The 72,089-nt window shown below is 41.7% G+C and overlaps 1 protein-coding gene, 1 long non-coding RNA gene and 1 pseudogene across 2 annotated transcripts; 2 read left to right on the top strand and 1 right to left on the bottom strand.

Annotated features, from left to right (window-relative positions):
• Positions 1-16,529: 16,529 nt before the first annotated feature.
• LOC104102233 (putative receptor protein kinase ZmPK1) lies at positions 16,530-19,541 on the bottom strand (annotated as a pseudogene).
• A 15,100-nt stretch (positions 19,542-34,641) lies between these two features.
• LOC138902559 (uncharacterized) lies at positions 34,642-35,028 on the top strand. The gene has a single exon (XM_070190441.1). The coding sequence runs from the start codon at positions 34,642-34,644 to the stop codon at positions 35,026-35,028; it is 387 nt and encodes a 128-aa protein (XP_070046542.1).
• Positions 35,029-39,348: 4,320 nt separating this feature from the next.
• LOC117278235 (uncharacterized) lies at positions 39,349-45,595 on the top strand. Its single transcript, XR_004508567.1, has 4 exons — positions 39,349-39,714; positions 39,981-42,141; positions 43,844-43,931; positions 45,340-45,595. It is a non-coding gene; the product is annotated as an uncharacterized lncRNA (long non-coding RNA).
• Positions 45,596-72,089: the final 26,494 nt, after the last annotated feature.

Here is a 72,089-nt window from a genome sequence, read left to right on the forward strand (position 1 = left end):
GATTTTTATTCCATCATCGATGATTGAACCATTCTACTCTTATCCTCTCGCAGATGGTGAGAACACGTAATACCTCTACCGATGGTCAGGGACCAGAACCCTCGGTGGAAACTATGGCCAGGGGTAGAGGTCGAGGTCGAGGTCATGCTAGGGGTCGAGGCAGAGGCCGAGGTAGAGCTCAGTCCAGAGCTCGAGTAGCTGCACCTGTTGTAGAACCTCAGGTGGACCTTCAGGAGGAGGTTCCAGTTCAGAATGTACCAGCTGGACCAGTTCAGGTCCCAGAAGGATTAACAGCCACTCCAGTACTTCAGGACGCTCTAGTCCATTTGGTAAGTCTTATGGAGGGTGTGGCCCAGAATGGTACATTTCTAGTGGCACCAGCTGTCTCACAGGCTGGGGGAGGAGCATAAACTCCCACTACTCTCGCTTCGGAGCAGATGGCTCCCCAGAATCAGGCTCCAACAGCCCCGCCAGTTGGGGTAGTTCAGCCAGTTGTTGTGGCATAGATCGGTGATAGGCCCGCCATATCTTTTGAGGCCTTATTGAGATTGGATAAGTTTACTAAGCTCTTTCCAGTTCACTTTAGTGGTACGCCGAGGACCCACAAGATTATCTTGAATGCTGCCATGAGGTGTTGCGGAACATGGGTATAGTTGAGACCAATGGGGTTGATTTTGCTGTATTTTAGATGACGGGTTCCGCTAAGAGGTGGTGGAGAGATTATACATTGACCCAACCAGTCGGATCACCTGCATTTACATGGGAGCAGTTCTCTTAGCTATTTCTGGAAAAGTTCCTCCCTATCACAGTGAGAGAGGAATTCCACAAGCAATTTGAGCGTCTACAATAGGGCAGTATGACTATTACTCACTATGAGTCCCGTTTTGTGGATTTGGCCCGTCATGCTCTCCTTTTACTACCTACGGAGGAAGAGAGAGAGAGGAGGTTTATTGAGGGACTCACTCACCCTATCAGGCTTCAGATGGCCAAGGAGACCGGAATTTAATTTGTAGGTTCCTAGCTCAAGTTATGACCCTTTAACGGAACTAGCAATTTAAAGGCTAAAGATTTCTATATTTGACCACAAGGTTCACTTTTTGATATCGGAGCCGGAATCCGATTTTAGAAATTTGAACAGCTTTGTTATGTCATTTATGACTTGTGTGCCAAATTTGAAGTCAATCCGGATTCATTTAATATGTTTTGGCACGAGATTTGCAAATTGAAAAGTTTAAAACTCAAAGATTGAATCAGGGTGTGAATTGTAATTTCAGCATTGTTTGACGTGATACGAGACCCCGAGTAAGTCCTTATTATGTTATTGGACTTGTTGGTATATTCGTACGGGGTCCCGAGTACCCCGAGAGTGATACAGATTGAAATCGGATCAAGAATTAGACTTAAGCAAAATCTGAATTTTTCTTTCTGTTGTAATCGCACCTGCAGATTTTTGACCGCAGGTGCGAGCTAGCAGAAGCGAGCCTTCCATCGCAGATGCGGGACTGGGTTGGCCTGGGGTCTTCGCATGTGCAGCCATTTTGCGCATAAACGGATGTCGCAGGTGCGACAGGAGTGTCCAAAAATGCAAAAATTCACCTGGAAGCTGGCATCGCAAATGCGAGTCCTCAAAAGTGGAACTTTTATCCGCAGATGCGAAAATGACTGGGCAGAGCCCATAAATTCGGAAGTCACCGTTTTTACTCATTTTTGAGTTTCAAATCTCGGATTTGGGCGATTTCAAGGGGGATTTTCATGACTTTGAATTGGGTAAGTGTTCTATAACCAAAAGTGATTATATTTCACAAATCCATGTCTATATTCATCATTTATTTCGTATTTAGATGGAAGAAATTGGAATTTTTGTAAAACATTCCAAAAATAAAAATTAAGATTTGAAGGTCCATTTGATATCGGAATTGGACAATTTTTGTATGGTTGAACTCGTATCGGAACGGGTGTTCGAATTTCATGAGTTTTTTTGGGATTTGAGATGTGGGTCCCACAGTCGAATATTTTAATGAATTTTGGATTTTTATCCGAAAAATTTGTAAATTCATATGGAATTAATTCCTATGATTCGTATTGAGTATATTGAATTGTTATGAATAGATTTGAAGCTTTTGGAGACGAATTTAAAAGTAAAAGATGTGGTTGAGTAAGTGACTGGAGTTTGCAAAGCGAGGTAAGTGTCGTGGTTAACCTTGACTTGAGGGAATAGAACCCTCAAATTATTTGTTATGTGAATTGCATGTGAACGACGTATAGGCGAGGTGACGAGTGTCTATACATCGTCAAATTAATTGTTTGTCTGCTTACTTGAAAAATCATAAATTGTTTTAAATAATGAATTAATTATGATAATAATTATTTCTCTCCTATTCTTTGTCAAATATTAATTTTTGGTTTCCTGCATCAATTGTTACATGCTATTTGAATTATGTGTTTTAATTGTTATTTGACATTTAGCATATTAAATGTTAAACTACCTATTTTCTCCCTGATTTTCATAATAATTTGCTATTTGTCATTGTTTGTTTCATAATTAAATCATAATTATTGTATGCTTGTTGTCTTATAATTTTGTATTAATTGTGGTAATTATTGGGGAAATTTCTTCTACAAGAATTGATTGAAATGGATATATTGGAGGATCGGGTTGCACGCCGCAACAGACTTATTAAAAAAGTCCATATTGGAGGATCGGGTTGCACGCCACAACAGACTTATTAAAAAGACCATATTGGAGGATCGGGTTGCACGCCACAACAAACTTATTAAAAAGTCCATATTGGAGGATTGGGTTGCACGCCTTAACAGACTTATTAAAAGTCAATATTGGGGGATCGAATTGCACGCCGCAACAGACATATTAAAAAGTCTATATATACTTGATTGAAATAAATATATAACAGAACTGAATGTGAATATATTGTGAGAGCGGGTTGCAGGCTACAATAGAATTGAATGTGAATGTATTGTGAGAGCGAGTTGCACACTGCAACAGAATTGATGGAAATGATAATTGGTTATGACTGCTGAGTTGGCTTCAATTATTATAAATGAGTTACCTGATTTATTTCTATTATTGTTGTTGTTTCTAATATTGCGTACAGGTAATGCAAGTGACCCACCTTAGCCTCGTTACTACTTCGTCGAGGTTAGGCTCAGCACTTACCAGTACATAGTGTCTGTTGTACTGATTCTACACTCTGCACTTCTTGTGCAGATTTCGGAGTTGGTCCCAGTGGCGTGCCATAGACTTGCTCGGATTTTAGCTACTCAGAGAAGACTTGAGGTATAACTGCATGGCGTCCGCAGTTCTGAAGTCCCCATCTATTTTACTTTAGCTGAGTGTTTATTTCCAGACAGCTTTATTTTATTCAGATTTTTAATTGTATTTATTCGAGAAGCTCGTGCACTTGTGACACCAATTCTGGGATAGTATTTAGACACTGTTGTTTTTATGGATTATCCGCATTTGTTCTTTGTTATTAACAAATTTAAAAATTGTCTTAAAAATGAATAATATTATTCTAACGTTGGCTTGCCTAGCAAGTGAAATGTTAGGCGCTATCACGGTCCGAAGGAGGGAATTTCGGGTCATGACAGTTTGGTATCAAAGCACTAGGTTTCATAGGTCACACGAGTCACGAGCAAGCTTAGTAGAGTCTGAAAGATCGGTACGGAGACGTCTGTACTTATCTCTCAGAGGCTATGAAGTTTAGAAACAATATCACTTCTTTATTATTCTGTCGTGCGATTTTTATTCCATCATCGATGATTGAACCATTCTACTTTTATCCTCTCGCAGATGGTGAGAACACTTAATACCTCTACCGATGGTCAGGGACCAGAACCCCCGGTGGCAACTATGGCAAGTGGTAGAGGTCGAGGTCGTGCTAGGGGCCGAGCCAGAGGCCGAGGTAGAGCTCAGTCCAGAGCTCGAGCCCCTGCACCTATTGTAGAACCTCAGGTGGACCTTCAGGAGGAGGTTCCAATTCAGAATGTACCAGCTAGCCCAGTTCAGGTCCCGGAAGGATTCATAGCCACTCTAGTACTTCAGGACACTCTAGTCCATTTGGTAAGTCTTATGGAGGGCGTGGCCCAGAATGGTACATTTCCAGTTGCACCAGCCGTCTCACAGGCTAGGGGCGGAGCAGAAACTCCCACTACTCCCGCTCCGGAGCAGATGGCTCCCTAGAATCAGGCTCCAGTAGCCCCGCCAGTTGGGGTAGTTCAGCCAGTTGTTGCGGCACAGATCGGTGATAGGCCCACCATGTCTTTTGAGGCCTTATTGAGACTAGATAAGTTTACTAAGCTCTTTCCAATTCACTTTAGTGGTACACCTTCTAAGGACCCATAGGATTATCTTGAACGCTGCCATGAGGTGCTGCGGAACATGGGTATAGTTGAGACTAATGGGGTTGATTTTGCTGTATTTTAGATGACGGGATACGCCAAGAGGTGGTGGAGAGATTATACATTGACTCGACCAGTCGGATCACCTGCATTTTACATGGGAGCAGTTCTCTTAGCTATTTCTAGAAAAGTTCCTCCCTATCACAGTGAGAAAGGAATTCCATAAGCAATTTGAGCGTCTACAGCAGGGCAGTATGACTGTTACTCAGTATGAGTCCCGTTTTGTGGATTTGGCCCGTCATGCTCTCTTTTTATTACCTACGGAGGGATAGAGAGTGAGGAGGTTTATTGAGGGACTCACTCACCCTATCAGGCTTCAGATGGCCAAGGAGACCAAAAGTGAAATTTCTTTTTAGGCACTTGCTAATGTCGCGAGGAGAATCGAGATGTTTCTTGTACAAGAGAGAGGGCAGAGGTCTGATAAGAGGCCTCGTCAGTTCGGTGGTTTCAGTGATGCCTCGTCTGGAGGCAGGGGTAATATTGGTAGGGGTCATCCTCCCAGATCGTTTCATTCATCACTTCATGCATCTCCCAGTGCTTCAGAGAGTCATTGTCCTATTATGCCTTACTCTGGACAGCCGGCATTCAGTGCACATTCAGTTCCTACCAGTGCTTCACCACTCTAAAGTTATTACAATGGTTATCCTCAGCTTCAGCTTCAACAGCCACGGCATCAGGATGGGTGTTATGAGTGTGGAAACATTGGTCACATCAGGAGGTATTTTCCTAGATTGGCAAGTAATATATCTCGGCAAAATTCTCATACCATGATACTGGCATCGGTTGCTTCACCGTCTGCTCAGCCAGCTAGATGTAGGGGTCAGGTAGCCAGAGGTGGAGGTCAGGCCATTAGAGGTGGAGGTCAGGCCATTAGAGGTGGAGGTCAGACCGTTAGAGGTGGAGGTCAGCTAGTAAGAGGCCGTCCCAGAGATGCAGTTCAGAGTGGTGGGGCCCAGCCCCAATTTTATGCTTTTCTAGCTAGGCCTGAGGCCGAGTCATCTGATGCTGTGATCACAGGTATTATACTAGTTTGCCATAGAGATGCTTCAGTTCTATTTGATCCAAGATCTACTTATTCCTATGTGTCCTCCTATTTTGCTTCATATTTGGCTTTGCCTTATGATTCTCTGAGTGCTTCTGTGTGTGTATCTACACCGGTGGGACACTCTGTTGTAGTAGATCATGTCTATTGTTCGTGTGTGGTTACTATTGGTAATCTTGAGACTAGTGTGGATCTTTTACTTCTTGATATGGCAGATTTTGATGTCATCGTGGGTATGGATTGGCTGTCCCCTTATCATGCTATATTGGATTGTCATGCCAAGACAGTGACCCTAGCTATGCCGGGGTTACCTCAGTTAGAGTGGAAAGGAATTCCTAGCCATTCTGCCAGCAGGGTTATTTCTTATATGAAAGCTCGGCGTATGGTAGAGAAAGGGTGTCTAGCCTATTTGGCTTATATTCGCAATCCCAGTGTGAATGTCTCTTCTATGGACTCAGTACCAGTTGTTCGTAAATTTCCAGAAGTATTTCCTACAGATTTGTCGGGATGCCACCCGACAGAGATATTGACTTCTGTATTGATTTGGCTCCAGGCACTGAGCCCTTTTCTATTCCACCATACCATATGGCCCCGCCGGAGTTAAAAGAATTGAAAGAGCAGTTACAAGACTTGCTTGATCAGGGATTCATTAGACCCAGTATCTCGCCCTGGGGTGCACCAGTATTATTTGTAAAGAAGAAAGATGGCTCTATGCGGATGTGTATAGATTATCGGCAGTTGAACAAAGCCACTATCAAAAATAAATATCCGCTGCTAAGAATTGATGACTTATTTGACCAGCTTCAGGGTGCCAAGGTATTTTCAAAGATCGATTTGAGGTCTGGTTACCATCAGTTGAAGATTAGGGCATATGATGTCCCTAAAACAGTTTTTCAAACTCGGTATGGGCATTACAAATTCCTAGTGATGTCATTTGGGTTGACAAATGCCCCAGCAACATTTATGGATTTGATAAATCGGGTGTTCAAGCCTTATTTGGATTCTTTTGTGGTTGTATTCATTGATGATATATTGATTTACTCCAGTATTCGAGAGGAACATGAGCAGTATCTTCGAAGTGTGCTTCACACCTTGAAGAACCTGCGGGTGCGCTTGTGCGGAAAACGTGCGCATCTGCGCAACTCACTTACCACCTCTGCCTTTGCACCTGCGATGAAAGGGCCGCATCTGTGCACTCGCGCCTGCGGAGTCCCTTCCGCTTCTGCGCATCTTGCGCATGTGCGAACATCCTTGAGCATTTATGGGCATCGCAGATGTGGAAACTTCCTCGCACCTGCGACCCCAGGCCAACTCTCGATTTATCGCATCTACGCTTCCATCTCCGCATGTGCGGCTCGTGCACCTGCGGTCTCTTTCCCGCAGGTGCGAAAACACCAAAATCAGCAAAGTTCAGAAATTCCTCTAAGTCCAAGCATTCACCCGTTAAGCATCCGAAACACACCCGAGGCCCCCGGGACCTCGACCAAACATACCAACCAATCCTAAAACACCATACGAACTTAGTCGAGCTCTCAAATCCCATCAAACAACGCTAAAATCACGAATCACCCTCCAATTCAAACTTAAAGAACTTAAAACTTCAAAATTCTACAACCGATGTCGAAACCTATCAAATCACGTCGGATTGACCTCAAATTTTGCGCACAAGTTATAATCAACATTACGGACCTACTCCAACTTCCAGAATTGGAAAAAGACCCCGAAATCAAGAATTCCACTACCGGACCAAAACTCCAAAAATTTGACTTTCGCCATTTCAAGCCTAAATGAGCTACAAACCTCTAAATCACAATCCGGACACGCTCCTAAACCCAAAATCACCTAACGGAGCTAACGGAACCGACAGAATGCCATTCCGGAGTCGTCTTCACATAGTTCTAACTACAGTCCAAATCCTAGGGCTTAAGCTCTCCTTTAGGGACTGTCCCAAAACACTCCGAAACTCAAAACCAATCATCCCGGCAAGTCACAATAGCAGAAAAAGATTTGGGGAAAGAAGTTAATAGGGGATCGGGGCTATTACTCTCAAAATGACCGGCCGGGTCGTTACATCCTCCCCTTCTTAAAACAATCATTCGTCCTCGAAGGAGTATAAAGACATACCTGAAACTGTGAAAAGATGAGGGTACTGGCTGCGCATATCCTGCTCGATCTCCCAAGTCACCTCCTCAACCGGCTGACCCCTCTTCTGGACCTTTGTTGAACCAATATTCATTGACCTGAGCTTTCTGACCTGCCTGTCCAAAATGGCTACTGGCTCCTCAACATAAGATAGGTCTTTGTCCAACTAGATAGAGCTGAAATCTAATACATGAGTCGGATCACCATGATACTTCCGGAGCATGGACACGTGGAATACCGGGTGAACTCCTGCTAGGCTGGGAGGCAAGGCAAGCTCATAAGCAACCTCCCCAACTCGCTGCAATATCTCAAAAGGACCAATGAACCTTGAGCTCAGCTTGCCCTTCTTTCCGAACCTCGTGACACCCTTCATAGGCGATACCCAAAGAAAGACCCGCTCACCAACCATAAATGCCAAATCACGAACCTTACGGTCTGCATAACTCTTCTACCTGGACTGGGCTGTGCGAAGTTTCTCCTGAATCACCTTCACCTTATCCAGGGCATCCTGGACCAAATTTGTACCCAACAATCGGGCCTCGCCCGGCTCAAACTATCCCACTGGGGACCGGCACCGCCTACCATACAAAGCCTCATACGGTGCCATCTGAATGCTGGACTGATAACTGTTGTTGTAAGTGAACTCTGCAAGTGGCAAGTATCAGTCCCATGACACTCCAAACTCCATCACACAGGCACGGAGCATATCCTCAAGAATCTGAATTGTGCACTCGGACTGCCCGTTCGTCTGAGGGTGAAAGGTTGTGCTCAACTCCACCCTAGTACCCAACTACTGTTGTACGGCTCTCCAAAACCGTGATGTGAACTGTGTACCTCTGTCTGAAATGATGGATACTGGAATACCATGAAGGCGGACAATCTATCTCTGATATCAATCTCAGCCAACCTCTCCAAAGAGTATGTAGTCAGCACCGGAATGAAATGGGCTGACTTGGTCAGCCGATCCACGATCACCCAAATAGCATCGAATTTCCTCAAAGTCCGAGGAAGTCCAACCACAAAGTCTATGGTGATCCGCTCCCACTTCCACTCTGAGATTTCCAACCTCTGAAGTACTCCACCCGGTCTCTAATGCTCATATTTAACCTGCTGACAGTTGAGACACTTGGCCACAAACCCAACTATGTCCTTTTTCATTCTTCTCCACCAATAGTGCTGTCTCAAGTCTTGGTACATCTTCGCGGCACCCGGATGAATGGAGTACCGCGAGCTATGGGCCTCCTCAAGAATCAACTCCCGAAGCCCATCTACATTGGGCACACAGATCCGGCCTTGCATCCTCATCACACCGTCATCATCAATAGTCACATCTCTGGCATCACCTCGCTGAACCCTGTCCTGAAGAAATAGAAGATGAGGATCATCATACTGGCGCTCCCTGATACGGTCATAAAGAGAAGACTGAGCAACCACACAAGCTAATACCCGACTAGGCTCTGAAATATCCAATCTCACGAACTGGTTGGCTAAGGCCTAAACATCCAAGGCTAAGGGCCTCTCAGCTGCCGGAAGATATGCCAAACTCCCCAAACTCTCTGCCCGGCGACTCAAAGCGTCGGCCACTACATTGGCCTTCCCCGGGTGGTATAATATAGTGATATCATAGTCTTTAAGTAGCTCCAACCACCTCCGCTGACGCAAATTAAGGTCCTTCTGCCTGGACAAGTACTGCAAACTCCGGTGATCAGTGTGAATCTCACAGGGAACACCGTACAACTAATGACGCCAGATCTTCAGGGCGTGAACAATAGTTGCTAACTCGAGATCATGAACTGGATAATACTTCTCATGCACCTTCAACTGTCTAGACGCGTAGGCAATCACCCTACCATCATGCATCAATACCGCTCCAATGCCAATCCTTGAGGCATCACAATAGACATTGTAGGACCCTGAACTTGTAGGTAATACTAATATTGGGGTTGTAGTCAAAGTTGTCTTGAGCTTCTAAAAGCTCTGCTCACACTCCTCGGTCCACCTGAACGGATCACCCTTCTGGGTCAACCTGGTCATAGGTGCTGCAATGGATGAAAATCCCTCCACAAAGTGACGGTAATACCCCGCCAAACCAAGGAAATTATAGATCTCCGTTGCTGATGACGGTCTAGGCCAACTCTGCACTGCCTCCACCTTCTTCGGATCTACCTTGATCCCATCACAAGACACTATGTGGCCCAAGAATGCCACTAAATCAAGCCAGAATTCACACTTAGAAAATTTTGCATACAACGTCTTCTCCCTCAAAGTCTGAAGCACGGTCCTCAGGTGCTGCTCATGATCTTCCCGAGACCGGGAATATACCAGGATGTCATCAATAAACACAATGACGAAGGAATCAAGATAAGGTCATAATACGCTGTGCATCAAATGCATAAAGGCTGTTGGGGCATTGGTCAACCCAAATGACATGACAAGAAACTCATAGTGACCATATCTGGTCCTGAAAGCAGTCTTCGGGATATCCGGCTCCCGAATCTTCAACTGATGATAGCCAGAATGCAAGTCAATCTTGGAAAACACCCTGGCACCCTGTAACTGATCAAATAAATTATCAATGCGAGGCAAATGATACCTGTTCTTCAGTGTAACCTTGTTCAACTGCCGATAATCAATACACATACGCATAGAACCATCCTTCTTCTTCACAAATAAGACCGGAGCACCCCAAGGTGATAAACTGTGCCTGATGTAGCCCTTATCAAGCAACTCCTGCAACTGCTCCTTCAACTCCTTTAATTCAGGAGGAGCGATACGATATGGAGGAATAGAGATGGGCTGAGTGCCCGGCAACAAATCAATGCCAAAATCAATATCTCTGTCGGGCGGCATGCCCGGAAGATCAGCTGGAAACACATCTGGGAAGTCCCTCACTACTGGAACTAACTCAACTATAGGGGTATCAATACTGATATCTCTCATATAGGCCAAATACGCATCACACCTCTTTTCAACCATTTGCTGAGCCTTAAGAAATGAAATGACCATGCAGGGAGTATACTCTAAGGTACCTCTCCACTCTAATCTCAACAAACCTGGCATAGCCAGCGTCACGGTCTTAGCGTGACAATCAAGAATAGCATAATGGGGCGACAACCAGTCCATGCCCAAGATAACATTAAAATCTACCATACTGAAAAATAACAAATCGACTCTGGTCTCAAAACCACTAAGAGCAATCAAGCACGACCGATATACGTGGTCCACAATGAGAGAATCTCCCATGGGAGTAGATACATAAATAGGGGAACTCAATGAATCCCGAGATATCCCCAAATGTGGGGAAAAATAAGAAGACACATATGAATACGTAGAGCCTGGGTCAAATAATACTGATGCATCCCTATGACAGTAGGGGACGATACCTGTGATAACTGAATCTGAAGCAACGGCCTCTGAACGGGCTGGAAGGGCATAGTACCTAGCCTGGCCTCCCCCTCTAGGGCGACCTCAACCTCCGCGACCTCCACCTTGAGCTGGCTGAGAAGGTGGGGTAGTAGCTGGTGTTGGAAGAATGGCCGGAGGACCCGGTGCAACACGTGGAGGCTGATAAGTCTGTGGAGGTGCACCCCTCCTGGCTCTAGGGCAATCTCTAACCAGATGACGAGTGTCACCATACTCAAAACAACCTCTCGGAGGATGCGGTGGCTGAGACTGACTCGGACCTGGCCTATTGGACTGGCCGGTAATAGCACCTCGAGTAGGAGGCATACTGGATACTGGCGGTGCATAATAGGGCTCTTGAGGTCTAGGAGGAGCTGGGACACCGCTGGCTGCTGGAAGAGTTGAATGAACAGGGAGACTTACAAAACCCCTACTATAGCGTACTGCTGGTGCACGAGCTCCTGAATAATGACCAGTCTCTCGAGACCTCTTGGCCTCTCTCTCCTCTCGGTCACGGTCGAACATGCCCTCCACTCTCCTGGCAATGCTCACTGCCTGCTGATATGTGATGTCCATCTCCAACTCCCTGGCCATACTGGTACGAATACTGGGGTGGAGTCCCTCAATGAAGCGACGAACCCTCTCTCTGACTGTAGCAACCAGAGCCGGTGCATGACGAGCTAACCCACTGAAACGGACTGCATACTCCGACACAGTCATAGAACCCTAACGTAACTGCTCGAACTCTGCGCGCCAAGCATCCCTGAGGCTCTGAGGAACATACTCACGCAAGAACATCTCTGAAAAGTGAGTCCAAGTGAGTGAGGCTGCCTCGTCTGGACTACTCAGCTCATAGGCATGCCACCACTGATATGCTGCTACCCTCAGCTGGAAAGCGGTGAAAGAAACCCCACTCGTCTCCACAATGCCCATAGTGTGGAGAATATGATGACACTCCTCAAGAAAACCCAGAGCATCATCTGAAGCTAGTCCGCTGAAAGTAGGTGGGTGGTACTTCTTGTACCTCTCAAGTCTGAGCTGCTCTGCCTCAGAAGCAGCTACCCTGATCTCATGCTGAACCGGATCCACTGGGGGCATAGGAATATACTCTGAGGCCTGATAAACCTGGACCCTCTGCTCAGGGATGCGGGCTGCGGGAGTCTGTGCCCCTCCCCCGGTCTGAGATATAGCGGGAGCTATCAAAAATAGTCCAGCCTGAGCCAGAGTGCTGAACATGCTCAAGAACTGAGCTAAAGTCTCCTGGAGGGATGGAATGGCAATAGGGATCTCCGGCGCTGGCCCTCCAGCTGGAGCTGCTGGGGGCTCCTCTGACGCAGCTCTCGTAGGTGCTCGGGCTGCACCGCGTGGTCGTCCTCTACCCCGACCCCGGCCTCTGGCAGCTCTGGCAGGGGGCTCATCGTCGGTCCTCCCATTGTGGGTCCTCACCATCTGTGAGAAAGAATAAAATAGAATCTTAGAATTTTTGGTGTCAATAACTCACACGACAAGGAAATCAAAGAAATGTGATTGTTCTTAACAGTTACATAGCCTCCCGAAGAAAAGTACGGACGTCTCCGCACCGATCCGTGAAACTCTAATAAACCGACTTGTGACTCGCGACTCCTACGAACCTAGTGCTCTGATACCAACTTGTCACGACCCAAATTAACCCTCCGTAAGGTGTCGTGATGGTACCTAGTTTTTACGACTAGGTAAGCCTAACTTTTGCGGAAAATATAAAGAAAACACACAACATTTTTTTAAGATAAACAGTATATTTTAAATAGCCAAGAGTAGTACCACTCGGCATGCACAAAATAATTTCCCAAGACCCGGAATATCACTAAATCACAAGCTGCTATAATCTATGTAGCTCTATACAAAATTCTGAAGATAATAAGAAAAATCTCTAGACGAGGGAGTAGAAGTCGACTCCGAAGATCTGCGCACGCAAGCAGAGGTACCTTGAAGTCTCCTAGAATCAGCAGCACGTACTAACCCCGAGGCTGATAGCTCGCACCTGGATCTGCACACGAAAACATGTGCAGGGAAGGGCATGAGTACACCACAATGGTACCCAGTAAGTGCCAAGCCTAACCTCGGTCGAGTAGTGACAAGGTCAGGTCAAGGCCCTACCGGAGTAAATATAATAAATTAAATAGTAAAAGATATAAGTAGAATTTACGGTAACACGGTTAAAGAAATTCTCGAAAATTTAATAGTTAAGGGAGCCCTAGGCTAAAAACAAGGTAAACACAGTGGAAAATCTTTCGAGATACCGTTCTGTAGTTTCAAATGAATATGCAGTACAGGGGGATCTCCCGGAATACGTCCGTAGTCCCAAAGTAAATATGCAGTACAGGAGGATCTCTCGGAATACGTCCGTAGTCCCAAAGTAAATATGCAGTGCTGGGGGATCTCCCGGAATACGTCTGTAGTCCCAAAGTAAATATATGGTACAGGGGGATCTTCCGAAATACGTCCGTAGTCCCAAAGTAAATATGCAGTGCTGGGGGATCTCCGGGAATACGTCCGTAGTCCCAATTTAAATATGTAACGCAAGATAAAATGACAGGTATGGCATCGAGTTATACAGTTTATACTGGACACAGATAAGGCAAATAAGGACTTAACTGAACATGACGCACAGAATGTCAATTATGCAGCTAAAACACGTAAGCATGCTTTTTTAGTCTAAACTACACAATTAAACATATTAGTGCAATTAATAAGAGAAGCAATTTATGATTTAAAAAGGTTAAACATAATTTTTTTTTTTTTGCAATAATAGCCCGTGTACGTACTCATCATCATACGTACACGGCGCCTACACACCAAATAATATCAAGATATCCTAAGAAAAAAGTCTCCAACACAAGGTTAGGCAAGCCACTTACCTCGAACCGCTCAAATCAACCTGATATCACGTTCTTTCCACGAGTATCCGACTCCAAATAGCCCGAATCTATTCAAAACAGTACAATACCATCAATACGCGCTAATGGAATGAATCCCATAAGAAAAACTACAAAATTAGGCCAAAATCCGAAATTGGCTCAAACTCGGCCACCGGGGCCCATGTCTCGAAACCCGACAAAATTTATGAAACTAGAAAGCTCATTCACTCACGAGTTTAACCATATCAAATTTCCTAAAATCCAACACCAAATAGTCCTCCAATCCACAATTCAAACTCCCAAATCCCTAGTCTCCAACTTCCAATTACCACCTTAAATACACATTAACCAGGTGGAAAAATACATGGCAAGGAAAGATTATTGACCAAAAATAATCACAAGGAACTTACCTTAAGAAATGCCTCAAAAATGCTCTCAAAAATTGCCCTAACCCGAGTTTGCAAAGCCACAAATGATAAAAATCGCGAAGCCCTTCGGTTTTAATCACTGCCCAGGTATTTTCGCACCTGCGGGTGCGCTTGTGCGAAAAACGTGCGCATCTGCGCAACTCACTTACTACATCTTCCTTCGCACCTTCTACGAAAGGGCCGCATCTGCGCACTCGCGCCTGCGGAGTCCCTTCCGCTTCTGCACTTCTTGCGCATGTGCGAACATCCTTGCGCATTTGCAGGCATCGCAGATGCGAAAAATTCCTCGCACCTGCGACCCCAGGCCAACTCTCGATTTATCGCATTTGCGCTTCCATCTCCGCATGTGCGGCTCGTGCACCTGCGGTCTCTTTTTCGCAAGTGCGAAAACACCAGAACTAGCAAAGTTCAGAAATTCCTCTAAGTCCAAGCTTTCACCCGTTAAGCATCCGAAACACACCCGAGGCCCCCGGGACCTCGACCAAATATACCAACCAATCCTAAAACACCATACGAACTTAGTGGAGCTCTCAAATCCCATCAAACAATGCTAAAATTACGAATCACCCTCCAATTCAAATTTAAAGAGCTTGAAATTTCAAAATTCTACAACTGATGTCGAAACCTATCAAATCACCTCCGATTGATCTCAAATTTTGCGCACAAGTTATAATCAATATTACGGACCTACTCCAACTTCCGGAATAGGAAAATGACCCCAATATAAAAAAATTCCACTACCGGCCCAAAACTCCAAAAATTCGACTTTCGCCATTTCAAGCCTAAATGAGTTACGAACCTCCAAAACACAATTCGGACACGCTCCTAAACACAAAATCACCTAACGGAGCTAACGGAACCGACGAAATTCTATTCCGGAGTCGTCTTTACATAGTTCTAACTACAGTTCAAATCCTAAGGCTTAAGCTCTCCTTTAGGGACTGAGTGTCCCAAAACACTCCGAAACTCAAAACCAATCATCCCGGCAAGTCACAATAGCAGAAAAAGATTTGGGAAAAGCAGTTAATAGGGGATCGGAGCTATTACTCTCAAAACAATCGGCCGGGTTATTACAGTTCATTTCTTCAAAAAAGAATTAGTAGTATACTATTGTAGTTAATTATACGCTCTTGAATTAATTATTGTATACCAATACAGTATACAATATAACCATTTTGATATACAACACAAATCTGTCTTCTTTGTTAGTTCAACTTGATTTCAACCAAAAATTTAAAAATCAACTCTAAGATACAACTAGCAAGGCATCACCCTTTCGTGTATTAGCAATACTAGAATCATAGTTGATTCATTATTGAAGTTTAAGAGATTTTTTATTTTTTTATTTAAGTTATATACATTAGCAATAACATAAAAATATTTTAATCTGTTAACATAATATTTGTTTGTTATGTAACTTATGTTTATTATAATTTTATTAGGTTAATAATGATATTTATCATAAAAATATTATTTGCATAACTAATTTATAAGTGTCGTGATTTTGTATGTTGTAGAAATAAACTCCTTTTAATTTAAAAAAATAAAGATAAAATAAAATAGGTACACTAAACTTTCTTTTTACGGGTAAATGGTTGCATAATGAAAGAGTAGAATTTTTTATGAAGAGCATTGCCTTTTTGTCTCACCCTTTACTATTGAATCAAGGGGAAAACATGGGGAAAGAGGAATGGGTAGGCGCATAATAAATTTAGAACCTATAGGTAAAAATAATAAATAATTTAAAGATGGGCAAAAGAAGGTAAATAATTTGTCTTTTGTAGTTTAGAGCCTATAGCGTAGTTTCCCCAATTTGTATGGGCAGGGTTGAGAAAAATGTGAAGAAAGAGAGAGACCTTGCATGTGCCAATTATATGTAATAGGAATTACATATTGCCAATTATTTTGACCTGCATGTGCCAATGCTAAATGCTGATTAAATGGCTGCTAATTTTTCTTTAAAGTGATATATAAGTGTCAGGTTCCCTTTTATAATTATTTTATTTATCTCTTATTAGTTGTATAATTGATCCATCGCATGGTACTACAACTCATAGGGGAATGAACAAAAGCGCATAAAACTGAAAGCAACTCACTCATAGGGACTGGGACTGTCTATGAGAGTTGTTGGATAACAAGCAAGCCAGTCTAAAAAAGCTATAACAAGCACAAAGCTATACATTCACATAAAATTTTTATTTACTCTTGTAGCATATCCACCACCTGGCTCATTGTAGGTCTTGCTTCTTTATCTTCTTCTGAACACTGGGAAGCCACTTTTATAAGAACATTCATTTTCTCCAAATTGTATTTACCATCCAAAGCAGGATCAACAACTTGTTGAATCTGTGAGGCACTTTGCTCAAGTCCATGCATCTTCTCTCGAACCCAAGTGGCCAGCATTGTATGTTGCATCTCATCATTGTCCATGTTATATTGAACTCTGTTTGGGCACTTTCCAGTGATCAACTCAAGCAGAACTATTCCATAGCTATATACATCAACTTTGGAGGTGATGGGATTGTGAAAAATCCATTCAGGAGCCATGTAACCCCTAGTCCCCCTTATTGTGGAAAAGCTTGGATTATCCACTCCACCTCTATTTAATAGCTTTGAGAGACCAAAATCAGCTACCTTTGGCTTATAATTGGAGTCCAAGAGTACATTTGTGGCTTTACATCACAATGCAAAACCCATTCTAGACACTCTTCATGCAAGTAAGCAAAACCTTTATCTGTTCCTAGAGCTATCTCAAACCTCTTTTGCCAATCAATAATACTGTTGGTATGTAAATTATCTGCTGAAGAACCATGCTCCATGTACTCATACACTAGACGACGCTTTTTCAGCTCGGCGTAGGTGAATCTCTTCAATCTATCGACAATCGGAATATAAACTTGATTAAATTTTGTATTAGAGCGTTTGAGGGTTGTAATCAAATAAGAGACAAGGCATAAGATCTCAAACACTCCCAATGCAACAGTAAACCCAATAAATGACTTCAACCATCCGTGTTGCTCTTTTCTTTTGTATGTTCTGTCCAGTAACACTTGATGTCTGTTGCACTGCAATTTGCCTATAGGACCTTCCTCATCCGAACTACGCACATCAGTGGCGGAGCCACATTGAAACAAGGGGACCCCTTCGCCGAAAAATTATACTATTTTGCTAGATATATTTTTTTATTTTATGTATATTTACTATGCGTTGATTCCTCTTTGACTTTTCGATATATCTAATTATTTATATTTTAATATCCCTTGATGAAAATTATGGATCCGCCATTGACGGACATCGTTCGGCAATTTAATAAAAACTGAATCTTTCCAACATGCTGAGCGGTACCCATTGAAGAGCAGGGTCTTAAGATAGCAGCTTTAGACGCCATTCTCTGTTTCAAAGTTGAATTGAAATCCTTTGCAATCGCAGTTATCTAAGCACTTCTGTTTGCATTTCTCCAAATTGTAATTTTTATAATACATAAAGTCATACCCGTAAAGTTCAACGTGACGAAGTTGAACAAAATCCACCATATTGCTATTCGGGCAAGAGTGCTTGAAATCTGGTTTGCATCCATAAGACCAATCGGTCACATTTATTTTCCATCTTGTGACTTTGTAGGCAAGTGCATTTCCTACCAAAACCATGAATGTAGGTGCACGAACGGTTCAACCTACAAATTCCATGAATCATGCAAGGTTGCCAATTAAGTTGCCAAGACACTTCCCAATTAGTCCTCTGTTTATTCAGGCGGATGTTCCCATCAATATCCAATGTTAACCTTCTTTTAATTGGTTCACCATGATCAGCAGTTCTAAACCCGAAATTATCAATTGACGTGAAATTTTCAAAAAGGTCGAGCACTGCAATTTTGCTATTGTTGTAGGTAGAACGGTTAGCTCCCACGCTTGTTAGCCATGAGGGTGGCCAGTAAACAGTTGACATCTCTAAGCCTTCATAAAGAAGCTGGAGAGTATTTTCATCAGAGAAGTGTAGCTTATAAAATCCTGCAGAGTAATTAGTTAAACTTCTCAGAGACACAAGCTTTGAATTTTTGGTGAGTGGTTGTCCTGTAAGAAGTGTATCAGTTGGTGTGTCAAAACTTTGCCAAACAGTTTTGCCTTCTAAAGCTCTAAGGACAAGGTTGCCACTGTTCAAGAGTTTCAGTTCAACGGAGGAATCTGATTGAGTTTCTGTCGACCAAACTGTGACCTGACCAGCATCAGTAAGAACAAGATTCCCTGATTTCAGTAACAAAAGCCGCGAGTACCTTCCATTTACAGGTTGGTCTCGGTTGGCCATCCAAACTACGGTGCAATTTTTATCATCACCAATTTGATTGCTAAACCATATAGCAAAGTTATAAGCATTTTCACCCACTGCGTGAAAACCTGCTGCATAATCACCATTGGGTGATGAAATCACAGTATCTTGCGATGTAGAATGAGAGGAACCTTCACTCAAACTAGTTATAATTGTGGAGGATGAAATTGGTGGTACTAGGATTAGTGACAAGAGAAGAACAAGGAAAAACACTAGCTTAGGCATTTTTGGTCTACGGGAGCTTGAAGCATGGGACAAGCTTTAATAGATTAAAAAAAGGTATGTTGAATTCTTATATAGAGCAATACAACACAACTAGTAATGAGTGGAGTGTGGGTGCACCGACCTGCATATTTTCCGCCCAAATTTGCCGCCTAAAGGGCTGCCAAACTTGGCTGCCAAAGACCAGAAGGTCTTTGCACATGGAGGCAACAATCCGACAGGCTGTCCGGACCCTCCTAGGGACTACTTTTCGTCAGCAAAGTCACATGCAGCACAACTGGGCAGGACCACAGTCTGCCAGGACAATCATGGAAGCAACATGCTGCCAGCAAAGGCATGTGCTGCACAGCTAGGTAGGGCTACATCCTGTCTGGGTGAACATGGGAGCAACTACATACCAGCAAGAACTGGGGCACAGCAGCTGGACAAGTCAATTGGCACATGGGCTGCCAACACCTTCCTGGAAATCACATGAAGCCAGCACAAAGCAATGCACGACAGACTGGACGGGCCCACAGCCAGCTTAGCTGCCTGTGGACATTTTCTGTATAAATAGGCATACTTAGGCTTTGTTAGAAGGAAGATCTCTTTACTTGTATTTCCTTCTTTTGTATATGATATAAACCCCGAAAATTGGCCTTGGCATCCCATCTTTGTGTCTTTCATTTCGTTATCCCTCCAACCTTTGAGTTTGTGTGATTGCCTTGGTCCAAAGCACGATTTTGTGCTTGTTTCTTGTTTAGGGCTGAAGCAAGAGTAGTAGTCAAGCTATCTTGCTGCCCTCGCCGAACCCCCAAAAAACGGGTCCGCGACAAGTGGTATCAGAGCAAAGGTTATCGACCATGGAAACTGATGGAGATAACGTCAATTTAGACAACATTCGTGGCAGAGACGAGTCACCAACAAAGCGGCAGAAACCAAAGAACAGAGGAACAAGCAAAGTGCGAGATCCCACCATAGCCGTAACAAGTGAGGCGCCAGCTTTATTGCTGCCCTCACAATAGGTTAGCCGTGGTGAAGTTTGTGAGGCTTCTGCCTCAAATCCTTTAAACGTGAGAATGGGTCTCACTGAAGATAGTTTAGATGCTCTAAACCAACACATGGGAGAAGTTCAGCACAACTTCCAAGCACTTGAGTCTACAACTCTAGATGGACTAGATGAGGTCAAAGAGTCAGTAGATCAAGCGATTTTTGAGCACAAGGAAGGACTGACCAACCTTGAGCTTAAGGTGACCGAGGCTGTATCGGCGTTGCACGGGAAAATTGAGGCCCTAAGGCAACAACTGAAGGAAGTAGAGATAGCCGGTGGCACTGGTCATGTGACAATGCGGGAAACCAAGATCGAAGGCCCAAAGCCGAAGGAGTTTAGGGGCGAATGAGACGCTCAAGAAGTAGAGAACTTTATCTGGAAGATGAAAGACTACTTTGAGCACCTTTACATCGTTGATGAGGCTTCCAAGATCCGAGCAACAACGATGTATCTTGCCGATACCGCCATGCTTTTGTGGAGACGGAAGAAAGCTGACATGGAGAAGGGAACTTGCTCCATCAAGCGCTGGGATCAGTTCAAGTACGAACTGAAGTGCCAGTTTTACCCCCAAAACGTTGTCAATGAGGCACGTAGGAAGTTGAGAGAGCTCAGGCAAACAACTTCCTTAAGGGAGTATGTGAAGAATTTCACAAAACCCATTCTGCAGATTCCGAACTTAGCAAGCGATGACTTGTTATTCACTTTCATCGATGGCCTTCAAGACTGGGCAAGACAGGAATTGCAGCGACATCAAGTCTAAGACGTCGATGAAGCTATCGCGGTGGCGGAGTCCTTAAATGATTATAGGACAGAAGCCACAAAGGCAAGGGACACCAAATTCTAACCGGATGGAGACCATGGATATCAGGACAAGGGCAAACAAGTTGCTGCCCCTGACCGCGATTCTAGAGAACAAGGCAACAAGGCGCACTGGCGCGACCAGTACAACCAAAGGAGGAAGGAGGCTGGTCCCCGCAATGCTTGTTATATCTGCAAGGACACTAGTCATGGCTACAAGGATTGTTCTTCTTTGAATAAACTCGGTGCCATAATTATGGCCGAGCGGAGGCTAACAGAGGAAAGGATCCAAGCTGATGAACAAGCCAAAGTAGAAGTTCAACAACCGCCATACGTAGCTCATCTTGGCAACAGGATACTGGGCGTAGCAGTAGCCGAAAAGCCAGCTTTGAAGCAGATAGCCCAAGTTAAGCATGACATTGTCAAACTGGTTCATGCTTTAGGTGACGATGTGATTGGCAAGGAGCGCCAGTCAGGAGAACCAGGATCACTATTCATGGATGCACAATTGAACGGACAATCAGTCCGTATAATGGTAGACACCGGTGCGACACACAATTTTGTGTCCGAAGCAAAGGCTAAGTCACTTGGCCTTTTGTTCGGTCCTAGCAGTTCTGTACTGAAGACGGTGAACGCCAAACCCACCAACGTGAAAGGGATCGCCCGCAATGTGCAGCTCAACTTAGGAGCTTGGCAGGGAAACGTGAGTTTCTTTGTCGCTTCCCTGAATGTGTTTGATCTGGTACTGGGGCTGGATTATTGGGATGCAGTAAAGGCATTCATATGCCCATTTCTCAACTAGATCTACATTTATGATCCAAGGGGTCCGTGTGTGGTACTGACAGTTCGGGTACCGCAAGTTGTTAGTTTGTTGTCCGCGATTCAAATCTTGAAAGGCTTCAAGGAAGAGGGAGCACCGGTTTTGGCAATCGGGATAGAGACTAAGGAGGTCAAAATGGACAAAGCCTTGACTCCTTGTGAACAGCAAGTCATTAAGGGTAAGGACTTCATTTCGTGGGCGAAGCCGCCTGCCATGGGTCCGTACATGGCACCTCCAAAGTTGGAGGATTCAAGGAAGCAACGTGGAAAGCTGCTTGGATCGAGGCATGTCAGTCTGTTAAAGGCACCTTGTAGAGACAAGGGTGATAGGGAACGGAGGCAATCCGGGCGACCAAATGTTTTCACAAGTTCTTCGGTCGTCGACAAAAAGGTCAAGGCCATTATTAACCATCGAGTGATACAAGGAGTAGGTTGGGGCAATTCAAGCACCCAATTTCTTGTACGATGGAAAGGGCAACCACCAGAAGGGGCATCGTGGGAAAAATATGAGGCATTGTGGCCATTCAAATATCAAGTTCATGACTACTTGAATCGTTGTGGCGCCGAGGTTGTCGCCATATCAAGTGGGGGAGAGTGCACCGACCCGCATATTTTCCGCCTAAATTTGCCACCTAAAGGGCTGCCAAACGAGCCAAACTTGGCTGCCAAAAACCAGAAGGTCTTTGCACATGGAGGCAACAATCCGACAGGCTGCTGCACAGCTAGGTAGGGACACATCCTGTCTGAGTGAACATGGGAGCAACTGCCTGCCAGCAAGAGCTGGAGCACAGCAGCTGGACAAGTCAATTGGCACATGGGCTGCCAACACCTTCCTGGAAATCACATGAAGCCAGCACAAAGCAATGCACCACAGGCTGGACGGGCCCACAACCAGCTTAGCTGCCTATGGACATTTTCTGTATAAATAGGCATACTTAGGCCTTGTTAGAAGGCAGATCTCTTTACTTGTATTTCCTTCTTTTGTATATGAGATAAACCCCGAAAATTGGCCTTGGCCTCCCATCTTTGTGTCTTTCATTTCGTTATCCCTCCAACCTTTGAGTTTGTGTGATTGCCTTGGTCCAAAACACGATTTTGTGTTTGTTTCTTATTTAGGCTTGAGGCAAGAGTAGTAGTCAGGCTATCTTGCTGCCCTCGCCGAACCCCCAGAAAATGGGTCCGCGACAGTGTGGCTATCTTTAGCACAAATACCATGTTTAATTATAAAATAGTGTGATGGCCATATGAAAGATTATATATAAGGGTTATTAGTCTTATGCGGATGTCTAGATCAGAGTGTTGGCATCAAATGCATAGTATGTGTGCCGTAAGTGAGAGGGTAGATGTGTGCCTTGAATGAGGGGTAGATATGTGTGCCGTGAGTGAGGGGTAATTGCAACAATAGCCAAGAGGAGAAGGCAATAGCTAGCTAATATTTCTACTATACTATATGTCGCTATATTACTGTAGCAATGCAAATACAGTTGCAGAAGTTTAAGTTTGTGTTAGTATTTCTTTAGACTCGATAAAATTTAAATATAACTTCCTTCATTTTACTATATGACATTGAGCATTGAGTAAGAAATTCAAGGACGAATTTTTTTTTATCATAAATGCTCTTAGAATTAGTGGTGTTAAGTATACAATGATATTTTATAATTATATGAGCATGTCATTAGGGTAGATGAGGAAGCTCAAAGTAAAAAAAATTCAAATACAAAAATGTACCATTATTTCTTATAACATAAAAAAAGAGTACCGTATAAAATTAGGCAACTCGGTGCACAAAGCATCTCGCATTCACGCAGGGTCCAAGGAAGGGCCATGTCACGACCCAAAATCCTCTAAAGGTTGTGATGGCGCCTAACATCGCCGTCAGGCAAGCCAACGGTGTATAATCAACTTAATTACTCATTTTAGTACTTTGAAATCATAATTTTCCTTAATTAAATAGTGTGAAATAGAATTTACAGGGTAAATGATAATATTTACACGAACTATAATAACGAACAACACGTAGGAACCCCCAAAACTCGATGTCACAAGTACATGGGCATTTTCTAAGGAGTACAATAATAATACAACATCTGTCCAGAATATAAATAAGACAGGATAAAATAAATAGTACGATGGAGATTCGGTGGACTGCGATGCGTAGCCTGAATTGCAGCTCACATAAAGTCTCCTCGACAGATGTGCCTACGCGCCAAGATGATCACCCAATGAACCTGTCAGATCCTACACATTTAGTGCAGAAGTGCAGCATGAGTACGTAAATCAACGCGTACCCAGTAAGTATGTTGCCTAACCCCGGAGAAGTAGTGACGAGGGGTCGATATCGACACTTACTAAAGGTCCAATAAAATAATATAATAATTCATAACAGATATCAAGTGCATAGCAATAGTGGGGTAAATTTGTAAATTTCATAATCCTCTAAATATTTCTTTTAAAGTATAAATTTATCGATCTTGTATTCTACCTTAATAGCTTAGAAAATGCCAAGTGTCAATATCAAATAAATAAGGAATACCATAAAATGCCGAGCATCAGCGAAAGGTTTATCTCGTGAATATTCAGACTAATAGCGATATAACGCACGATTCTGCTGAGGTCGTTTGGCCCGATCCAGAATAATATTTACACTATCGAGGGTCAAGCGGTACGAACCATAGATACATCTATTATACTGTCGAGGCATTCAGCCCGCTCCACAAGAAAGGAAGGAAGCTACCGAATTACGAGACACTTGTTTACAATACAATACATGAGCACAGAACGAATATAATCTTTACCGTTTCTCAAATAACTCGCCCACAACTCAAAGTGTTAAGGCTCGGCCTAGTATATATATATTTATTCCTAAATCAATTTCAATTATAACTTCCATTAATTTAGCCAGCAGAATGAGTTCAAATAATTCATATATTACATGATAAGATCCTAAGTCTACTCGGACATAAACATGCTTTAGCTACGTACGGACTCTCGTCACCTCGTGCGTACGTAGCACCCACAAGTAGTTGCATATAATAATAAATATCAGCTAGGGATAGTTTCCCCCTCACAAGATTACACAGGAGACTTATCTCGCCCCGATGTTACAAAACTGACTCCAACGCCTCTCTAACGCTTCAATTCAAGCCAAACGATCCGAAACTAGTCAAACAATGTGCAACTCAGTCAAAATATACACAAATGCTAATAATTAATCAATTCCTAACAATCTCCAACTCAGATCTAAAAGTCATTAAAGTTAACTCTTGGGCCCACGTTCCCGAATTTCGAAAATTTTCGAAGATAAATATTACCCATAGCATTACGAACTCAAATATATAATTTATTCCTAATTCCATGTCCAAATTCGTGTTAAAAATCCAAATATACCAATTTCTAGGTTTTTCACCAACAACCCAAATTTCTACAAAATCTCATGCTTAAATCCTTATATAAACCATGTATTTAACTCATAATGTGAAGAAATCACTTACCCCATAATAGATGATGAAAATGGCACTCCAAAATTGCTCCAAAAATCAGCTCCTATGGACGAAATGAAGTGAAAATGGATCAAACCCCCGTTTAAAAAGAACACACTGCCCAGCGACCTTTCGTATCTGTGGTCCATTAGCCGTTTCTGCGGCTTCCCTCGCTTCTACGGACAAAAGGTCCGCTTTTGCAGACTCGCTTCTGCGGCAACACTGCCGCTTCTGCGAAGCAGCCCTCCCTCTCACTTCCGCTTCTGCGATCGATCCGTCACAGGTGCGACTTCGCTTTTGCGGTCCACCTGCCCGCTTCTGCGACCCCTGCCACAGTCATGCTTGGCAGCTTCTGCGAAGCCCATCTCCCTTTTGCGACCAGAAGGCAGAATTCCAGCAATTTCTTCAAGTCCAAATTTTGTTCGTTAACCATTCGGAATCCACCCGAGGTCCCTGGGACCTTGACCAATTATTCCAACGCGTCCTGAAATATATTACAAAATTAGTCGATGCTTTAAATCATGCCAAACAACATCAAAACTATGAATCGACGATCAAAATCCTTCTTTAAACTTTTCAACCTTCAAACTTCGCCGAACACATCCGAATAATACTTAAACATCTCGGAATGATGCCAAACTTTACGTGCCAGTCACAAATCATGATACGAACCTATTACATGGACCGGAACTCCGAACGGACATTAATAACACCAAAAAATTTATTTCAAATCAAACTTAAGAATTTCTTAAACTTCCAAAACGACAACCTTCCATAATAGCCGCCGAAATGCTCCCGGGTGGTCTGATACTCAACCCGAACATACACCCAAGTCTAAAATCATCATATGAACCTATTGGAACCTTCAAATCCTAATTCCGATGTCTTTTGCTCAAAACTCAAATCTTAGTCAATTTTTCCAACTTACAGCTTCTGAAATTAGAATTTTCTTTCCAAATCAACTCCGAACTTCTCGAAATTCAATTCCGACCACACGTATTATAGAAGTCAGCACATGACATGGTATGACAGAGCAAAGAATCTTTATGGTTTGGCATTCATTTTAATTAGTGCCTGTTACAGTCTTGTCTTGTTGCGTCTTGTGATGGTTCTATTGCAATCTTAGTCATATTTACATGTTTCAGTTTTATTCTATTGGGACCTCATGTGAATTTCACTAATTATTTTTATCTTTTTTGTATGCATGAACTCGACTTGGGCCTATCGAGCCCATCTAGAGATTAAGCCCACCATCAGATTTTGAGTGGTCGCATTTCCTGTTGAGTCGACTGTTCGTGTACATTATGCAGGGCCTGAACATTTGCTGGCCCAATTCAACGAGTCTAGTTTTCTTTCTCCTTTCCTTTATATAATGAAATTAGTTGCTCACTAGTGTTTATGTATTTGATACTAACACTATTGTTGAATATTTTTGCTATGCTTTGATTATTTTAGGAATCTGGGCAAACCAAAGCCATAGGTAAAATAAAGAAAGAACCTGAGCTTATCTACCATCATTGAAGTATTTTGATCATTTACTGTTAATAAATAAAAGACTCCTTCAGATTTTCGCTAACCATTTTCACAAGGTTTTTTTTTTTAAAGTTTGGACAGATTTGGGAAATGAACGACTTTTCTTTCAAAAGGAATTATTATTGAACGGGCATTTTAAGGCTGGTCTTCAACAAAAATAAAAACCAAGCACGACTAATAAATTACAACTAGTAGCTTCATTGAGCTTTAAAAAGGCATACCTTCGATTTGAAAACAATTATTCAAAGGTTTACCCATTACATGTTTACGTCACTAAGCCACTTTGTTTTCAAAAGACAAATATTTAAAACATAACTATATTCATAAATAGTTTTTAACTTTGATGATGTGAACGTTTCAAAGACCTTTTTTTACGAATTACAATATTTGATAAAACCTATGCCCTCTTTTTTTTAAAGTACATGCACAATTTTCTTTCAAAAGTGGTAAGATTTAAAACAAAGACTTAGAATAGTTGCGGACCTTAACCACTAATTATACAGAATATAGACATTTACTTTCCTAAACCTAGCCTAAGTCCTAAGAAGATATCTCAGGTAGATTTTAGGGGGTGCCTAATACCTTCCCCTTAGAAGAACAAGAACTCTTACTGAAAATCTCACTGGTTAGCAGACCATTAGAATAATGATCTAATGAAATATAGGTACCCTATTATACCTTTAAATATTTAGGTGGCGACTCTCTTTTATCAACAACAGGGAAACCACTAGTTGAATCTTATTTTGACATGTGCAAAATAGGGTGCAACAACATGGCGACTCTGCTGGGGATTTTTACACATAGGTTCTGACCTTAGCGAACTTAAACTAGATCTGGAATTTAGGGATGTTTGTTTATATACTGCTTTAACTGTACTTAATATTGCAAGTATGTGCTTACTTGTCTTACTCGTCTTACCTGTTTATCATGTACTTACTTGCTTGCTTTAATATTATTACTGCTATCACTAATTATTTGTTACCGCTTTATACAATGTCATCACGTTCTTTCCTATCGAGTCTTGGCCGTACACTATCACACACAAATGGAACCCAAGGTTGTCTTTTACACCCCTCCGTACCTTCTTTCAAAATTCTTTAGTTTTAGAGAATGACTTTGTCAGGTCAACTGACATAACATCTCGCAGTGTTCAGTCGAACCCCAAAATTAAGAAACACTCTACTCTAGCAAACATAGGTCATACTGCACAAGTGTTAGGTGAGTCAGTCCTGGGCATCGACTCACGATTAGGAAAGCCACCTTAATGTCAATGGGTCATGCGCCCGACGACATGTCTTTTGTGGAATGACGAACCTATCCAGATGAGATGCTAATGATTCGAAGGAAACACTTACCAAACCTTTTCACCTATTCAGAATGGAAATCAACCATAACATCCCCAAAATCATATGGTCATGGGCGCACCACATAAGTTGAAGCAATGGTGGAGAAACATTTGTCGTGGTCATGGAGATGAGATCAGAATGCATTTGGGAGTGTTGACCACTTTGATGAACATTCGGGCTGACAAGGTCCTCACTAGATTGTTGATAGAATTCTGGGATCCAGCTAAGGTGGTTTTCAAGTTTGCCAACTGTGAATTGGAGGAAATCACAAGCTTCATGGAGTTGCTATTTGCCAGGAGAAAGCCGATACTACCAGTTACCATGCCTGACCACGGGCTCCTTCATGCTTTGTGAAGCTTTCATGGTTAAGTGGTAGGGCAATCTTAAGGAGCCCCGAAAAATACTTCTTTGAGCTAGTGGGGTTTCAGGGAATTCAACCATATGCACCTTTGCAGTTTCTAAGGCAATTTGATCTGATCCAAGATGTACCCCTATGGCCGCGGACAACTTTATATGAAGATGACTACAACGGGAAAATTCCAATCCCAAGGGTGAGGAGACTTCAAGACGAGTGGAATGATTTGATCATGATGCCAGTGGGTAAAATCTCCTGGTATACACCTAAGTATTTTGTATGTATCAATGAAGAGGACCATACTTAGTGGGTAAGGATTGATCGGACTAGAGGATGCATTAGTATCCTTACAAATATACCAGGAAATTCTGCTCCACTATCTCCTTACCACCGCCATGCATCAGCAAGTGGTTCTAGGGTCGGTTGACCACATGTTGCCGCCACTGAAAGATGATGACCGGGTAATCGAGTACATACAGATTGAATCAGAAATAGAACTAAAAGAGGATCTCGGAGAGGAGCCGGAGTACAACAATGATGAGGAGGAGGAAGAAGCCGAAGAGAACCTTGAAGAGGAAAGCTTGGGAGGCGACTCTGGGGATGATTATTAGTGGCTAGTTGATTTCCCTTTATATTGTACCCCCTTTATTTTCCCTAAGGGCAAGTCTATAAGTCAGGTATCTGATGAATGTTGAAATACAATGTTCTAATCACCGCTCCCATCTATTGTAATCCAAAGCTTATCAATGAAAAAGAAAATTTGCTCCGGATCTTAACGTGTCAAAATCTGATTGTTTGTCAAAACGTTTGTGACATAGGCCTACCTCTAGAAAAGAGAGGTCCCTCGCATATTTGGAAAGGCGCTTATTTGAATATGTGAACTAACTGCTCTATGTGCTTATATTTATGCAATTTCTAAAACTAACTTCTACCTTTCTTTATTTTCTCTTTTATTTTCTTTATTATTATCCCCCAAAAATAGAGGATGGTTTTTGTTGACACATAAAACTGGTTGAGCCACTGTACAATCTGAGATCCAAACAGAAGATGTCAGCAACTAAAGAATCGACCGGAAATGCTCTTGTAATAGCTGACAACCCAGGGCAATCGGGGGAAAAGAATGATACTCGAAGTGATTAGCACGTTGCCAGGATGGTGCGAAAAATAGAGTCACTGAGAGAAGAAGTGCAGCATATTTGGGAGTTGGCACACTTGGTCGTGACGATGTTTCTGCAACCACATCATTTCCGCTCATTAGACTCAATCCCTGATCATTTCTCTTCAACCACCTGACAAACAAATAGTACCCCAACCGCAGTCACTACAAATCTCACAATCCAAGTTATACCACTAGTAACCCACATAAATCCGCCAAATCCTCCTATACATATATCTTATGTCCCAAACTACATCCAAACACCACAAAACCCACCAGCCACTACCAACTCAATTTATACCCCTCGAACTTTTGCCAATAATCAGACCCAGCACATACCTGCGGCACATACCGCCACACATGAGGGATATGTTCCACCGTCATATGTCACTTTAAAACCTACCCTTACAGTGTTCATCACGGTTAGAGTTCCATACGAGATCGGTCAATATCACGATATGGAGAAAGAAGCAAATTACAAAGAGGAGGAGTCAGTGTTAGAACAGTTGCGAGTGTTGAGAAAGCAGATGAAGAATCTCAAGGTTGCTCGAGGTAACGAGGGCCTGGATTATGAAGACTTATGTATACATCCTGATGTCCACATGCCTATAGGGTATAACCCTCCAAAGTTTGACATCTTCGATTGAACGGGTGATCCCCATGCGCATTTGAGGGCTTACTGCGACAAACTAGTCGGGCTAGGAAGAAATGAACAGCTGAGAATGAAGTTTTTCATAAGGAGTCTGACAGGAGAAGCACTCACTTGGTATACCTGCCAGGACCCCAGGAACTAGAGAGAGTGGATAAGGCAAAGAACTTTATGAACTGTTTCCGATTTAATACGAGATCACTCCACATAGGTTCGCCTAGTGAATTTGCAGAAGAAACACTAGGAGTCATTTCATAAATGTGCCCGACATTGGAGATCGGAGGCTTCCAGGACCCAACCGCCACTAGACAATAATGAGTTAACAAAGTATTTCATTAGGGCCCAAGAAGGGATTTATTTTTAAAAGATGATGGATATGATGGGATAGAAATTTCCCGAACTGGTTAAGATGGGAGACTTTTTGGAAGAAGGCATCAAATCAGGCAAAATATAGTCAATGGCTACTCTGCAAGCTGCCAACAAGGCAATACAATCTAGTTCCATAGGCAGTGGGAAGAAGAAGAAGAAGGAAGTAACAACAATTGTTCCCTACTACCAGTCCAGTCCTCCCCGCAGAAACAACTTCTATCCCTTAAGCACCTATCACTCGCATCAACCCAGCTATGCTCCAGTACACAACACCCAACCATATTATAATTCTCAACCTCAATACAACCTACCTCGAGCCCATATAAATCCAAACCCACCACAACCATATGCCCCAGTCCAAACCACCACCCACCAAAATAGACCCGCCTATACACCACGACCACGCCCAAACTTTGAAGAAATCCCAGAAACTACACTCTAATTGGTGAACCTTTAGCCCAGCTATTTAAAAGACTAAAGAAGAGCCGGACTGATATACCTAGTGGAAGGGAGAGTTCCTGACCAACCCTCCAAATATTTTGACGCAACCAAGCATTGTGCCTACCATTCGTGTGTTCCTCGACATGAAACTGATGATTGTTTCTGATTAAAGAATGAAATCAAGCTGCTTATCAAGAGTGGAGCCATCCAATGTACCCTGGCCCCACCAAATATGAATTACAATCTACTACCAAATCAAAAATCAAGGAGCCAACATGATTGCGTTGGACGAGGAGTATGATCTGAAAGGGACCATCGTCACAATTGGTAAGGCCGAAGCTGCAAGAGTTTTACCCCAAAAAACACCATTGATTAATGTACAATTGAAACCTCTGGTGATGGTCCAAACATAGCAACAATGTTAACACGCCGTTGTCAGAAATGAAGAAAGTAGAGAATACAAAATAGTTTTGTGTATGTACCAGCAGAAAGGAGAGGGTAAAATGATAGATTCCGTAGCTGCTCATTAGATGACCAGGTCAGTAAGGTGTTACACTCTAGAGTAATTGAATCAAGGGAACCCGAGTAGAGAACATAATCAGAGAAGAAACATAACAAATGCTGAGGCGACGGAATATTGGAGGAAGATGCCTGTTAAAGAGTATTCCGTGGAGGAACAGTTGAGGAAAACCCCTGCTCACATATCGATCATGGATTTGTAGATGAGTTCTGACTATCACAGAGGTGCTTTTGCAAAGGTGCTAAGCGGAGTAAGTGTGCCAAGCAATACTACCAGCGAGGCGTTAGTAGCAACCATTGGAAAGATGGTCGAATAAAACATGATTTCTTTTCGAAGAGATGAACTCCCTATGAAAGGTATGGATCATAACAAAGCCTTGAACATCACATTCAAGCGAGGGGATAAAGTGGTGTCTCGAGTGCTTGTTGACAGAGTGTCCGGAGTGAAAATTTGCATGTTCTATACTCTATGAGAATTGGGTATCCATTTGGGAGAGGTGAAGGAAATCCATGTAAGAGTGAGGGCTTTCGATGAGTCGCAGAGGGATGTCATCTGAGAGATCTAGTTAGCCTTAGAGATCGGACCAGTTTAGTTCCCGATATTGTTTCAAATAATGGACATTTCGTCTTCGTACAACCTGTTGCTGGGAAGGCCCTGAATATATATGGCAGGGGCAGTTTCTTCCACTCCCCGTCAATGTATGAAGTTCGAGTGAGATTGCCAAGAGATTATGATACATGTGGAGTGGAGCCGGTCAGGTTACGTAGAGCATGTAGTCCTCTTCATAAAAAGATTAGATGGGACCGCCTTTCATGCAGTTGAAATCATGCGAGCAATAGAGATGGAGAAGAGTGAGCAGAATCCGGATATGCAATCGCCGTACAGGTCGAAGATAGCAATGGGAGAGATGATGAAGTATGGGTACCAACTAGGGTCTGGGCTAGGAGCCTGATCAGATGGGATAACAGAGTCGATTGAACTGAAAGGGCAGAAGGGTATCTCTAGCTTATGGTATCAACCTACAATTGGAAAGACTTATACCGATAATCCGGGGAAGAAGGCTTTTGTACCAGAGCGTGCTTCGGGTCCGAGTCAGAGCACAACATCAGAATATGACATAATTGATGCAATGGGAAGATTGTTCGTGACTATTATCGAGGAATGCTGCGACGAAGTTGATATCAAGACACCGATCATTCGGGATGCCGAACCAGGAGAGACTTTGCAGAATTGGACCGCCAGTCCATCTCTGTTTTTCCAGGAGTCTTAGTAGTGTGGAATTGTAGTAATTTTGAAAAATGCATGGTCAATTGAGGCTTGAACCGTGCATGTACCTTTTTTGTCAATTGCCTCTTTGGACGCTGAGACGTCCTTTTTGATAAAATAAAAGAATTACGTTTCCTGAAATCATTCCGAATTCATTTTTAGATCTTATTTATTAGTTTTTCTTTTTTAGTAAACAAATCGATAAAAACTCGCATTCCATGATTATGACATGTAACAAAACCCTCGAGCAAAATGATGCAGACTACGAAGAGTATGGTGAACGCATGATGCCCGAGAACCTCCCGTTAGGAATCGAACAGTTAGAGAGCCAGAAAAAGCCCAACCTTGAAGACTTAGAAGTAATCAACTTGGGAAACGAAGAAGACGTGAAATAAACATGAATCAGCATCCATCTGAAGACAGAGCAAAATGAAGAATTGGTAGTGCTTCTCTGACAATACATCGATGTGTTTGCTTTGTCATATGAAGACATGCCCGGATTAAGTATCGACATAGTCTTGCACAAATTGCCCACCGATCCTGCGAGACCACCCGTCAAGAAAAAAACCAGGAAATTCAAACCATATTTAAGTCTATGGATAAAAGAAAAAGTCACCAAGAAGATAAAGGCAAATGTAGTGAGAGTCACTAATTATCCTACATGGTTGGCGAACATCGTACCAGTACTGAAGAAGGATGGGAAGATTAAGATATGTGTGGACTATCGAGATCTTAACAAAGCTAGTCCAAAGGATTATTTCCCCCTACCAAACATTCATATCCTTATCTAAAACTGTGCGAAAAACGCGTTGCAGTCGTTCATGGATTATTTTGCTGGGTACCACCAGATTCTGATGCACAAAAAAGATGTGGAGAAGACATCATTCACCACACCATGGGAAGTTTATTGTTATATGGTTATGTCATTAGTCTCAAGAACGCCGGTTCTACCTATATAAGGTCCATGACGACTCTCTTTCACGGCATGATCCACAAGGAGATCGAGGTATATGTGGATGATGTCATCATCAAGTCTCGGAAGAGTGCGGATCATTTGAGTGACTTGAGGAAATTCTTTGAAAGTTTGCGGAGGTACAGTTTGAAGTTGAATCCTGCGAAGTGTGCATTCGGAGTCCCCGCAGGGAAATTGTTAGGTTTCATCGTCAGCAGGGAAGGGATTGAGTTAGATCCTTCAAAGATCAAGGCCATTCAAGACTTGCCACCGCCCAAGAGCAAGAAGGATGTAATTAGATTCCTCGGCTGATTAAATTACATCAGCAGGTTCATAGACCAGTCAACGGTAATCTGTGAGCCCATTTTCAAGTTGTTGAAGAAGGAAGCTGCTATAAAGTGGGTGGACGAATGTCAGAAAGCTTTCGACAGGATGAAGAAATATTTGTCGAATCCACAAGTGTTAGTTCCTCCGGAACCCGGTAAACAACTATTACTATACTTGTCCATTATGGATAATGCATTTGGATGCCTATTAGGACAACACAACGAGTTTGGAAGGAAGGATCAAGCTATCTATTACCTGACCAAGAAGTTCACACTTTATGAAGCCAGGTACACCATGTTAGAGCGGACCTGCTGTGCTTTGACTAGGATTACTCAAGGGTTGAGGCACTACATGTCCGCATATACCTACAGGAAAGTTGGCCAAATGGAAAATTCTTCTTAGTGAGTTTGATATTGTGTACGTGACGCCGAAAGTTATCAAGGACAAGCATTGGCCGATTATCTCGCAGAGAACCCAATGGACAAGGATTACAATCCACTCACTACATACTTCCCACATGAAGAAGTGTTATTCGCAGGGGAGGATATTGCAGAGTCATACCCGGGGTGGAGACTATTTTTCGATGGAGCAGCAAATTTCAAAGGTGTAGGGATTGGGGCGGTTCTAATTTCTAAGTCAGGATAGCATTACCCGGCTTAAGCCAAGATAAGGTTCCCTTGCACAAATAATATGACAGAATATGAAGCATGCATCCTTGGGCTAATAATGGCAGTCGACATGGACATCAAAGTGCTTCTAGTCATAGGAGATTCTGATTTGCTTGTACACCAAGTTCAAGGTGAATGGACCACCAAGAACGCCAAGATCCTTCTATACTTGCACTGCGTAAAGGAGTTATGTAAGAAGTTCACCAAGATTGAGTTCATACATATTTCCAGAATCCAGAATGAGTTCGCCGACGCTCTTGCAACCTTGTCATATATGATCCAGCATCCAGACAAAAATTACATTGACCACATCGAGATAGAGATTCGAGATCAACATACATACTGCTTCCATGTAGATGAAGAGCTAGACGGTAAACCGTGGTACTACGACATCGAGAGGTTCCTCGAAGCAAGAGAATACCTAGAGAATACCGCCATTTGTTAGTAGCGAGCACTAAGAAGACTAGCAAATCACTTTTTCCTTATTGGGAAAGTCCTGTACAGGAGGACCTCGGACTTGGGTCTGTTAAGATGTGCCGATGTCGCTGAAGCAACAAGACTACTGGAAGATATATATGCAGGAACATGCGGACCTCATATGAATGGTTTCGTTTTAGCCAAGAAGATTTTGAGAGCATGATACTTTTGGATGACCATGGAAAGTGATAATATCTGTTACGTGCAAAGTTTCACCATTGCTAGATTCACAAGGATTTCATCAGGGTTCCACCTGATGAGATTAACGTAATAGGTTTCCTTGGTCGTTCGCTGCCTGGGGCATGGACGAGATTGGACCTGTAGAACTCGCCGCATCAAACAGACATCGCTTTATCCTATAGACATCGACAACTTCACCAAATGGTTCGAAGCTTCTACATACAAGTCCGTCACAAAGAAGGTGGTGACAGAATTCGTTCGTAACAACATAGTCTGCCGATTTAGGATACCAGAGTCAATCATCACTGACAATGCAACCAATCTCAATAGCATTCTCATGAGGGAGATTTGCGAGAAATTCATAATCGTCCACCGCAATTCCACAGCCTACATGACGCAAATGAATGGACCAGTTAAAGTAGCCAACAAAAACATCAAAAGGATCTTACGGAAGATAGTAGAAAATCACAAGCAGTTGCATGGGAAGCTATCCTTCGCTTTATTAGGTTACCGCACCACTATGAGAATGTCCATCGGGGAAACGCCATATATGTTGGTATATGGTACAGAAGTTGTGATATCCATATAGGTCGAGATACCATCTTTATGAGTCATTCATGAAACCAAGGTAGACGACACGAAATGGATACATGTTAGGAAGGAGCAACTCATGCTCATCGATGAAAAGAGAATGGATGCAGTATGTCATGGTAAGCCGTATCAAAATAGGATGTCCAACGTGTTTAGTAGAGAGGTGAAACCACGGCAAGTCACTCCGAGGCGGCTGGTTTTAAATAAGATATTCCCCCATCAAGAAGAGGACAAAGTAAAATTCGCACGTAACTGGAAAGGTCCTTATGTGGTCCATCGAGTATTGTTGGGAGGAGCATTGATCCTAGCATAAATGGATGGTATAGTCAGCACGAAGCCCATCAACTCAGACGTAATCAAAAGATACTACATTTGAAGATAGTAGAATCAGGGTTTAGTTGTAATAAAAATACGCCCGACCTAACTTCCCACGGTGGGATACGTAGGCAACCCATGTAGGGTCCGGTCTCTCTCCCTTCTCCCTTTTGTAGTAGAAAATACAAATATTATTTTTGTATGTATTCGGAACTACGCCACGACTTGATTTCCTTTGGCGGGAATACGTAGGCAATCCACATCGGATTCAGTCATCTATTGTAATTGAACTACGTTTTGGCCAGATTCCATTTGGATACATAGTCAGTTTGAGTCAGACTCAGCCACTTCATTTTAATTTCTCATCATTTTTCATCTATTGTGATCGAACTGCGTTTTGACCTGATTCCATTTGGATATGTAGATTGCATGAGTCAAGCTTAGTCATCATCATAATTCATTCATCAGTTTATTATCCTCGAACTATGTTCAGACCTAATTCTGTTCGGATACGTAGGCAACCTGAAAAGGTTCGGTCATAGCCCTAGGAAAGCCTTTGTAATGCATTTATTAGATTAGGACAAGATCGCGACAGCAAGAAGCTACGTCATTAGGAGCATCTCGAGGAATCTTAATCAACAGGGCAAATCATCTAAAAACCACATTCGTGTAAAAGGGAACTTTCGAACATGTCATAATCTGGAACGATGACATTTGCCATAAAAATGAACGATTTTGAAAATCTTTTCTAGAAAACTATCATTCCACCTACCGAACTTCGTGGCATAATTCACCAGATTTGGGGCAAGGACAGGCCTGCAATCAACACAAACTAACACCCCCACCCCCCTCCTACTGAGAATTTTTCTTTAAGCGTAGAACTAATAGGAATCAAAGAATGCTAGGTCACACTAGGAGCAATGAAGAACCCGCTACCATCTCATGAGCCCTTATCTTTCCTTCATTATTTGATTCATTTGTTTCATATGGTTAAGGGCTAACTTCGAGTTCTTCGCAGGTGTTTTTGAGCCAAGTCTTTTATCCATTCGGAGCACCCTTTATATAGTAAACTGTCTGCTCAACCAATCGAAGTACCTTGTACATATCGAGCCGCTAGCCCCGCCGATCGAAGCCCTGTATATAGAAGACCGTCTGCTCAACCAATCAAAGCACCTTGTACATAGCGAGCCACTGGCTTCGCCAATCGGAGCCCTGTATTGTTCGCTTCGCCAACAAGAGCACTTCGCACAAATCACACTATCACTCCACCATATCGCAGATTCTAAGAATATAGTTGCAAATTTCATCACTAACTTCGCTAATCGAAGGATGGACCATCCAATTCCGCCATACATTTTGTCGATCGACGGCTGCAATATAGTTTCGCAGTCAAGCGTATCTCTTGGGCATGCTCCTTTATTTCTTTCTTTTATCTTGAATGTTTTGACGTTTTATTTTTGCAGCTTACAGGCTTTTACATTTAAAGTCATGTACTACATCGTGTTGAGATATCTTACATTTCAAGTCAACTACTCCCATCGCGTGGAGACTTAATGCTCCGACAGTTGCGGAACGGTACACAACCTGACTAATAATCAAGTCAACTTCAAAGGCCCATCCATGACATCCCAAATAATGCTCCAGAGCTTGGAGACTTCAAATTCAAATATCACGTCACCCCGATCCCAAATAATGGCTAGCCGGCAACCAAGCATAATCATTTCCTCATTATTCACATCATATCTTAACACATCTGCATTACAATATATGGGTATGTGTGTATTTTCTTTTGCAGGATCAAATATTGTGACTTGGAACTTCTTCTAAGCAGCAAACCAAGCTACAACGCTATGAGGGATAACAAACTCATAAGCAGGTAAATCATCAAAACTCCAACTCAATCCGATCAGTAGAACTCCAAATCATCAAATCTTCAAGTCTCATAATTAAACGGCAATCCGTAAGGTCATTCTGGGGTCCAAGATCTTCTCATCTTGCAGTATCGTCATAACACGATACTGGGGCAACTCCTGCAAGCATCACCCCCCTCCAAATCATCATTCCAAAACTACATAAGGTCCGATCCTCGTTAACCCTGAGGTATGTAGGCGATTCAAAGCCAGAATTCGGCCCTAATTTTCCCTAAATATTCTCTAATCTTTTATGATCTTACAACTCATAATCCTCCCCAAATCTATATGTCATTCTTGCAATACATGCCTAAAGTCAGGACGAAAATTGGTCTTGGTTCAAATCTTTGCCCGAAAATTCTTTCATCGTCTCCGGTCAAAGAGGGCCAGTTGTTGATGACCAATTTTAACCCTCCCTTTTAAAATTAAATTATTTATAATTTAATAATTTTCAATAAATGTGTTAAAAATATTTTCTAATCAATAACACCTATTTTTATAAATATAATAGAAAATTAGTGATTAATATCGTTAAATAAATAATTTGATATTAAATAATTATAAAATATATTATCCTTATTATTTTTGAAATTATTAATATAACATCTATATTTTGATACACAAGTTTTATAATTAGTTCAACAAATTAATCCTTGATTTTTAATAAATTCGCTTATCATTTAAATAATTCGAAATTAATTTTATAATTTGAGTAAATAAAATATTTTAATGAATAATTAATTAATTGCAGCATTTTATAACATATTTGTTGGTTATATTTTTACTATATTTAACAAATATTAATTAAGTTTAATTAAGTTAATTTTAAAAGGGTTAAAAGCATAAAAGGCTATAATTGCAAATACTTGTTAATACACAACTTGGCCATTTATTAAATCAAAACCAACCCAAAACCACCTGACCTGATTCGAAAATCAACCCCTTCATTCCATGTTGGCGATCCTCCCCAACCCTTGGAAACGAATCGAATTATGCCACGTCGCTCCTCAATACCACTCACACAAGAAGCACACCTCATCTGGACCATTGATTCAACTAATTAACGATCCACGGTTAAACCAAATTTGCCCCTTTTATTTTAATATCCACCAGCGATTTATCTCCGCCGTTGGATTAAAGGAAATCCAACGGTCATCCTTTTTTCTTACTAAAATATTTTACCTCTGAAATTTCGGAGCCGTTGATCACAATGATCCAACGGCTCCCCTTCGCTCACTCACTTTAAACCTATCAAGACCTAAATCCTAATTCATTTTACCCAAACAGGCCGCCCTACTTTCCCCTTTTCCTATCTTTTCTCTCAAATCCATCAAACCTTACCAGTCTGAATCTTTGCACAAATTTGTGCAAAGCTGCTTGATTCAACCTCGAATCATCCATCTTGTCCCTTCTAGCCGTGATTCACGCCAGTTTCTTTTCCATTTCCACCGACAAAATTAAAAAAACCCCAAATCATAAACCCTAGGCTCAACGATGAAACTTCAAGTCTTCTGATCTCTCTTAATCTTCTTTCAAATAGGATGCATGCATGAAGGATTCTCAGGCTTCATCATGATTATTCGATGTCCAGAGGTCAAACGCAGTAACAAGCTTTGTCCAATGGGTCTTCACCTTCAACGACCATTTCCTATTCTCAGGTAAATCCTTTTCCCTCTTCTGATTCTGTGATTTTACCTACTTTGCTATCATCATCTCGACCATTGTCATCTTCCACTAACTAAATTCAAATATGCTGAAAGCTTAAGACATTGAATGCCACTATAAATAGTAGCTTTAATGGCTCACCTAACAACACCAACATAATAAACGAACAACATCTAAGAGAATTAAAGGCTTTAAACTTTCTCACTGATTTTCACTTTCTCTTCTCCGATTCTGAGTTTCTTTACTGTTCGAGGTTAAGCTTGGATTTCTAAATGGATAGACAAGGTTCTTGTTTGGTTTGCTAGTCCTTAGAAGGTCAGTGTACACTGACCCTCCCTTTCTCTCAATTGTTTGTATTATTTTGTGCTTATCATGTCTTTTTCTGTTGATTATCTTTTGTTTATTAGTTCGTGGTCAATTATCATGTCTTGCTCTCATGTGTTAGCCTTATTATTTGAGCCAATTGTTTCCTGATAATCTGTGACTTTTCCAAGGTTAGGTGGTTATTCTGCGCTAAGCAACTTAATAAACTTTGCCGGATAAATGCTTCCTAAAAGTAAAATACCTAAGTTCCACTGAACTTCTGCAGTTAGCTAAGAGATTGTGATAATTCTATGTGAGTTTATCAGCAGTACTATTATGTTTGTTAGCCTAATTCATGTTGTGTCCTCAAAGTTTCCTTGACATCTTGTTGAGAGTCATACCTGCTATATCTATGCTTGGATTAGTAATGTTGTACCACTTTTAATTCAACTGAATGACCCTCATTATAGTATCCATGCCATACACCTAACTTACCTGTTTAACTGATCTGATATTGAAACCATGTCTACCCTGTGCATGTAAAACTCACATATTCTTGTGATTTGAACTTCTGTAATGAATTCACTAACTTGTTTATTAGACAATTTTCTCATTTGATATGATTTGTAACCTTGCAGCCATTTAGAAATATCATTGTGCATATGTTTGAGTATCTTCGGTTAGCTTTTATACTTTTGTTTGCTCATGAACTTCCTGTTTGCTTTTCCCATTCAAGTAAGACTCATGCTTAAGCTATTACACTCTTCACTTAAAACTGTGCTATCCTATAGAAGAAGGAGTTGAACTACCTATTTTAATATCTTAACAACATATAATCTGGAATGTAAGACAATTGTTGTCATTTGTGGACCTAAGGAAACTCAATGATCTTTGTTTGTCTTGTTTAAAGGAATGTAGTACTATACTTAGTTGATATCCTTGGCTGTGAAAGCTTAACTGTAACTTTGGACATTGGTTGAGACATGATAGGTTAGAGACCATGCTATTAAGTTTAAATTAGATCAAAATTGATTCTGTAGGGATACTTCTACTGTTTGTTACCACTTCAAGGGAGTCTGAGCAAGAATGTTAATATAAGTACTCGATGTAGGGAGAATTCAACCATGTGTGTGGGAACTTTGGATTGTTATGAATACAATCTAAATAGTTGTTAAAGTGTTGTGAACTTAATTAAGGATTCCTATAAGTTTGGACCTACCAATACAACCAATGAAGTTAGTATGCATGTCTTCCTACACCCCCAGGATCACTTAAACTCAGCATCTTTAAACTTGGAATAGTCTACTGTTGGTTACTCTGAAAATATCCTTGTTCTGCACCTGTGATTAATTTCTTTAAATGTTTTAATTCATGTTATAAATGAATGTTGAGTATCTCTGGACATTGTTAGTATCTGCTGTAATTGACCTTCACCTTCTAGGTTCTAATTATAAAGTTAATGGTGTAATTCCTAAGGTGTTCATGCTTGTGCACCATGATAGTGCTCTCCATAGCTTCTGAACTTTGTGTACTTGAAACTTTTGTACCTGCTGTTGTTCTCATGTTAATTATTAAGTGAATACATTATTTTTAACTAAACCTTTGAGGAAGAGTGAGTGTGAGTGATTAAGGGTATTTGGGTTGGTACCTAGTTTGTGGCTAAGATGCCATTCCCTGACATAGGCACTGCTCGGAGTCCCTAAGACCCTTGTGAACTCTAAAGTGCCAGGGATTCCAAGGGTACCTTGTCCATGAATGAGGCCTTATCCTAATCTCTTGGTCATTAAATCTTATTAATCCTCCTAGGATTAATACAAATAGAAATTGGCATTAATTGTAATTAGTGTCTGTTACAGTCTTGTCTTGTTGGGCCTTGTGATTTTTTTTTTGTTACAATCTTAGTCATATTTATATGTTTTAATTTTATTCTGTTGGGGCCTCATGTGGATTTCACTAATTGTTTTCATCTCTTTTGTATGCATGAACTCGACTTGGGCCCATCGAGCCCATCTGGAGCTAAATCCCACCATCCGATTATGAGTGGTCGCATTTCCTGTTTAGTCCACTATTCATGCACATTATGTTGGGCCTGAACATTTGCTGGCCCAATTCAACGAGTACAGTTTTCTTTCTCCTTTCCTTTAGATGATAAAATTAGTTGCTCACCCATTTGTTTATGTATTTGATACTAACACTATTGTTAAATATTTAGGCTATGCTTTGATTATTTTAGGAACCTAGGCAAACCAAAGCCATAAGTAAAATAAAGAAAGAACCTGAGCTTATCTACCATATTCATTGCAGTAGTTTGATCATTTACCATTAATAAGTAAAAGACTCCTGAGTGTCGCTAACCATTTTCATAAGGTTCTTCAAAAAGGAATTATAACTGAACTGGCATTTCAAGACTGGTCTTCAACAAAAATAAAAATCAAGCACGGCTAATAAACTGCAACTAGTAGCTTCGCTCAGCTTTAAAAAAAAGGCATACCTTCGGTTTGAAAACAATTCTTCAAAGGTATACCCATAACATGGTTACCTCACTAAGCCACTTTTTTTTTCAAAAGACAAATATTTAAAACATAACTACATTCATAAGTCTTTTTTAACTTTGAAGATGTGAACATTTGAAAGACCCTTTTTACAAATTACAGTATTTAGTAAAACCTATGACCTCTTTTTTTAAGTACATGCACAATTTTCTTTCAAAAGTGGTAAGATATAAAAGAAAGACTTATAATAGTTTCAGACCTTAAGCACTAATTAAGTAGAATATAGACATTTACTTCCAAAAACCTAGCATAAGTCCGAGGAGCTATCTCAGGTAGATTTTAGGGGGTGCCTAACACCGTCCCCTTAGAAGAATAGGAACCCTTATTATAAATCTCATCGTTTAGCAGAGCAATAGAATAATGATCTAATGAAACACAAGCACCCTTGTATACCTGTAAATATTAGATGGCGACTCTCTTTTATCAACAACTGGGAAACCGCTAGTTGAATCTTGTTTTGACATGTGCAAAATAGGGTACAACAACCGTACCTGCGAAACTTTGGGCGTAGGTGCGGAGCAGCAAAAACCGTAGTAGTGGCGCTTAAGCGCATTTGGGCAGGTCAGATATGTTCGAAAATGTGAAGGAAGGGGCGCATCTGCGTTATCGCTGAAGCAGAAGTTAAGGCGCGTAAGCGAAAAAGCTGACTAGGTAGGAGTTTCAAAGAAGTGGAAGATGATTGCCCATGCGCTATTGTAGAAGCGGGCCTTTATCCGCATGTGCGAGAGGACGAACTTTTAGTGTACTCCGCATAAGCGGGATATTTTTCGCAGAAGTGACGCCGCAGAAGCGGCCTATTGTTCGCAGATGCGAAAGAGCTGGGGAGAAGTTTATAAACCGAGATTTTGGTTCTTTTTATCGCATCTTGAGATTTTAGAGCTCGGTTTTGAGTGATCTTGGAGAGGATTTTTACCACATGGATTAGGGTAAGTATTTTTACTCGATTTTGATTATATTCTATTATTCCATCTTCGATTTGGCATTTGATTAATGAATTTTAAAAGAGGAATTGGGGGGTTTTGTCTAACTTTTTTAAAGACAATATTTGAGATTTGAACGTTGATTTGGAGTCAGATTTGAGTGAAATTTTTATGGTTGAACTCGTATTTGAAAGAGTTATCAGAATTTGTGAGTTTTGTTGAGTTCTGTGATGCGGGCCCAGATTGACTTTTTGGTTGACTTTGAGTATTTGATTAAAGATTTGACCTTTTTCGTTTGGATTTGTTTCCTATAACATTACTTGATGTTTTGCGTTGCTTTTGGCTAGTTTCGAGTCATTCGGAGGTTAATTCACGCAAGATGGCATTTCTAGAGTATTGTTTGGCTTGCTCGATATTTGATTTAGCTTGTTTGTGGTAAGTAACATATCTAAACTTAGATTTGAGGATAATTATCCTTGGGAACCATGTATATGAGATATATTGGGCTGATGCATATGCGAGGTCACTGGCGTGTGATCGTGAACCAGTGTAATCATGATCCAAGTTGACTTTCATACTATTATTGGACTTGTTTTGCTATCAAATCTTGTTATATCCGTGTTTTCACTCCTAGTTTCATTATTTCTAAGCTATGATTCATGTTAGAAATCATGTTTAAGTTAAGTGATTACTTCGGTTGAGACCTAATGAGGCTATTTCCATTGTTTTGAGCTATATGTCTTAACTGTAGTTATGCACTCAGTCATGATTCTTTATTTGCATATCATATCTCAGTTTCTGTTCTTTACTTGTTGTTACACTGCACATTGTTGTGGTCTTTTATAAGATGTACTATTTGGGCTGGGTGATATGAGATTTGTGAGCCCTTGAGACTTGAGAGGTTAATGACTGAGGTGGGTCTTAGTGCCTTGAGAGTGATATTTGTATCAAGTTACATGCCGCAACAGGCCTTATTGGCTTTATTGATATTTGGATCGGATTGTACGCTGCAACAAGCCTAATTGGCTTTATTGTTATTTGGATCAGGTTGCACGTCGCAGCAGGCCATATTAGCTTTATTCTTAGCGCTTAGCAGGATCCGCCTCTCCAGAGTCTGACATACCAGTAGCTAGCGCGCGCGCGCGCACACACACACACACACACACACACACACACACACACATATATATATATATATATATATATATATATATATATATATATACACGTGCTTTGTCGAGGGGCTTTCCAACTAGGCACCCACACATTGTTGAGTGATTTTTGTGTGTGTGATGGAGTGGGGGCATTGATCCCGGCATCTTGAGTGTGCTGAGAGTGAGGGTACTTGATGATATCACTGTGGAATCATTTATTTGACATGTATATTTTACATGTAGGCAAACATATGTATTTTCCTCATGCTAGACGATAATATGACATTTAATAATTTGACATGTATGCTTGACTTGTAGGCATAGAGATGTAGTTTCCTCATGCTAACTGGTAAATGAAAACTCTCTGATGTTTGGAAATTGGAATAACACAGTTATTTTGATAAACCCATGTTTTAGTTAATTTTCAGTGGTAAGATTTGGACTTTGACTGTTATACTTGAACAACATGTCTACTTTCCCGTAATTTTGAACGAGCTGATCATTATACCTCTTAAGTTATATACCTCTACTGTCTTCACTATATTGTTATGATTTGTTATTGGCCATTGGTATTAGACTCTGACCATTCTCTGAACTCGTCACTGCTTTTAACCTAAGGTTAGGTTTGTTACTTATCGAGTACATGGGGTCGGTTGTACTCATACTATACTTCTGCACCTTGCATGCAGATCTTGGAGCTGATATTACTGCACATGAAGGAAGCTGGCATTGAAGATGTTCCCATTGTCCGGATATTGCTACCACTTTTTCTTGGTAGTTTTAGATTTGAGTTCTGTTTATGTATATTTCAAGCTGATGTTGTAATTATGTTTCATACCAGCTTTGTAAATCTAAAGTCTTAGTAGCTCATTGCTTGTACTGCCAATCCTTGGGATTTCTTTTGGCAGTTCAGTTATTTTTACTCATTGATTATTATTATTCTCATTTGTATTGTGTTAAATGTTATTTGACATACCTAGTGGTTTGGGTTAGGTTCCATAAACGACTAGATGGTATTTAGGTTGTGACACCCAGCAAAGACGTAATAACAACAGCATGCTAATCCTTTCAAAACTTACAAGTGCTAGTCCTTATAATCGAGCTACAATTCGTAGAAGCTTAAACAAGGTAACGAGAAGCATAAATCACCTTGAAATGATCACAACCAATCTATATCTTGGTCCTCTTCATCTAAAAACAACCTCCAACACAGCTATAAGAAAGAGGAATAGAAACTAGCAAGCAGTCCGGGTTTCTTCGCCACTAGAATTACTTGTAACCTTCGAAATCGCTTAGGGTTTGATCAAACTTTTGGGAGAAGAGTTGCAAGGAGTTTTCTCCTATGTTTTGATCAGGATATTATGTTGAAAATATGATAGAATCAGCCCATATAAAGGGCCCCTTGGCCGCACTCAACTGCCTCTTTTTGGTAAATTCATTTAAGCAAGTAGGCGAGCACCTACTTGTCACTTACCAGTCTGTGCCATCTTGTGAAAATACGAATATCTCTCAACTCTGATGTTGCATTTATAAACTCTTTAGTGTGTTGGATACTAGAGTCTTAGACCTTCAATTTGGTGGGTGGATCACACCGCAGCTACAAGTATATTGGGAGAAACACTTAGTGACATTAGACCTAAATTTAGTAAAATTTATGAACTTCTGACGACTTTCGTCGAATTTTGTTTCATAACTAGCTTGACTTCAAAACTTAACATGCGACTAACATACAACTATAATACCTCATAACATCACCTTCGTATCATGCTAATCACCCTACTCTAACCCCAAAAGTATGGGTTATAATATTTCCAACTTGACGACTTTCGACGAAACTTATTTTTTTTGATTCGTTTAGCTTATAAATCTTCCAACCTCTTGTTACTTGTTGATCATGATCTTAAATATTTGTAACCTCCAAGGTAAAATGATTAACTTAATTTATATACTTTCAAATATGATCTCATTTTCGAGCTTACATCAATTGACTTATGACATACTTTTACGCACGAATACATGAGGTGTACAAACTCGCACCTCAATTCGAGCTTAAAGAACTAATAAACTTTCAATTTTCCACACTCACGCCGAAACACATCTAATCAATTTGGAATGACCTCAAATTTAGCAAACAAAATCCAAATGATATGACGAACCTATTCCACGTCTCGGAACCACAACTCGACCCCGATAGCCTCAAAGTCAACTCATGATCAAACCTATGAACCTTCCAAACCTTCAAAATTCTAACTTTCGATAATTAGAGCCAAATCAACTTAGGAACCTCCAAATAAAAATACGGACATACGCCCAAGTTCAAAATCACCATACAAACCTATTGGAACCATCAAAACATGAATCTGAGGTTGTCAATATAAAAGTCAAACCTGGGTCAACTCTTATAACTTAAGCTTCCAACCATAGAACTAAGTGTTCTAATTCATTCCAAAACCTTCCCAAAACCAAAAGAACTAACCCCACAAGTCACTTAAAATCCAATACACATACGAGAAGCATAAAATAGGGGAACAAGGCTAAAATACACAAAATGACCAGTTGGGTCGTTACATTCTCTGACCATTCTCCGAGCTCGTCATTGCTTTCAACCTGAGGTTAGGTTTGTTACTCTTATTATTCTCTTTTGTGTTGTGTTGAATATTATTTGTCTTACCCAACTGGTTGGATTAGGTTCCATCACGAATAGAAGGATTTTGGATCGTGACAAGTTGGTACCAGAGCCAGGTTCATAGGTTTTATGAGCCATGAGAAAGTGTCTAGTGGAGTCTTGTAGATCAGTAGGATGACGTTCATACTTATCTTCGAGAGTCTACAGGGAATCTAGGAAAAACATCCCATCTTTCTTTCCTTATTGTACTATATTTATTTAGCTTGAAGCGTATCTCGTTGGATTCCTTCCACTCGTTCATATGTGATATTGAGCACTCGGTATCAGTTGTGCATGAACGGCCTGTGATGTCGTGAATGAGGTGCGACATGTATTTTTTGTGTTGTGTAGATGGTCCGGTCTGGAGGACTTGAGGCCAGGTTCAGACCGTAGCTTGGGCTCTGTAGTGTCAGTTGTGTGGGTATGTACCTTTTGGACTTATATGTCTGGTAGAGTCCATAGAAGTGGGATGGATGGTTAGTAAGTGGTTGGATAGCTACATGACAAGTATGATGTGACTGCGTGATGCGTTATAGATGTGAAAAAAAGAGTTTGCTTGTGATGTAAAAAGGACTATGGGTGCTTGATTTTTTTCTAGATGTGTTGTACAATCCTGAGTTACGGGTGTGTAGGGATCCTTCAGTTGTTCGTTTGTATAATGAAGTGTATTCTTTTGTTTTGTTGACGAGTTCAGACCCGGGAAGATTTAGTGATTGCATAGTTGTTGTGACCAAGATGAATCGAAGAGAAATGCCAGTTTGAGGCTAAGGAGGTGAGTTATCACCTGCGGGATAGTCTACGCATGTGTGATTCTTATGATGTTTTGTGGAGAGTTTTTTTTCAACCAGTGGGTTAAATGTGTTGCAATTTGAGTTTGGATCACTTGGTTAAGTTGGCTTGATTGTCACGAGTATAAATGTGAGTTTAGCAAATGATTTGAGGTATGTTATGATTAGTGCTACATGAGCTTATGAAAGATTTAACCAAATTATAGTATGGTATTATGGAAGTATTGGAGTAAGGGCATTTTTGGGTTATCGGATGTCGTGTTCCGTGGCTTCGAACCAAGTGGGGGAGTCTACTATCGATGATCAGATTGCATGGTCGTGTGTTGTATTGGTTCATTCTAAGATATATTTGAGGATCAGTCGTGACTTGCTAAGGTTGGTTTTGAGAATGACTTGAGCGAGGAAATTTGTGGATGCATGATGTATAACACTTTATGGATATATGGGAATCTTGGAATGATTTAGGTTTGTTATTCGTGGTGCATGTGATGTGCTAATAAAAGGAATTCATTTGGTCGCTTAAATATGTTGAGTACTTCTTTAGGTGTTTGGGTGCTAATGGAGCACATGTCATTCGGCTCGTTTTGGCAGGGCATTTGAGATCAAAGTATGGTTGATGACCCTCGAGAAGGTTCTAGTAAGTTCTAGAGTTATATCTGGTATTTAAGGATTTTTCACGTATTTTGTATATGGCTAAGATCTGAGATTTATATTGGGATGGTTTCGAGACTTGTGGTATTTCTTTGTCATTAGGATTTCTATATTTCAGTATCGGAGAGGTCAAAAGGGAACAACTTTAAGTTCACATAAGGTCTCTTCAGAGTGGGTCTCTTGGATGCGGTATTTTTGGGTGCTTACGAGGGAATACAGTGACTTATGGGCTTTAGGACGACGTGGTTTCATGTTGGGATATCTTGTGGTGAGTTTTGGTTATGGACTTTGGTGTACTGGCAAGGAGAAGTGTCAACATTAAGGCAATTCGGAAGGAACTCAAAGATATAGGATAACTTGGTAGCAGGTTGGACAACATGGATGAGGATTTTATTGCGCATTGAAATTTGCTCCTGGATTTGGTCAAGTTAAAGGTTTCTGGCTAATGGAGTGTGTATCCTGCTTGTGATTCAGAGTTGATAATGGGATTCTCGTACTTTCATATGATAGTATGGTGGGGGCGGTGCGTCATGTGGGATCGAGGTTTGCATATACAAGTTTATGGTGCAGCTTCGAAGGAAAGTCATGAGTTCTAGACAGTATTGGACTGTTTAAGATGTTTAGAAGAATGCTGGAACTAATTTGATATCACCTAGGAAGAGCGTGTATTTTAGAAAGGTGCATTGTGTTTTGACTTACGGATGTTTCATTGGTAGTGCGGTACTCGCCTGGTTGATCGACTGTTGATGTTCAGGTTTTGCTATGTGGCACGGGAGAATTATAGAAGTATTATCATGGGATGATGGTGTATGAGGGATGTGTTAGTTATTTGAGTGATTAAGTTAGGATCGAATATAGTGGATCCATGTATTCTAGGGATTTAGATACTAGGGAGGGTTCGAGGAAGCTGATTGTTCCTTGGTTGCAGACTGTGAAGGCATGGCCAAAGTTAGACAACTAATAGTATGTGTTATGGTCAGGTTATTGTGGACTTTTGAAGGGCTATTAGTCTATTTGTGTAATTTCACAGTTGATTTGAGGGCCCATTGGTAGGCCTAATGAGGACGTGTAATCTACATCGGGTCCTATTTGTTTACTCAGCATAACTATTGTTAAAGGATGTGTCACCGGTTAGATTTGAACTTATTCGTGTCTATTGGGTTCCATGTATTGCTCTTATATGCTGCAATAGGTTATGAGACTGTTAACTATTTGCACATATGACACGGTTCTGTTTTGGCCTTGTGGCAATAATTCGAGCGAGATGGTTCTTGGAGTGTCGAATAGTTGATTTCACTTTGGTTATGGTCTTTCCTATTTGTGGTATATTGTAATACTCATTTTACCATGGGTATGGTCGTACGCTTCGTGTGTTTGTTGTTGATTTGCGTATGGTTGTGGATTTTGAGCATTATGGCTTGGGGCATTTCATATGGACCGGTATTTGGATGGGGTCACGCATTGCAGTGGAGTTATGTTGGGATATGATCCTTTGGGCAGATTTTGTGTGCCTTGGTTTTCCTTTGTGTGATAGGTTTATAGCGTTGCACTTGTGGTGGTACCTGTTGAGCTTGTAGGACGGTTCTCTCATTTAAGTCATTTTCCATTTTTGGGTACATTTGGGTTTTCGCTTATTAGTGCACGGATTGCACGGTTTGTGGCTTTAGGTTGTATTGGTGTGGCATGTAAGAAGAGAAGCTTGTATTTGATAAGATGAGGTCATTGGATCTAGAATGGGTGCTATCAGATTTGATTACGACAGGTTTTGGAGAATAATGTCACTAATCAGCTTAGAATTTCGCTATGGTTCTTGTTGGATGAGAGAGCTCCATGACTTGTTGATCTGATGGGTGGTTATGAGATTCTGCGTGTTTCCTTCATCATTGGCAGTGTACAAAGGTTTAGAGAAAGGTTTCGTTTGATATGAAGTTTGTTACCAGTGTCGGGTCTGTTAATGGGTAACTATTGTGGTCTAAAGTTATAGCTATGAGTATTCAAGTTATGTGGTATATGATGTGATTATATCTTGGGTTATGGTTATTGCTTGATACGGCTTGTTCAGACTTGCGTAATGTTTAGATGCGAGAATCGGGTCTTGTAAAAGATTCTGGATGTTGGAGATTTGATTCTAAGGCTTATGGGCCAAGGTTAAAGTAAGGGTCTTTAGTCAGGTTGTGATGTCAGGCTTATATGGAGCTTATATAGATTGAAGTGACGAGGGATCACCCATGGGTATGGTGAGCTTATATAGTGATTTGACGGCTTAGGAAGAACTCTTGGCACGTTCGAGGACGAACGCATGTTTAAGTGGGGGAGAATGTAACGACCCGACTTGTCATTTTGAGCATTTGCATTCAATTTGGTGTCTTGAGGTCATGAGTAGCTTCGTATTATGTATTATAACTTGTGTGTATTGTCGGTTTTGGTTTTCGGCTGATTCGAAATTTATTTGGAAGAATGATTTTCATTTTAGAAGCTTTAAGTTAAAAAAGTTGACCAAGTTTGAATTCGGTACATTTACCTCGGATCGGAATTTTGATTGTTCCGTTAGGTCCGTATGGTGATTTTGTACTTGGGCGTATGCCCAGATTTGCATTTAGATGTTTCTAGAAGGTTGTGGCGCTAATTGGCGAAAGTTGGTAATTTGAAGGTATGAAATGTTCATGAGTTGACTTAGAGTTGACTTGATGATATCAGGTTCGGATTATTGTTTTGCGAGTTGGTGTATGTCCGTGTTATGTTTTAAAACTTATTGGTATGTTCGTACGGGGTCCCAAGGAGGCTCGGGTGAGTTTCAGGGAAGATTCAGATCATTTGGAACATGTTGGTTATGCTGGTTTTTGGCTGAGACCTGGTATGACCGCACCTGCGGAACATTGAGCGCAGGTACAGAGCTGCAGAAGCGGTATGGGTGGCGTAGAAGCGCATTTGGGGCAGGTCGGGTATCTCCTCAAATGTGGAGGAAGGGGAGCATCTACATAATCGTAGAAGCGAAAGTTGAGGCTTAGAGTTGGAAAGGCTAACTGGGTAGGAGTTTTGCAGAAGCGCGAGATGATCGCCCATGCACGGTCGCAGAAGAGGGCATTTGTTCGCAGGTGTGAGAGGATGGGCTTTCAGTGTACTCCGCAAAAGCGGGATATTTGTCGTAGAAGCAACGTTGCAGAAGCGGCTTATTGTTCGCAGATGCAAAAAACCAGGGCAGAAGTTTATAAATCGAGGTTTTGGTTCTTCTTATGACAACTTGAGATTTGGAGCTCGGTTTTGTGAGATCTTGGAGACGATGTTCACCATTGATTGGGGTAAGTATTTTCTTATCACGCTCCAACCTTGGGGAGCGCGACCGGCACTCAACCGGTGCTCGACTCAGACATCCCGGTCAAGCAAGCCTTCTGATGCCTTCTACCCAACCTTACCCATGAGCAATTTGAAATAAATTATAAGAAATAGACAGGGAGGGGATAAAAGTGTTAAATATCATGCTTCATTACTTACAACAGCTGCATTAATGATTACCAACAGATTACAAAGTGGAACACCAAATAACTACAACATTTATAGTCTATTTCCCTAAATCAAAACACCACCCACACTATGTTTACGGAGCCTCTAAATGGAACAGAAAGGTAGTATGATAGTGCCAGTGACAAGACCTCAGCTATACCTCAAAATACAATGTACAAGGAGCAAAAGACACAAGACCCGAATAGGAAGTGGGGCTCACCAAGTCAGCTGAGAAGAGTGTGTACCTCTATCAATGATCGATGTTTCCTGCTGTGGAACCACTTGCATCCATTAAAGATGTAGCATCCCCGGGAAAAGGGACATTAGTACATATGGAGTAGTAGTAGTAGTATGTAACGCTGAATACCCTCTCATGGAATAGAGTAATAACATAAAAGGAGAGAAACATGAAATCAATGAGAGCCTCAAATAATATTAAAAATGCCATGTTAAGATCAAGGTAAATCTTCAAGTAAATATCAATATTTTTAGTTGGGAGATCTTTAGTACCGATACACCACAATGCATATGGCATGGAGTCCGATCTCCGCCCGATCGTCTAAGCCGTCTCACCCCAAAGTATGAGGATTGACATAGAAACACAACATCACCATGTGCGCGGCATAGCATCCGATCTATGCCCGATCGGCTAAGCTGTCTCACCACAATGCCATGTGGTTCGACATGGTCCTTTCTAGCTATCAACTCTTCCCAATCAAGGGGAATAATTTCAATACAATATAATAGGATCTTGTCCCTCAATCAATCCCTACACCGACATGTGTAGTTTCATGCTTGGGCATTTGTAACCCAGCCTTCCTCGGTGTCCTAACGATAGTCACAAAAATATTTATCATGTAAAAGAATCATATTCGTTTCATTGCCTTTCATACTTGCTTTCATTTCATTGGCATTGTTGGCCACAAATATAAATTATCATTCTTGTCACGATGGCCGCATTTCATATTTCATACTTTCATTATTTCATTCGACATGGACTATAAATCATTTAAAAGGCTTCTATAAATCATTCGGAAAATCATAGCTTCAGTTCATGAATACATAAGGGCTTAGAACACATTAGAAACATTTACAAATAGGAGCATAGTAATTTCAACGGAACCATGGATTGAGTTCATAATCGTTTGACGATTCGATCATAATTGGACTATTTCCCAAGGGAGAGAATTATATACAAATAGAGCACTTATGACATGATTTGAGTAATTAGACATTCGATATGTCAAAACATTTGTGATGATGCAGCAAGATAAGGATGGGAGCTTGCTCAAACCGCACTTGGAATTCATAAGTAACTCATGGAAACTCGATTCTATGGTAAGAGTTTGGCCAACATACCTCAATTGAGCTTTCCTTAGAACTATTACAACTTTCCAAAACTCCTAGCGCTTTCAAGCTATAGAGACATAAGAAAATTGAGACATAATTAGGAAGGGGTTAATAGTTCAGCTCATTTAAGCATTTCATCGAGCACTAGGTGTGCAATTGCTATTACAAGTTCCTATGGTGTAAATCCTTCAACCCACAACCAATCCCCATGCAAATAGATCACCAATATTAGTTCAACAATCTCCCAACCACCTTCATTGGCTCATGCATGTACAAATGACCAACTCCAATTCTCAAAATCATACTTCCCAGTACCTATACTCTGCCTTATTTCGAAATTGAGTGCTAGAGATAGAATCTTACCTATTTCGTAGAAGACTTGTGAGTTCTCCCCTTGAATTTCCAAAGCTTGAGCAGGAAATTGAAGTGTGGAGATGTTAGTGCCTCTCCTTCTCACTCTAGCGCCCTTCCCCTCTCTCTAAAGTCTCATATTTTTGCCTTCAAAACGACCCCAGTGGCTTTTAATCAAAATAGGGTCGGGTTTTAAAATACATAAAATGGACTCTCCGAACCCAACTTTGTGATCGCAGAGTGCACCGCAGAACAGGTCTGCAGTCCGCAAAACGGAACATGAAACCGACCTCCAAAACTGGGCTGGATTGTTCAAGTATGTGGCCGATCTGTGGTCCGCAGAGCAATTATGCGGTCGCATAATGGACCGCGAATCCTCCCTACGGAATTTTTCATACTGATTTATGCAAAGGAAGTGCGGTCCGCAAAATGGTTATGCGGTCGCAAATTGAGCTTCTCCTATTCAACATCGCGACGATTAAGCAATCTGCGGAACAGTTATGCGGTCGCATAATGGATCGCAGAAATGCCATGTTTTGCAAAATAATTTCACAAATTTCCACAATGCATTACACAACCCAAAAAGTCCGTAACGCGGCTAGCATGCTGTCACGCCCCAAAATCGAGGAGCGCGACCGGCGCTCAACCGAGTGAACCCGGCCAAGCAAGCCTATTAGATTTCCTTCTACCCAAACTCATTCATGAATAAAGAGAATATATATGTTTTTGTTAATCAACCAATAAAGTGATCATGTTGCAATATCAATTTCTTACCATCAGTTACTTTATTTTAAAGTCTCAATTCCAAACACATTTTTCATAATCTGAAGTGGAAATAGTAATTCAAGCACAACATACGAGTTTGACTTCCCCAGCACCATTATACAAACCACACTATGTCTATGGAGCCTCTATAGATAAAGATGAGTGCAATGATAATACCGGCAATAAGGCTCCGGCTATACCTCAAACAGGATACACAAAGAACAAAAGATACATGACCCTGGGATGAAGTGGGGCTCACCAAGTCAGCTGGGAAGAAGATGTGTTGCTATCACTGATCAATATCTCCTATTGTGGAACCACCTGCATCCATTTAAAGATGCAGCGCCCCCGGCAAAAGGGATGTTAGTACCGTTGAATAGTACTAGTATGAAAACTAAACACTTATTTAAGAATTCAGAAATACAAGATGAATATGATGAACGAGTGCAGCAATAGAATAATATAGATAACCGTTTAAACCATAGCAAGCTTATTAAAAGCTATCAATAACATTTATAGGATTTAAGATGAGATCCTCTGTAACCATCTTCACACAAAGCGGCCCCGCCGCCTCACCCGATGTATGCAGGTGGAGGTGTACGTACAATACCACAACTCTAATCAAGCGGCCCTGCCGCCTCACCACAATATATACGGGTGGATGTATAACCACAGTACCAAGAACCTACACAAAGTGGCTGTGCCGCCTCACCCCAATGTATGCGGGTGGAAATGCATCAACGATACTAATACCGACACAAAGTGGCTATGCCGCCTCATAACAATGTATGCGGGTGGTGGTGCCACAACAATACCAAAACTATACACAATGCAGTCGTACCGCCTCACCCCAATGTAAGAAGGTGGAGGTTCAGTCCCACAATACCATAATCTCTACACAAAGCGGTCATGCCGCCTCACCCCAATATATATACAGGTGGAGGTGTATCACAATCACAATCTCGATACCATAATCCCCATACAAAGCGGTCATGCCGCCTTACCCCAATGTATGCGGGTGGAGGTGTATCAGAATTACAATCTCTACACAACTTGGCATAATAACTTTCACATAAATCACGACTAGAAATTATAACATGTGGATACATAATCCATAGTTTGGGACACATCCTCAATTTATAATGCAATATGATAAGAGCATTTGAAACACGAATTGAACATATATCTTCATCAAAAAACTTATCGGAATACTCCATTTATAATCAACATCTCGGAACTTACAAGGATATTGGGAATTCCAATTCTTAAAGAAGAGTTTAGCCAACATACCTCACTTGAGCTTCCTTACACTCTAAATGTTCCGGAATTCTTAGCAACTTCAATCTATTTTAGAAATATAATAAATTAAACCAAAATTAGGAAGATGATCATGGTTATAGCTCATTTGAGCATTTTATCAAACACAAGGTGTGCATAAATTTTCAAGGCCCTTTTATGGAGAATTCCATCATCCCACAACTCAATATTTACCATGCCTAGTTCAACAATCTTCCTACACCCCTTGATATCACATGCATGTAAATAAACAACCCTCTTGCCCTGAAATTATCTTGCTAATTATCCAATTCTACACAAAATCCAAAAGTGAGGGTTAGGGTGTAGAATCTTACCTCTAGGATGAAGACCTAGTGAGTTTCCCTTCTTAATCTTCCAAAACTTGGGCAAGAATTGAAGAACAATTATTGAAGAACACCTTCTCACTCTAGGGCACTCTCTCTCACTATAAAATATCATATTATAGTTCAAAAATGGCCCAAAGAGTGTATTTAACGAAATAGGGTTGGGTTTTAAAAACCCAAAAATGGAGCTCCAGAACAGTTCTGCGGTCGCATATGCGACCGCATATCGGTCGGGTAATTGCTAACAAAAATGATCAAAAATCTGTCTGTATATGCGGTCACTATGCGGTCCGCATAACTGTTATGTGGTCGCATAATGCACCGCATAATAGTCCGCATAACTCCTTCCAGAATGGCCCTCTCCTGCTCACTTCTGCGGCCATTATGCGGCCTGCAGAGTGATTATGCGGTCGCATAATGGACCACATAAAAGCACTTTTTTGCCAAAAATTTTTCTTTACTTTCCGGTGCATTGTTCAACCCAAAAGGTCCGAGCACAATCCTCAAACACGTAAGCCTAGTCCGGCACCATGAAATATTATTTTCTTTGCAAATTTTACCGGGCTTTACACTTAAATACTTCGAAATTTTCCGGGGTGTTACACAAGCTCGACGCGGTAATTATCTACATCCTTCCAATACACTAGCCTACCCCGGTTACATCCTCCCCCGCGTAGGATCATTCATCCTCGAATGATGGTCAAAGTCTACTATAGACACCAAATGTGACTCAACTATTTATTCACACACCAGAAGTTCCAAATTTGACTAACTCCCCAAATTTCTAAAAATTCCGGCAGAGAACCCCACAAGCTAATCTTAATAGAATATTCATAGTCCAATGATGTAACATAACATGAAAACAACACCAATCATAACCTCATAGGCATTATATTATAAATAGGGGCTTTTAGCATAATTGTACAAGTTGAACATAATTCATAGAAAGTAAACTTCTAACATCCTTTTAGAACAAAACTACTTAGTTACACAAGCAAATGAGGGTATTTCCTTTTCATCTCTTCCTCGGCCTCCAAGGTGGCCTCTTCAACTTGTTAGTTTCGCCATAACACTTTCAAGGAGGCAATCTCCTTATTCCTCAACTTTCAAACTTGTCTGTCAATAATAGGAACTAGAATCTCCTCGTAGGTCAATTCTTCATTAACTTCAATAGCATCCACCGGGAAGATGAGCGACGGATATCTAACCACCTTCTTTAACATAGATACATGAAACACCGGACATATCTGGATGTAGCTCGAGCCTATAAGCCACTTGACCAATCCTCTGAATGATTTTGTATGGTCTGATATACCTGGGACTCAATTTACCTTTCTTCCCAATCGTATTATAAACTTCATGGGAGAAACCTTCAAGAACATCCAATCATCCTCTTTGAACTCCAAATATCTGTGACGCACATCCGAATAGGACTTCTGGTGACTCTAAGCAGTCTTCAATCATTCCTTAATGATCTTGAACTTTTCGATAGCTTGATGCACGAGGTATGGCCTTATCAATTCTGACTTGCCAACTTCAAACCAACCAATGGGATATCTACATCTCCTACCATATAGATCCTCGAACGGTGACATCTGAATGCTAGCATGGTAACTGTTGTTATAGGTAAATTTTATGAGCGGCAAATGATCATCCCAGCTACCCTTGAAGTGAAGAACACAACCACACAACATATCTTCAAGTGTCTGAATTGTCCGCTCTGCTTTCCCAACGGTCTGTGGATGGAAAGTTGTACTAAGATTAACCTGAGTACCCAAACCTTGCTGAAATTTCATCCAAATGTTAGTTGTGAACTATGCCCCTCGATCTGAGATGATAGAAACTAGAGTGACATGCAACCTGACTATCTCCTTATATACAACTGAGCATACTATTCTGATATGTCGGAAGCCTTAACATGTAAGAAGTGTGCTGATTTTGTGAGTCAGTCCACAATTACCTAAATCGAATCAAACTTGTGTGGCATGCGACGTAGACCAATCACAAAGTCCATACTGATCATATCCCACTTCCACATTAGAATTTCTATATTTTGTGCCAAACCTCCAGACCTTTGGTGCTCGACCTTTACTTGTTGACAGTTTGGTCATCTAGCCACAAGACTCGCTACGTCTCCCTTCATGACATTCCACCAATAGACTTCTTTGATATCATGGTACACTTTCGTAGAGCCTGGGTGCATGGAATACTTAGAACTATGAGCCTCAGTCATGATTCTTTCCCGGAGACCGTCTACATTTGGAACACATAATCACCCTTGGTACCTTAGCGTACCATCCTTCGTGTTGAGAGAAAAATCCATGGTCTTGTATTTATGAATCCCCTCCTCTAATTGCACCAACAATGGATCGTCATATTATTTCTCCTTGACGTCTACTATAAGTGATGACTCATCCATATCTTGCACAATTACCCCACCTTCGCTAGAGTCTGCAAACTAGACAACCTATGAACCTCCTTGGCTAACGGCCTTTGGTATGCCTCCAAGTGGGCCAAACTGCCCATAGATTTCCGGCTAAGAGCCTCCACCACAACATTAGCCTTCCCCGGATGATATAGAATGTCGATGTCGTAGTCCTTGAGTAAGTCAAGCTATCTTCTCCGCCTCGGATTCAATTTTTTCTGCTTGAAAATATATTGAAGTCTCTTATGGTCCGTCAATATGTCAACATAGATCCCATACAAATAATGACGCCAAATCTTCAATGAAAATACCACCACCACAAGCTCTAAGTCATGTGTTGGATAATTTTTTCATGATTCTTTAGTTGCCTAGAAGCATAAGCGATCACCTTGCCATGTTGCATCAACACATACCCAAGTCCATTCCTTGAAGCATAACAATATACCACAAACACATTTGTACCCTCCGGTAAGGTCAACACTGGTGGCGTAGTCAATCTTGACTTCAACTCTTGGAAGCTCTTTTCACATGCATCTGACCATTGGAACTTAACAGCCTTCTACATAAATTTAGTCAATGGATAGGTAAGAGTAGAGAACCCCTCCACAAATCCTCTATAATATCCAGCTAATCCTAAGAAACTGCGAATCTCAGTCGGAGTTGTAGGTCTAGGCCAATTCTTCACAGCTACAATCTTTTGAGGATCAACCTTGATTCCCTCACTAGAGACAACATGACCAAAGAAAGCGACAGACTCAAGCCAAAACTCACATTTCAAAAACTTTATGTACAACTTATGCTGATATAGAGTCTACAAACCGCCCTGAGTTGATCGGCGTGGTCCTCTCGACTCCGTGAATACACAAGAATGTCCTCAATGAACACTATCACAAAAGAGTCGGGAAAGGCTTGAAATCTCAGTTCATAAGATCCATGAAAGCTGTCGGGGCATTGGTTATCCCAAAAGACATCACCAAAAATTCAAAGTACCCATACCGGGTTCTTAAAGCAATTTATGTGATATTCTGCTCCCTGATCTTCAGTTGGTAATACCCCGATCTTAAGTCAATATTGGAAATGTATTTAGCACCTTGCAACTGATCGACCAAGTCATTTATCCTTGGCAGTGGGTACTTATTCTTGATTGTGACCTTGTTGAGTTGTCGATAGTCCATACACATCCTCAATGACCCATCTTTCTTCCTTACTGAGAGAATCGTCGTGCCTCAAGGCGATACACTCGATCGGATGAAAACCTTTCTAACAAATCTTTAAATTGCTCCTTCGGTTCCTTCAATTTTTCCAGAGCCATTCTGTAGGGTGGAATAGATATAAGATGTGTTACTGGCCTCACATCAATCACAAAATCAATCTCCATGTCTGGTGGGATCCCAGGAAGCTCATCTGGAAAGACCTCTAGAAATTCATTCAAAATTGGAACGGACTCAAGTGTCGGTGCCTCAGCCTCAGTGTCCGTGACTTAGACCAAGTGGTAGATACACCCCTTGCTGATTATCTCCGCACCCTTAAGTAAGAAATAAACCTACCCTTTGGCATAATATCATCCCCCTTCTACTCAATGACTGGCTCGTTAGGAAACTCAAACCAAATGATTCTAGTTCGGCAATCAAGCTTAGCAAAACATGAATAAAGCCAATCTATCCCCATTATTACATCAAAATCCACCATCACCAATTCAATGAGGTTGGCCATGGTGTCTCGACCATGTACCGTGATAACGTAATGCTTATAAACCCACATGGCCACAATAGACTCACCAACTAGAGTAGATACAGAGAACGACTCATGAAGCTATTCCGGTTAAATCCCGAATTCCATAGCAACAAAAGGATTGACATATGACAAGGTGGAACCAGGATCTATAAGAGCATATATATCATGAGATTGGATAGTCAATATACGTGTGACAACATCTGGAGAAGTCTCTTAACTCTGGCAACTCCTCATAGCGTAGAACCCGTTGGGTCCTCCCGACTATGCACCACCCCTGCTAAACTACGTCTTGCGGGTGTCAGAGCACCTCGAGCTAGAGGAGGTGCTGCAAAAGTGGTGGCTGCTAAACTGGCTCGCTTCGCCATACCCCTACCAACACTATGACGGGATGAAGGGAAATTCCTCTGAATATGACCCCTAAGACTGCACCCATAGCATACAGGGTGGTCTATATAGTAGACTCCTGAGTGCATTTATCCACACCTAGGGCATGTGGGCCTCTGGTTCGGCTGAAATCTCCAGTCAGACTGACCCTGCTGATAAGATCCTGTGTTACCCTAACTAGGCCTGAAGCGACTCCTTGTGATGATTTAGCACAATAAGGATGGTAGCTTGCTCAAACCGCACTTGGAATTCATAAGGAACTCATGGAAACTCGATTCTATGATAAGCGTTTAGCCAACATACCTCAATTGAGCTATCCTTAGAACTACTACAATGTTTCAAACATCCTAGTGGTTTTAATCTTTAGAGACATAAGAAGATTAAGCCATAATTAGGAAGGGGTTCATAGGTTCAGCTCATTTAAGCATTTCATCGAGCACTAAGTTTGCAATTGCTACTACAAGTTCCTATGGTGTTAATCCATCAACCCACAACCAATCCCAACGTCAATAACTCACCCATATTAGTTTACCAACCTCCCCACCACCTTCATTGGCACATGCATGCACAAATGACCAACTCCTATTCTCAAAATCATACTTCCCATTACCTATACTCAGCCCTATTTCAAAACTGAGTGCTAGGGATAGAACCTTACCTCATTAGTAGAAGACTTGTGAGATATCCCCTTGAATTATAGGGCCCTACATTTGTACTCGATTTTGATTATATTCCATAATTGCATCTTCGATTTGGCATTTGATTAATGAATTTGAAAAGACGAATTTGGGGTTTTTGTTTAAATTTTCTAAAGTGAATATTTGAGATTTGAACATTGATTGGGAGTCGGATTTGAGTAAAATTTTTATGGTTGGACTCGTATTTGAATGGGTTGTCAGAATTTGTGAGCTTTCTCGGGATCCAAGGTGCGGGCCCAGATTGTATTTTTGGTTGACTTTGAGTATTTGATTAAAGATTCGACATTTTTTGTTTGGGTTTGTTTCCTATGGCATTACTTGATGTTTTAAGTCATTTGGATCTTTTTGGTTGACTATTATTATTCCCATTTGTGTTGTGTTGAATGTTATTTAGCTTACCTAGCGGATTGGTTAGGTGTCATCACGAGTAGATGGATTTTAGATTGTGACAAGTTCTTATCAAACCAATGTTCATAGGCTCTATGAGTCATTAGCAAGTGTCTAGTAGAGTCTTATGGATCGGTATGATGACGTCTATACTTATCTTCGAGAGGCTACAGGGCATCTAGGAAAAACTTTCCATCTTTCTTTCCTTATCGCGTGACATTGATTCAGCTTGAAGCATATCTCGTTGATTTCCTTCCACCCGTTTGTATGTGACATTGAGCACTCAGTATCAGTTGTGCATTGGGGGACTATGAAGTCATAGATGAGGTGCGAGATTTATTTTTTATGTTGTGCAGACGGGCCAGTCTAGATGACTTGTGTCCAAGTTCAGGTCGGATCTTGGGCTTGGTAGTCTCTATTGTGTGGGTATGTTCCTTTAGGACTTATATGTCCAGTAGAATCCCTAGAAGTGGGATGGATGGATCAGTGAGTGGTGGGATAGCTACATGACGAGTATGATGTGATTGTGAGATGCGTTCAAATGGCTTGGATATAAAGAGAAGAGTTTGCTTGGGATGTAAAAAGGACTATGGGTGCTTGATTTCTATCTTGATGTGTTGTGCAGTCCTGAGTTACGAGTGTGAAAGGGATACTTTAGTTGTTCGTTTGAGAATGAAGTGTATTCTTTTGTTTTGTTGATGAGTTCAGACTAGGAAAGATTTAGTGATTTCATAGTTATTGTAACCATGATGGATCGAAGAGAGATTCCAGTTTGAGGCTAAGTAGGTGGGTTATCACCTGCGGGGTAGTCTACGGATGTGTGATTCTTATGATGTTTTGTGAAGAGTTTCTTTCTACCTGTGGATTATATGTATTGCAATTTGAGTTTGTATCTCTTGGGGAAGTTGGCCTCATTGTCACGAGTATGAATGTGAGTTTAGCACATGATTTGAGGTAAGTTATGATTAATGCTACATAAGCTTATGAATGATTTATTCAAATTATAGTACGGTATTATGGCAGTATTGGAGTAAGGGCATTTTTGGGTTATCATATGTCGTGTTCCATGGCTTCGAGCCAAGTGGGGGAATCAGCTTTCGACAATCAGATTGCATGGTCTTGTGTTGTATTGGTTCGGTCTAAGGTGTATCTAAGGATCAATTGTGACTTGTAGAGTTTGGTTTTGCGAATGATTTGAGCAAGGAAATTTCTCGATGCGTGATGTATTACACTTTATGGATATATGGGAATCTTGGAATGATTCAGGTTTGTTATTCGTGGTGGATGTGATGTGCTAAGAAAAGGGATTCATTTAGTCGCTTAGAGATGTGGAGTATTTCTTTAGGTGTTTGAGTGCTAATGGAGCACAACTCGTTTGGCTCGTTTTGGCAGTGAATTTGAGATCAAAGTATAGTGGATGACTCTCGAGAAGGTTCTAGTGAGTTCTATAGTCATATGTGGTATTTGAGGATTTTTCCCGAATTTTGATATGGCTAATATCTGAGAATTGTATTGGGATGGTGTCGAGACTTGCAGTATTTCTACTTAGTTAGGGATTCTACATTTCATTATCGGAGTGGTCAAAAGGTAACAACTTTAGATTCACATAAGGTCTCTTCAGAGTGGGTATCTTGGATACACTATTTTTGGGTGTTTAAGAGGGAATACATTGACTTATTGGCTTAGGTCGACGTGGTTTAATGCTGGGATCTCTTGCGGTGAGTTTTGGTTATGAACCGTGGTGTATTGGAAAGGAGAAGTGTCAACTTGAAGCCAATTCAGAAGGAACTCGAAGAAATAGGACAGCTTGGTAGCAGGTTGGATAGCATGAACGGGTAGTTTGTTGCGTGTTGAGACTTTCTCCTGGATGGGTCAAGTGAAAGGTTTCTGGCTGATGAAGTATGTATCATGCTTGTGATTTAGAGTTGATAATGGGATTTTCATGCTTTCATATGATAGTATAATGGAGGCGGTCTGTCGTGTGGGATTCAGGGTTGCATGTACAAGTTTGTGGTTCAGCTTCGAAGGAAAGTCATGAGTTTTAGACAGTATTGGACGGTTTGAGATGTTTAGATGAATGCTGACACTATTTTGATATCACCTGAGAAGAGCGTGTATTTCAGAAAGACGCATTGTGTTTTGACTTACAGATGCTTCGTTGGTATTGCGGTACTCACCTGGTTGATCGAGTGCTGATGTTCAGATTTTGCTATGTGGCACGGGAGAATTACAGAAGTATTCTTGTGGGATGATGGTGTATAAGGGATGTGTTAGTCACTCTAGTGGTGGAATTGGGATCGGATATGGTGGATCAATGTCACGACGCCAGATTCCCCCCATAGAATATCGTGACGGCATCTAGTCTCTAAGACTAGGTAAACCTAATCAATATGCAGAAACATTAAATAAGAGATTAAAACTTGAACATCCCAGCAATTTCATAACAGAATCTACCAAAACTCAATACGTAAAATCCCAAAACATGGTGAGATATAAGTCACGAGCTGTAAATACAGTACCGAACAATCCTATACATCACTGTCTATCAAAATGTAAAGAAATAAGAAAAGAACAGGATAGAAAGGGACTCTGAGGCTTGCGGATGCAGGCAGGTGTACCTTGAAGTCTCCATAGCAACAATGCAGTACACTAATATCGAGGCCGATAGGATGTACCTGGATCTGCACAAAAATATGTGCAGAAGTGTAGTATAAGTACACCACAACGGTACCCAGTAAGTGCCAAGCCTAACCTCTGTAGAGTAGTGATGAGGTCAGATCAGGGCCGTACTGGGAATAATAGGAAAAACAAGGCAGAAGATATAATGATGTAATGAAATGACAGAGAAGTGTAACAATAGAAATATACAGAAGATAACAATACGGAATCAAAGAAGATAATTACAACACGTAAGCAAACACGAATCTTACAAGTTAAGGAACAACAACAACAACAACAACAATCCAGCAAACAGAGGAAAACAACAAGGGCACTCCCGAGGTACCTCCTCGTAGTCCCAAAAGTAAATATCTCACAACGGCAAGACAGAAACCTCGTGCAAACAATAACAACCGCACGGCAGAAACCTCGTGCTACAATAAACAATCCGCATGACAGAAACCTTGTGCAACAATAACAATCCGCATGGCAAAAATCTCATCCCACAATAACAATTCCTAAGGCAGAAATCTCGTGCCACAATAACAACCGCACGGCAGAAACCTCGTGCCATAGTAACAATCCGCATAGTAGAAACCTCGTGCCACAGTAACAATCCACACAGCATAAACCTCGTACCACAACCAACGGTCATCTCAACAATAATCACGAAAACCAACACAAAATTATTGAAACAATGATTATACAAGCTAAGAATCTTATAGTTAAAGAATGAATACGGAATCAAGGAAACAGGTAATTCAACTACGCATGTTGTATAAATTTTCAAATAAGAAGTCCTTTCCCTCGATTTTCCAACTCCGATCGGCTCGAATCTAGCCAAAACAATTTCATACTATAAATATAACTATAGAAAACTAATTTAAATAATGAAATTACGACTTTAGCAAATAATTGAAAAATCGCTCCAAAAAGTCAACCCGGGCCCACGTCTCGAAACCCGACACAAAATACAAAAACCGAACACCCAATCAATGTTGAGTCCAACCATACAAGAATTATTCAAATCCGACCTCATTTCGCATTTCAAAACCCAAAAACATAGTCTAAGAAGTTCTACCACTTTTCCCAATTTTTCCAACTCCAATCCTTAATTTCATGACAAAAATAATGATAGATTAGTGTAACTTAACCAAAATTGAGTCAAGAACTCTTACCTCAACAAATCCTCTGAAAATCACTCGCAATTTTGCCTCAAACCAAGCTCTCCAAGTCCCAAAATGAATTATAAAATCAAACCCTTGAATTTCCCCTTCTTTGCCCCGCAACTTCCGCTTCTGCGGCCTTTGGGTCGCTTCTGCGACGCTGCCCCTGTGGAGAAATCATTGCAAGTGCAGATTTCACTTAGGTCTAGGAGTTCCGCTTCTGTGGACCATGGCTCGCACCTGCGAGCCCGCTTCTGCGGAGAAAGGGACTGCTCCTGCGAACCTGCCCAAAGCCCCTCCTCCACTTCCGCTTCTGCGAGGAAAAGGCCGCACCTGCAAGCCCAGCCCTTGGGGTCTCCTTTCACTTCTGTGCTTAAACCTCTGCACCCACGATTCCGCACATGTGGTCAAACCCTCCACAGGTGCGATGACACCAGCAAGCCTGTGACTTCAGCAATGAAGATAAGTCCAAAATTGGTCTGAATTCGATCCGAACAACACCCGGGGCCCCCGGGACCTCGTCCAAATATACCAACAGGTCCTAAAACATCATATGAACTTAGTCGAGCCTTCAAATCACATCAAACATCGCTAAAACCATGAATTGCGCATCGATTCAAGCCTAAAGAACTTTAGAACTTCTAACTTCTACATATGATGTCGAAACCTATCAAATCAAGTCAGATTGACCTCAAATTTTGCACACAAGTCATAATTGATATTATGGACCTACTCCCACTTTCGAAATTGGAATCTGGCTCCAATATCAGAAAGTCCACTCCCGGTTAAACTTTCCAAAAATCATCCAACTTTCCAGTTTTTGCCAATTGATGCCGAAATGACCTACGGACCTTCAAATCAACATCCGGACATGCTCCTAAGACAAAAATCAACATACGGAGCTATTGGAACCATCAAAACTCCATTTTGGAATTGTCTTCATGCAATTCAAACTACAGTCAACTCCTACGAACAACCCTCCCGGCAAGTCACGTAACCACAGAATGAAATAGAGGGAGAAATAAATAGGGTATCGGGGATAGCACTCTCAAAACGACCAACTGGTTCGTTACATCCTCCCTCTTTTAAAACAAATGTTCATCCTCGAACGAGTATAGAGACATACCTGACATGGTAAAAAGATGAGGGTAACGACTGCGCATATCATGCTCGGTCTCCCAAGTCGCCTCCTCGACCTGCTGACCCTTCCACTTAACCTTCACTGAAGTGATGTTCTTTGACCTCAACTTTTGATCCTGCCTATCCAAAATGGTCACCGGATCTTCAACATAAGATAGATCCTTGCCCAACTGGAGTGAGATGAAGTCTAACACATGAGACAGATCACTGTCATGCTTCCGGAGCATGGAAACATGGAATACTGGATGAACTGCAGAGAAACTGGTTAGTAGTGCAAGTCTGTAAGCCACCTCTCCAACCCTCTCAAGAATCTCAAAAGGCCCGATATACTTAGGGCTCAACTTGTCCTTCCTCCCGAACCTCATAACGCTCTTCATGGGCGAACCCGGAGCAAGACCCCCTCCCCAACCATGAATGCAATGTCACGAACCTTCTGATCCACAGAGCTCTTCTGTCTGTACTGGGCTGTATGAAGTCAATCCTGAATCAATTTAACCCTTTCCAATGCATCTTGAACCAAATATGTACCCAATAGCCTAGCCTCACCCGGCTCAAACCAACCCACTGGGGACCGGCACCACCTACTACACAAAGCCTCATACGGGGCCATCTGAATGCTCGACTGATAACTGTTATTGTAGGAAAACTTCGCAAGTGGCAAGAACTGATCCCAAGAACCCCCAAAATCCATCACATACGCACGAAGCATGTCCTCCAATATCTGAATAGTGCACTCGGACTGTCCGTTCGTCTGAGGGTGAAATGTTGTACTCAACTCTACCCGAGTACCCAACTCATGTTGAACGACTTTCTAGAACCGTGATATAAACTGCGTACCCCGGTCAGAGATGATAGATACCGGCATGCCATGAAGCCTGACAATCTCGAGAATGTAAACCTGAGCTAGCTGCTCCGAAGAGTAAGTAGTAACCACAGGAATAAAACGAGCTGACTTGGTCAATCTAGCCATGATCACCCAAACTGCATCGAACTTCCTCCGAGTCAGTGGGAGCCCAACAACAAAATCCATAGTGATCCGATCCCATTTCCACTCCGGAATCTCTAGCTTCTGAAGTAATCCACCTGACCGCTGATATGTATACTTCACCTGCTGACAATTTAGGCACTGAGCTACATACTCCACTATGTCCTTCTTCATTCTCCTCCACCAATAATGCTTCCTTAGGTCCTGATACATCTTTGCGGCACCTGGGTAAATGGAGTACCGCGAACTGTGAGCCTCCTGGAGAATCAACTCACGCAAACCATCTACGTTGGGCACACATAGTCTGCCCTGCATCCGTAATACACCGTCATCTCCAATGGTGACTTCCTTAGCATCACCATGCTGAACTGTGTCCTTAAGGACAAGCAGATGAGGGTCATCATACTGACGCTCTCTGATATGATCATAAGTACAAGACTGAGGAACCACACAAGCTAAAACTCGGCTGAGCTCGGAAATATCCAATCTTACAAACTGGTTGTCCAAGGCCTGAACATCTAAGTCTAAATGCCTCTCTGCTACTGGTAGATATGCTAAACTGCCAAACTCTCCGCCTTGCGACTCAAGGCATCGACCACCACATTGGCCTTCCCGGGATGATAGAGAATGGTGATGTCATAGTCCTTAAGAAGCTCCAACCATCTCCGTTGCCGCAAGTTAAGATCCTTCTATTTAAACAGATGTTGTAGACTCCGATGATCGGTGTAGACCTCACAAGGAACACCTTACAAATAAAGTCGCCAGATCTTCAAGGCATGAACAATAGTTGCTAACTCAAGGTCGTGGATAGGATAGTTATTCTCATGCACCTTCAGCTATCTAGATGCGTAGGCAATCACCCTACCGTCCTACATCAACATCGCGCCGAGACCAATGCACGACGCATCACAATACTCCATATAGGACCCCGAACCAGTAGGCAATAGCAACATTGGGGTTGTAGTTAAGGCAGTCTTGAGCTTTTGAAAGCTCTCTTCACACTCCTCGGTCCACCTGAATGGAGCACCCTTCTGGGTCAGCCTGGTTGTAGGTGTTGCAATAGACGAGAAACCCTCTACAAATCGACAGTAATACCCCGTCAAGCCAAGATAACTCCGGATCTCCGTAGCTGAGGTCGGTCTGGGCTAACTCTGCTGCTTCAATCTTCTTCGAATCTACCTTGATCCCCTCACTCGATACTATATGACCCAGAAATGCCACTGAATCTAGCCAGAATTCACATTTCAAAAATTTTGCATATAACATTTTTTCTCTCAAGGTCTGAAGCACATTCCTTATGTATTTATCATGATCCTCCCGATTCCGATAGTACACTAGAATGTCATCAATAAACACAATGACAAAAGAGTCAAGATAGGGCTGAAATACACTATTCATCAAGTGCATGAATGTTGTTATGGCATTGGTCAGCCCAAAAGACATCACAAGGAACTCGTAATGACCATACCAAGTCCTGAAAGCAGTCTTCGGGATATTGACTCCCAAATCTTCAACTAATGATAGCCTGAACATAAGTCAATCTTAGAGAACACTCTAGCACCCTGAAGCTAATCAAATAGGCCATCAATACGGGGAAATGGATACTTGTTCTTCACTATAACCTTGTTCAACTGGCGATAATCAATACACATTCGCATAGAACCATCCTTCTTATTTACAAATAAGACTGGAGCACCCCAAGGCGACACACTGGGACGAACGAAGCCCTTATCGAGAAACTCTTACAACTATTCCTTTAACTCTTTTAACTCTGCTGAGGCCATACGATATGGTGGAATAGAAATGGGCTGAGTCCCCGATAACAAATCAATACCAAAGTCGATATCCCTGTCGGGCGGCATGCCCGGAAGATCCACCGTGAATACGTCCGGACAATCCCTCATTACCGAAACTGACTCGACGGTAGGAGTATCAACACTAAAATCCCTCACATATTCAAGATACGTATCACACCCCTTCTCAACCATCCGATGAGCCTTTAGAAATGAGACAACTCTTCTAGGAACATAATCTTACGTACCTCTCCACTATAGTCGCAGTAGAACTGGCATAGCCAATGTCACCATCTTGGCGTGACAATCAAGAATAGCATGATAGGGCGACCACCAGTCCATACCCAAGATAATATCAAACCCCACCATACTGAGAAATAGTAAATCGGCTCTGGTCTCAAAACAACTAAGAACAACCAAACACGATCGATACACATGATCAACAATAATAGAATCTCCCACGGGTGTAGACACATAGACAAGAGAACTCAAAGAATCATGGGATACACCCAAATACGGAGAAAAATAAGATGACACATAAGAATAAGTGGAGCCTAGATCAAATAAGACTGATGTATCTCTATGACAGACTAGAACAATACCTGTGATGATAGAGTCGGATGCAATTTCCTCCGTCTTAGCAGGAAGAGCATAGTATCTGGCCTGGCCTCCCCCTCTAGGGCGACCTCTACCTGCTCGACCTCTACCTCTTACTGGCTATGCAGGTGGAGTGGTAGTTGGTGTTGTAATCATAGCCTGAGGACCCGGTGGGGCACGCGGTGCCTGAGTGGTCTGTGGAGGTGCACCCCTACTGAGCCTGGGGCAATCTCTCACCATATGATGAGTGTCACCACACTCAAAATAAGCTCTCAGGGGACGTGGCTGTTGTTTCTAGCTCAGGCCTGATCGGCTGCACTGACCGCTGGAGGCACCCCGTGCAGGAGGTGTACTAGACAATGGCAGTGCATAATAAAGAGCCTGGGGCCTTGGAGTGGTCGGTGTACCACTGGCGATTGGAAGTGCTGAATGAATAGAGCGACTCACATAACCCCTACCCTGACGAGCTGCAGCTGGGGCACGAGTACCACTATATGTGCTAGACTCTCGAGACATCTTGTCCTCTCTTTCCTCCCTCTCCCGAGTCAATATAACCTCCAATCTTCTAGAAATCCCCACTACCTGCTGGTATGCGATGTCTATCTCCAACTCTCGGGGCATGTTAAATCTGATATTGGGGTTGAGCCCCTCGATAAAACGACGAACCCGCTCTCGAATAGTAGCAACCAAGGGTGGTGCATGCCTAGCCAAATCACTGAACCAGACCGCATACTCCGACACGGTCATAGAGCCCTGGCACAACTGCTCAAACTCTGCGCGCCATGCATCTCTAAGACTCTGGGGAACATACTCCCTCAAGAACATATCTGATAATTGAGTCCAAGTGAGTGAAGCTGCCTCGGCTGGACTACCCAACTCATATGCTTGCCACTACTAATAGGCCACTCCTCTAAGCTGGAACATAGTGAAAGAAACCCCACTAGACTCCGCAACACCCATAGTATGGAGGATACGGTAGCACTCCTCAAGAAAACCCTGGGCATCCTCTAATGCCAATCCACTGAAAGTAGGAGGGTTGTACTTATTGTACCTCTCGAGCTTGAGCTGCTCCTCCTCATAAACTGTTGCCCTAACCTCGGGCTGAACTGGGGCTACAGGTTGTATTGGTATGACCTCTGGAACCTGGTCGACCTGGACCCGCTACTCTAGGGTACGGGCGATGGGAGTTTATGCTCCTCTCCCAACCTGAGATGTGGTAGGAGAAAGTGGTATCAACCCTGCCTAAGCCAAAGTGCTGAACATGCTAAGAAACTAGGCGAGAGTCTCCTGGAGGATTGGTGTAGTCACAGGCGTCTCAGGTGCCTGCCCTCCAACTATAGCTACTGGTGGCTCCTCTGTAGCAGCTCGTGCGGGTGCTCTGGCTGCACCACGTGGACGTCATCGGCCTCTACCCCGGCCCCGGCCTCTCGCAGCTCTAACGTGGGGCGCGGGTGTCTGGTCATCAAATCCAGTTGTACGTGTCCTCACCATTTGTGAGAGAATAGAAAGACGGAGATTTAGAATCCGAAGTCAAAAATTTTGCACAATAAAGAATCAAAGAAGTGAAGCTTTTCCTAACAGTTCCATAGCCTCCCTAAGATAGGCACAGACGTCTCCGTACTGATCCACAAGACTCTACTAAACCTGCTTGTGACTCATAACACCTATGAACCTAATGCTCTGATACCAACTTGTCACGACCCCAGATTCCTCCCTTAGGATATCGTGACGACACCTAGTCTCTAAGACTACGTAAGCCTA

The sequence above is a fragment of the Nicotiana tomentosiformis genome, chromosome 12, assembly GCF_000390325.3.
Source record: "Nicotiana tomentosiformis chromosome 12, ASM39032v3, whole genome shotgun sequence".
In the NCBI taxonomy this organism is placed as follows: domain Eukaryota; kingdom Viridiplantae; phylum Streptophyta; class Magnoliopsida; order Solanales; family Solanaceae; genus Nicotiana; species Nicotiana tomentosiformis.

What these genes read in the sequence shown, in the direction of transcription:
- LOC138902559 (XM_070190441.1), top strand. Translation starts at nt 34,642, where the DNA reads ATGGCAGTCGACATGGACATCAAAGTGCTTCTAGTCATAGGAGATTCT.